General features: G+C 37.4%; 1 protein-coding gene and 1 long non-coding RNA gene across 7 annotated transcripts; one reads left to right on the forward strand and one right to left on the reverse strand.

The window, feature by feature from the left end:
* Positions 1-10,000: 10,000 nt before the first annotated feature.
* Positions 10,001-45,432, reverse strand: ABCD3 (ATP binding cassette subfamily D member 3). Of its 2 annotated transcripts, XM_067300902.1 has the most exons (23): positions 45,286-45,432; positions 32,372-32,408; positions 29,882-29,980; positions 27,239-27,327; positions 25,246-25,315; positions 24,256-24,353; positions 23,413-23,536; positions 22,277-22,333; positions 19,424-19,566; positions 19,019-19,088; positions 17,544-17,613; positions 17,316-17,413; positions 17,118-17,209; positions 16,429-16,517; positions 16,272-16,344; positions 14,951-15,014; positions 14,449-14,526; positions 14,289-14,354; positions 14,095-14,184; positions 13,755-13,874; positions 13,215-13,319; positions 12,264-12,320; positions 10,001-11,472 (listed from the first exon to the last, which is right to left on the reverse strand). In XM_067300902.1, the coding sequence occupies exons 1-23, from the start codon at positions 45,399-45,401 to the stop codon at positions 11,395-11,397; spliced, it is 1,983 nt and encodes a 660-aa protein (XP_067157003.1). In that variant the 5' UTR covers positions 45,402-45,432; the 3' UTR covers positions 10,001-11,394. The 2 variants fall into 2 exon arrangements, with proteins under 2 accessions (XP_067157003.1, XP_067157004.1); XM_067300903.1 differs by lacking the exons at positions 32,372-32,408; positions 45,286-45,432 and having other exon boundaries at positions 27,239-27,323; positions 29,882-29,899.
* Positions 45,433-45,720: 288 nt separating this feature from the next.
* Positions 45,721-60,426, forward strand: LOC106499675 (uncharacterized). 5 transcript variants are annotated; one of them, XR_010884876.1, is made up of 5 exons: positions 45,972-46,027; positions 48,693-49,687; positions 50,586-50,730; positions 54,160-54,908; positions 58,723-60,426. It is a non-coding gene; the product is annotated as an uncharacterized lncRNA (long non-coding RNA). The 5 variants fall into 5 exon arrangements; XR_010884878.1 differs by lacking the exons at positions 48,693-49,687; positions 50,586-50,730 and adding an exon at positions 45,721-45,814 and having other exon boundaries at positions 45,966-46,027; positions 54,790-54,908; XR_010884875.1 differs by lacking the exon at positions 45,972-46,027 and having other exon boundaries at positions 48,660-49,687.
* The last annotated feature ends 7,047 nt before the right edge of the window (positions 60,427-67,473 follow it).

Below are 67,473 nucleotides of genomic sequence, written 5' to 3' on the forward strand. Positions count from 1 at the left end.
TTGATGACCAATTTTTAAAGATACTGTACCAATGATGTTCAGTAAGACTGGTTTCCACTTTTGCTAACCAAATAAGTTCATTATTATCATATATCATTTTTCTTCTCTTTCTTCTAAGCATTTTCCAATTTCAGACAGATGTTGAATAATCTTGGTATTTTGTTTGAGAAAGTTGTCTTGTTGATGGAAGGTTACTCTAAGTGTTACTGACGTATTAAACTGCAAAATAAGATGCTTCTTGTTCAGTCATATGAAAGCTATCCAGCAAGTCTGCTTGATGATTTGGTCAAAAATATAAGTCACATTACAATGACAAATGTTGTTTGCCTTACGTGTGTGTAGTACCCATTTCACTCTATTGTCAAAGCCATATACAGCTTCCCATCCAGTGTTATTACATATAGGTACATTTAGATTAACTTTAGATCTTAATGTACCATTATTGCCTACTATCAGTCCTTAACCTCGTGCTACTACAGATGGTGTTTCTCCTGGAATTGTAGTTTTAAAGGTGGGTTGTGACTTACCTTCAGTACCCAGGTTGTTCCATAGGCAATGTGAAGAGGAAGGTTTCAGGTATCCATTCCAGTTATCAGTCTTTCTATGGTGATAAAATAACACCACATTTTCCTGCACAAGCAGACACCTAGGTCTTGGACATAATCCAAGCCTCAGTTATGGTCAACTTACTCCCTTTAGTGCCTACACCACCACATTTTTTTTTTTTTTTTTTTTTTTTTTGTAAAACAACAGTGACCTGGATTGATCCCTGTTGGCTGTTTAACCACAGCTTCACCTCCAGGACTTTGATAGGGTTTCACTTCTGCTTTAACAGGAATGCATGCAGCTACTGACAGGAACTCCCTATCTATAGGACTTCCCATGGGGGTTTTGTTGCTTATTTAGCTGATTCCCCCCCCCCCCCTTAGAGGTATTAACAGATTCACTCTTGCATAGCTGTTGTTTTAACAGTCCATTTCATCATTCTTCCGTCCCATTATAAAATTCTGAGGCAGAATGCATGTCCTGGGCAGATACCTGTCCTATGGGTACGTTCTTAGATTGGGCTACATCCTAATTTTTTTCCCAGTGTTGTTTTGCCCCATAGTGTCTAGCATTTACTTGCCAATTGTTTTTCACCCAGTTCCCTAGCGACTGGATGGCACCAGTTCATACAGCACAAGTCCATACAGACACAAGGAGCTTCTTGCTCCAGAGCCAGCTCCACAGCTCTGAGCCCTGTCACCTGGGCCAAGGTGCTGATCTCCTCTGGGGAAGCCTCTGGCCCCTGCCCTTTGACCGTCGCTTAGCTTCCCCGCCTGCTCGGCCCCGGCACACGCCACATTCCTTGATCATTCATTCCCTTTATTCATCCCATCGCATGTCACCCAGTGATATATGTATGTACAAAGGCCACTGCTGCATGGTAGTCTTTTGTGCTACCCTTCAGGGTAGTGTCTTACCAGTTAAAATTGGTTTTAAAATAGGAATAGGCACACATAACTTGGTCTCCCTTTCTTGAGTTACTGTCTCAGTAGTCAGCAGCCCTTTCTATGCTGCCAGTAGTACTTTCTCCAACAAAGTGTAGTTCTGATGGGAGCCGTGCCAGAATTAAGAGCCAAGGTAACAGGGTAATCCTTTCCACCTTGCACATCTCACTGCCATAATCCCCACTGATACCCCTTACCAGCTGTGCCTATATGGAGTGTAAATGGGCATGGAGAGTGCAAGTGTCCCATAAATAGGTAATCAAAAATTTCATCTTTTAAAGCATTTAATGCTTCATGATGTTTCTGTTCCCAGTTCCATACTGCGTTTTTCTTCATCAAATGATAGAGACGTCTTTCTAGAATACTGAATCCAGGAAAGCATGACTTCCAAAACCCAAAAGGTGCTAATAAAGCAGAAGGTGCCACAATGCTAATATAGATCCAGGCACAGTTTTCCACCCTCCTATTCATCAGGTACCTAAAAATGTAACATCTTGACTTGGTCCTTGCCCTTCTGAGTCAGGAATGCTAATATTTAATTCTTGTAATATGCTGGACAATAGCATTCATACTTTGGCAAACCATTTCCTCATCTGGTCCTATGATTAGAATATCTATATATTGTAAAATTGTTAGTTGAAGTGGGAGGATGATTGATTCCAGTTCTTTAGCTAACATAGCATAGTCAATGGTGCAGCTGTGTTTAAAATCTTGGGGTAGGCTATTAAAGGTGTACTGTATTCCACCCCAAGTAAAAGCAAACTTTGGTTTGTCCTGCTCTTGTATTGGGATCATAGAGAACTTACCTTTTACACCTAACACTCCCGTCCATGGAGAAGCATGTTTATTTATGGTATTAACTATATCTGCTATGCTAGGAACAGTGGCAGTTAAAGGGTCAGTCGCTTTATTTAAAGCCATATAGCCAATAGTCCTGTGCCACATCCCAGGAGTTGAAGTACAAGCTATGTTAGGAACTACGATAACATGCTATTTGTCCAGCAACTAGGAAAGAAAGTGAGACACAAATAGGAACAGATTAGCTGGAATGCAACTGTATTTGTAGTAGGGGCTATTTTGGGCTTTATGTGCTTAGAGTTCTGAGTTTGTCCCATAAAAAGCAACCAAAATAAAATCTTTTGAGGGAATGACCTTCCACGCTAGACACAGTGGCAGGAACAAGAAGTTGACAGAGAAACAGGTCCTCAGAGAGAAGCTGCAATTCTGTTGGACTGTGTCTCCAAGTTGCATCACTTGGACCACTACATTATATAACAGCCTTCAAGAGAATAAAATATATTGTGTATGCAGGAACTACTACTGTCTAGAAGACTCACCTATATCTCTTCTTGTGTCTAACCAGCATGATGTACCCAATGCCTCAAAAAAGGTGCAAGGAAGCTTACAGAGAAAATACTGAGTTTTGTGTAAATCTTGAAGCATTAAGTTTAAACAATCTTTCCAAAATCCTCTACTCAGAACTATTATAAATACAGCTGCTCTAATACAGAAAATGTCTTTCTGAATTTTTATTGTTCAGATAGCATTTGTGGGTATCAAAAAAAAGTGGGCCTTAACTGGGCCTTAATTCCCTTCTATATACTAAAAAAAGTTGCTAATGGTCTCTGGCTTTCTGGAAAAGTCCTGTTGCAATATAAAAGATTACACATGAGTTTTACGATGTTTCCAGCACACTCGCTTTCCTTTTTAACCACTGCTTCCCTAAATACTTCAGCCCATTTGCCATTCTACAGACATCTTTCAGTGTTCTGTCATGTTAGCAGCTTCTGAGGCAGCTGTTTTTAGCTCTGTTGCTTTTGTGCCAATACATTTCTGCAGTAGTATACCATAATAAAATAAATAAGGTTTATTTTGGGGAATATCTTCATACTTTTAAGTTAGTGAAAAGGTTTTTAGTACCTGCTTGCAATAAAACTTTCAGTCCAAAGAAATAAAGCGCATACTCAGTTAAATGGATGATTGCATGTAGTGTGACTTTAAGAGTAGTGTTTCCCAAACTTTCTGTACTCAAGCTTGGGCACAAATCACAGCTTATTTTCTTAACTGTAAAGTTATTTTCATCCAGAAAACTTAACTCGGTCATGCAGGTGCAGTTCCATAATTCTACTCAAGTAGATCAGTCTCAGTACTTAGTTTTGTCCGAAGAGCATCGACCTCATTCTTCCAGCTCTGTTGTACTTTGGTGTGGCATAATGTCTACATGCCATCTGTTTCCCCGAATGAGGAGCGGCTGGGGAACAGGGATGCTAGCTTGTGGATAGCAGACTGAGGAATGGGGCTGGGCAGTATTACACAAGAGCTCTTTTTGCCAGTAAATTCATCGTATTAAATCTTTATACTACAGACTCACTGAAGGTCACTAAGAGTGAGCTTTCTAAGCAGAGTGAGGAAGATTGTGATTATGTCAAACACTGTTTGTGACAGATATATCCCACATAAATGGAGTGTCCAGGTTCCCCATATTTCATATTTAAAAATGCCAAGTGCATGATTATTATTTTACATGCTGCATTCCTCACAGAATTATTGGCAAATGTCTTCTATTTCCTAAGTCAATCCCCATGGAATTTTTCCAAATGTTTAGACTTGTTATTCCTACTTAAAGTTTGAATCTGTCACGTTTTTTACATTTTTTCTTAAGACAGCTTCTGCCTGTGGAAATCTGGGCATTTAATCTGGCTCTGCTTTTTGTATCCGAGGAAAGAAAATGATGCAGAAGTTCAAAGATGACTGAGCATCTTTGAAGATAACTTGTTTTACTAAAAATTTTTTTAACTTAAAAGATAAATTGCTGCTACAGTAACCCAGCTTGGCTGTATCTTTGTTTCAATATGAAACCTGTTCCTGTTTGGATGCACATGACAGAATAAGTTTCATCAGAACATATAAACATACTGTAGGACCTACAACATTCTAAATTTCCAGGAGAAGTTTAAGGCATCATAATAGAAGTCTGACCATATCTGGAAGGGGGTGGTGGTAATCTGTTCCCCAGTGAAGTCGGGGAATAGAGCTGCAGGTTAGCTAACTAAAAAGTAAACTAATACATAAGGAAAGAATGTGCAAACGAACCTAAAACAATAACTGAAAGATACCTTCAAAAAGGCTAAAACAAATTTGCATTTGACAATACAAAATATATTTCCTGCAGCACTTTGTTTTAAATGCACCATCTTCAGCTTTGCATACTCACAACAATTCCAGATTGGGCAGCATGGATGAGAATCCACATACACAACTTCTCCACTGACAGTGTGAAGGAGCCAGTCCTGCTGAATGAGACATGTTTAAACAGCGAGAAAGAAAAAAAAAAACCCCACACCCTATTCTTAAGTATTTCAAGTATTTTACTTGAATAAAGCACAAATGTTTCTGTCGCAAAGAAAAGATGCATTATGCAATTTCTCTTCAGTGAACACCACTTGCAGTCTCTGAAAAAAACATAACCTCAGACTTCTTACCCGTTTAACTTCTACCATAAAACTTTGAGGTCTCTGCACCAGCTGTCCCCAGTGCTGCTGAGTTTGCTAGAAGCAGACATAACTAGGAGTCAACCAACCCTAAGTGTGAAATCAGATCAAGGAGATCATTCATTCTTGCCAGACTCCGACTGTAACAGAAGTAATGACTAGACTGCAGAGGGGACAGGGAAGGCAAAGGTGCTCTGAGAGCAGGCAGGTTCTGTTAGCTCCAAACCACCCTCAGCATCTCAGCCAGACATTACTGGCTACCCTTTCCTGAGAAAATGGGAAAAGGGTGGTCATCAGCCTGGGCTAGTTTGTAGATCAGCACAGTTCTCCCAGAGCAATAGCAAAAGACTGGAACTATAACCTGTGAGAAGAAAAACAAACAATCCATCCTCCCTCCACCACCACCACCAATTGCCCATCATTAATTTATAAAACAGAGCAACCACTGTCCATGATCATGAAAGGGACTGGAACAAATCAACTGCTGTCTACAACTAATGAAGAAGCAAACACATCATACTTAGAAATAAACATTATTACAGCATCTTTGTAAACAGAGGAAGAATTCAAACTTGTACATTGTTGACTTTCTTCTTGACATATAAATGAGACCTAATAAAGTTGTGTTTGGTTTTATCTATAAACCAAGATAATAATTTCCCTTCTATTTTTCACACTTGAAGTTTGGGTCATCATTATCATGGAAGTTTCTATAGACATCTTTCACAGTATCTATGATACAATTTTGTATAAATTTTAATAATGGATTTTTAGCTCATATCTTAAAGACATATCTGTTTTTCACATTTTAGGCCACTTTATAATCCCAAAGAAGATTACATGGTGCACTGCTATTTGTTGAGCCTGCAGAGGGCTGAATCCTATGGAAGAATCACTAAAATAATTCCTTCTCTGCAATTCAAAACCATAGACTATTTATTCTTTATGGATTTGCAAAGCATGAAGATTGAATTCCTTATGTTGTGGAAGCATAGTAAGTCATTCAAGTTGTAAATATTAGCTGAGATTTAACGGCAAAGGCTGTCAAGTGACTGTCACAGTAGCACTTCGTGAAAAGAAGCACATGGAGCATTTTAACTGCTGTTCTGTTTCTCACTACACCATCTCCTCTTCTTGTACACAGAACAGAGCTAATGGAGTGGCAATAACAACACAATTCTCTTTATAGTATGAAGCACTTTCAAATGGTGCTAAAGTAAGTAATTTTATATTTTGGTTTACAAGACAGGTGACTTCATTCTCATCCGCGCAACATTTGGACAAAGAACAACGCGAGTATTGGCCATGACATGTAGTTCAGTGTCAACCTTTCCCAGAAGAAAATTAGACAGGTTGGGTAGCTGGGGTTTTTATGCATTTCCTGGTGGTGTTTTTGTAAGAAAAACATATCCTTGTTATGTAGTGAAGCATGCCTTGAATTTGAGATGAAAGACGACAAGATTCACAATGATGATTTGTTCACCTACAGGAGCTCATTCCACAGTCTCACACTAGGCATCTAGAAAGCATCCTCACCTCCCAACAAACCTAACCTTCCTCAGGAAAGTTCAATTTTTGCTGAGAGCACATAGCTGTCTGGAGCTTTATATAATCTTTCAAAAGTACTGGACCAGGGCTTCTAAAGGTCCTCAGAAAAGGCTGAAGCTATAAAGATTGTTTCTTGAACATGCTTTTAAATTTGTTGCTCCATAATTTCAGTTTTATTGTTCCATAAACTGATGTTTTTTCCTAACATAAGGAATAACTAAAGTGTTCAGGCAAGCAAACAAAGCATTTGGAGCAAACTGGCTATCAGAGAGCCAAGAGTTGCACAATTAACAGACTTTACATTGCTCTATGTATTAAATGTCACATCCACAATAGAAAATTTCCCAGGAGGAACCAGTGTGGATTTCTTCTATTCATGAAAGTTAGCAACATAAGCCACGCCTACAGAGAGAAAAGACTTCTCAAAAGATTAAGTAGAAATATTAATTCTGCTGTTCAAATCGATTCAATAGTTGGAAGAGGTATGCATGCATCCTATTTACACATTTTCCTGCTAACAGGTTTAACAATCCACCTACTTGTCTCTAAAGCTAATGTAGAACTGGCTTAACTGCTGACATCTGAGGAAAAAAAGCAATTGTCAATAGATACGTTTCTGGCCCTTTTCAACACCATCTCAATGCTTTGCTTCAACAGTGAAGAATGTAATCTACCACCATTCACACCTCAAGCTGACCCTTCTTCAAACAGCAGCAAGTGTAGATTTGGTCACCACTGATTCATTTCCTTAATGTACACATATTCTTCAGTCAAACAACTAAGCCAGAGCTAGGATCTGTAGTGAGGTATGAAGGTACGTAAGGAAAAAACAAACAAACAAAAAAACCCACAAGCCCCAGTTCTTAGGAATAGGAATCATTCTAGAAAAGGAAAAAAGGTTGAAGATTAATGAAAAAATGCTTTGGGAAGCTTACAGCTGGCTTATGTTGAAAAAATTTGAGCAGCTGCAAGTTCTAATAATGTTAGTACTATTACTAGTTACTTTAACAGTGGTTCTAGCATTTTTTCCCTATTAACCAGCTAAGTTGAGCCACATTATTAAATTGAAACCTAGGTTGAGGAATTTCCTACAAAGAGGGCTCTATTCTAAGAAAACTACGCAATACACTTGTTGCACACCTAATGCCAGCTAAGAGAAGAAATTAGTACCAACATTAGAAAGCACCGATTACAAGAGAAGACCCTTAAAATCAGTTCATTCAAGTAAAGCTTGGTTTCACCCTACATTACCGAGTTCCAAGTATCTTGATGGTGGGTACGTCTACCACGGGAATGGATGGTAAACAGAAGAAATGGGAAGAGGGGAAAAAAAACAAACAAAACTCATGAATTCAGTAAATAATCTGTCCCCAGTCACCTTTTTTTTGAAGTACAAGAATCAGGGAACACTCAATAAAGTTACCACATAAGTACTGATATTATAACCTTATTCAGGTCTGCACCTTTCTAAAATCAGTAAAGCTGAAGGGAAAAGAAATAGCCAGGGCGCAACAGAGAGGGAGGGGAGATCATAAGCGGTGCTGACTTCAAACGGATTAATGCACCTACAATCTGATTGCTATATGTGCATATCTACAAGTATTTACCTCATCTTTCTGTTAAGCCTACAACTGGATGGCACTGCCTGGCTGATTCCAGCATGAATTTCAGAGAACGCCACTGACCTTAAGCCGAATGCAAGTCAATAGGTTCAATAAATAACTTGAGATTTGTTGAACATGCATTCATTGTACTGTTACAAAATTCCTAATCACACCATCAAGAAATATAAAAAGTCTAGGTATATTTTCTCTTCAGATTTATTATTTCAGAGGCACTTAATGTCTTACATTTATATAGCGCCATTTCCCCCTCCAAAGCACTTTACAGTATTTACATACAGGAATGTTTCCCACCACTGTTGAAATGCAGCCATCTGCCTATTACCGGCACATTTTCAAAGCACCAACAGTTTGAGACTGAAGACATTTATCAGTTCTTTGTCTTACTAGGATAGATTAAAATTCTCATTTCCAAACTTCAACTTGTGCTATTAAAAAGACCTAACAGCTAAAATATAGTATCACAGTGCAATTCTGCAACAGAACTGAGACTTGATCATTTTCATTAGGTTTTACATTCCTTCATTAGACAAAGTCTATCTTTAAGTAGTTTAATGTAAGGCCTTTTAAGAACACCATTCCAAAACATCACTCATTTTTGTATTTTCTTTATAAGCCTCTTTTACAATCAAGCTCTGAAGAATACTTTTCTTTCCTCCCACTATATTTAGAAAATTAAAACTTTTAGGAATCAAGTTCCTGGCCCTAAGAAGATATTAGCATCCTCAGTTTTCATGAACTTCATGACATCTGTAAAGGCAAACCTATTCCTCCTTGGTTATGGAACTGGATATATTTTACTTTTTAAAGTAACTTTAAGATTATGCAAAATTCTGTTATTAACCAATTTATTGTAAAGTATTGCGGGACCAGTTGCTGACGTGCTACATCAGTGTGCTGTGTGTGGTTCTGCTTGTCACTCTAAAAAGAAGGAAAAAAAATTAAGCTATCCCAAGTCCACTATTCCACTACAGAATTCACCCTGCTCACAAGGAAAATAGCAACTTTCTCATTTAAAAATTTTTTTTTTCTTTGTCCTTCTAAAAGGCTACTAAAACATTCCTTTAAAGAAAAGTAGTTGCATTTGTGTTGACAACTTTCACAAAAACAGCTGTCTGGCAGCCATATTTCATGGTTACATTGAAAAGAGACTACAACCTCACATACAGCATGCTGCTATCTGCTACATTATAAAATTAGGCTGATGTGAGAATTTGAGTGTGCAGAAAAAAATTAGTAAAATATGACATCTATTTGCCTTCTTGTGGAACAAGCACAAAAATTTATTCTGGTGTCTTATTCTCACAAAGATGCTAGACTTTGGACAGGTGTTTGTGTTTTTCATTGATGTCCTCCACTATCAATCTACTGTGGTCACTGTATTCTTATACTAGAATAGCTGTTGGCATGAGTACTATGAAAGAACATGTTACTAGTAACAAGTAGGGGGCAAGAATTATGATAAATGAAAAATATTAACAGGCAGCAATCTCAATATGAAAGATAGTGACTAATTAAACTCGGTAAATATTAACAGACAGCAGTGCATCCAAGTACCTATCAATTTTATAAGATTTTAAAAAATCTAAACCCTTGATAATAGATGTACAGAGAGCACATTTATTGCATATTTTATGCATGCCTTCATGTAGTGCATTCCTATGTTGCATCTTATGTGGACCACTAAAGAACTACAGGGTTTTTTTTGTTGTTTTTGAGCCCGAACAATAATTCAGTTTATATCTTTGTATTCCCTGATCATAGAAATCATTTTGCTGCATTTGTGCTTGTCAATGTGATGTGGTAGCCACAATAATCATTTATATGAAGAATTGGTTACAGTAAGCTGTTTAAAAAGTTTAGTTTCTTTAATGAGATTTGGCATTTGGAGTAAGAAAACCGATAGGGATTAGCGGCCATTGACAACAGTGAGAATCACTGGTGAAAAATTGGCATCAGAAATCAAGAACCCTCTGGACAGAAATGAGAAGAAAATTTGAAGGATGAAAAGCATCATTTTAGGCTCTACACAGAGTAAAAACAAACAAAAAGTACCATCACCACTTATTTTCAAACTCAGATCTGAACAGCAGCTAAAACCATGAGGAGATCTGATTTTTTTTTTTTTTTTTTTTTTTTTAATTAAAGAAGGAGAAAGGGAGGGACTTTGAAAAAGCAACTGCTGTGAGTATCACAGGACTGAACACACAGGACAGATGACAGTCTGCTACTCCACAGACTAACATTATTTTCCAGAGATGGACAATTTTAGGAAATATCTGAGTCCATTCTAACTCCTACTGATTTCAAGATAAGAATGAGTGATTCCACATTCTTTCCTCTACTATTACTTGTGGGAGCCATTCATTTCTTCAGAGCTGAAAATATGAACAACCCTATGTGAAAAAATATTCAAAGATCCAGTTTGATACACAGAATGTCACTTTTCCTGTTTTTTTCCTGTCAGTCCTTTCCTCCCTCAACTACCTCTCAACTCTTCATTATCACAGTATTTCTCTGACAGAAGGTTGGGGTGGGGGGAACGATGAAGCTCTTGCTAAGCTGGGAGAGAGATAGAGGTGAGCAGCAGACAGAACCCTAAGCACGGACAAAAGCTAAAGAGATTCCAAAACCCACCAAAGAACAAGCTTAACTTTCTTAGCCAAGGGAATTAGTTCCATCTTTGAGGTTCAGTTCATCTTTTACAAGCAAGGGCATATTGGCTACATCACAAGGTTTGGTCAAGGAAAAGGCTCTTTCATCAGTCTAACAGGGCACAGATCTGAAGATGGGAGACCGTCCTGCACCACGTGAGATAACTCAGAAATATGCATAGAACAGAGAGCAAAAATCCAAGACTCTTTTGCAGGAGCAAGAGAGGTAGCAACCCTAATTTTAACAGGGCTTTTCACTGAAGGGAAAGAAGGTCTACAAAAGTCAAATCAGCCGATTTCAAATGGTTTGCATCCCAGGATGAATCAGGTTACACCGATTTAAGCCCAATTTAATTTAGGCAGGTTTTTAAACCACAAGAATAAGGACATTCTTAGTACATATTAATAATTAAACCAACATATACACAATTAGCAATATCCTACATAATAGTAAATACTTAACAGCTTGTTTTAGGTTATCCTAGTTAATTTGTTTAAAAAACAAGCTGAATAGTTTTATTGTACAGTGTCTGCCATTCTACATGTTTCCTGTAATTATCAGTCTCTGTAGCAGTGCAGTTTATGAATTTTAAGATCCAAATTCAACTGTGTCTTCAGTTATCTTCTTGAACTCGTAATTTCCTCTACCATCCATGTGCAAGTAAAACTGTGAAGTGAGAAAAAATACACGTTATCAACTTCCCCCCAAATTACTAGCTCTATAAAGCACAAAAATTGCATTTTGAAGTAGTTTTAGTGCAAAATCTTAAACTCAGCTGGCCAGAAGATAAGCTTCTCCTACCACATGTTTCAGTAAACTCAATTACCTCTGACAGAAAAATAAAAAAGCTATACTGTTTTTGTTCATATCATTCATAAATCTGCTGATGGTTATACCTAAACTTAACACTGATAATCTTGTTTGTTAAGACAGTATAATTTAGGTACACATTCATCCCTGTGTATTAACTCAGGATTTTTTTTTTTCCCCCTGACAGTTTGCCTGTGTAAAAAATTATCATACTAAAATCTTAATTTGGAGAAAAACATCTCCATATATTAGAGGTGAGCTTATATATATGCACAAGTATATTAGGTTCCTTTTGAAAGCAATACTTTATGCTGTTTTACTTGACTCTGTTCCAAGTTTTGTTTGAGGCTAAAAAAGATATCCAAGACAGTATCTAGCAAGCTAAAAAACCTTTCCTGTTTTATAGGCTACATTTATAGATACATTTAAGGATTCCGGTTTCTTCAACTTTCATAACCAGAAGTGTATGAATATTTCAATTACTGCAACTGGATTGTGAAAGTAAAAAAGACAGAACACAATCCATTGGAAAGTAAAAATGAGAACACTACATTTTCAAGTCAATTTAATAGAGGAAAAAAAACCCAACAACAACAAATCCCCCAACCAAGCTACAGATATCCTTAGCAAAAGCAAAGACTACATACATCATGATGTTTCCAGAGTGACTTTCTGTGGGAGACAGTGAAGAGAGTGATGCCAACCTACAAGAATAAAATACACACAATAAATAACACCTAACCCATAAGAAAAATGAAATTAACTGCTTTATTTTTCACCTTACTAATAGCTAAAAACATGCAATTCATAAATACAAACTTCAAGACTATTGACATGTAGTCTCAACACAAAATTTTACAATAAAAAAGGGTGGGGCTTTGTTTATTTTTTGATTTCCACATTCTTTTCCTCCTAATAATTTGGTAAAACATGAAGTGACCTGGGCAAGAGAGGGAAGGTAGGAGGCACCTAAAAAATAATGAACCTGGTGTTTGAGAACAGCAACTTTAACAGCAAAAAAAAAAAAATTATTAATTATAAACTTAAACTGACAATTTAAAGGTGAATAATTTTCCTTGGTTTCCTAGGAACTCAGTTAACTAGGCTTCTCTACTATCTTCTCAACTATGGACTTGTCCATAGTTGAAGGATGCAGACTGGCCTTCACAAATCACATGAAGGCAAAAAGATTATCTTTCTGTAAGGTGCCACAAAGACATGTGGACTGTCCTGGATTATGACCAGATGGTGAATAATTTGCTACACAAATAAAAAAAATGGCTGAGAAGACATAAAATAGCAGTGGGCATATTCTACTTTAGATATGAATATGTAGAACACAATGGAGAACAGGTAAGATGCAAGACTGTACTCTGTAGGCACTACTACATGAAAAAAATTCTATACTCTGAAGTGATGAAGTGTATGTGCATCCATTATATGAGGCCTATCATTCAAAGACAGAGCAACTGCTATGGCTAGCAGTTTTACTTCCGCAGTTCAGTGTTTTTATACTAGAAATTGTATGCCACAGAGCAGTGAGAATGTACCAGTGCTTTCTCACCTTATTTACTGGGAAACAAAAAGAAAAAGCTTACCTTACGGCAATGGCTGTAAATGTAGCCTTCTACATCAACGCTAACAGCACTGGTGCATTCATCCAGAATTGCAAACTGGGGCTTATGATAAAATAACCTTGCCATCTGGAATGCAAACCAAAAAACTACTGTGGACACAGAACCACAACCAATAATGCAATATTAGAAGTTAAACTAAGAATTAGCATCCAGAAATTTACTGTGGCATGATTTTTTTTTTTTAATTGACATTCACTGAAGACTGGATATTTGTGAGCTGTATATTATCTTTGCAGATTTTTGAGAAACCATTATTTCGCAAATTTTGCTTATATAAACAAAAGCGTAAGCAGTGATAAATGTTCAATGTTTCCTGTTAAAATAGGAGTACAGGTAGGCATTGTTTTAGGTAGATCTCAATATTCAGGTATTTAGGGTTTTTTGTTTTGTTCTTTAAATAAAATATTAATAAGTATTTATTAACAAAAAAGATGCTTACAACTCTGATTTCATTTTTAACCTATTTCCAGTACTTGGTAAATATTTGTTTTTGAGACATACTGCCATTCTCTGTTTTTCTCCCCCGCTGAGTACATCCATCCAATCCTGAACACTATCCCAGCCTCCTTCACGTTCCAAGATTTGACCCAGCTGGACATTATCCAAATACTCCTTCAGTACCTTTTATTGAAACAGTAATGACAAATAAAGATTAAGTGAATTTTAGATAAGAAACAATTGAAAAAAGCTATAAGATGTTATACTATTATAAAGGTATACTATCAACCATACTACTAATATTAAAAACAAACTATGTGCAATATTTTTAATAGTGACTTATGTATTTTTAAGATGAGATTTAAGTGAGATAAATAAGGGCTACTGAACTAATTATTATTACCTGGTCAGAAATCCCTTTCTTTCGTTGATCTTCTAAAGTATCTGGATATATAACCTGATCTCTGAGTGTTCCAAGAGTCATATATGGTCTCTGAGATAAAGTTACAAATAATAAGGTATGTCAAATATTTATAAACAGAGTCATCAAATTAAGGAGCAAAAGAACGCTACTGTCACTAAAGTACTTTGTCCTACCTGAGGAACATAAAACAACTTTCCTCTTACAGGTTTAGTTAGACGCCCACCAAACAAAGGCCATAACTGCAACAAGAAAGTGTTTAAACTTGAGAAAAAGAAGTCTGATTACAACAGTGTTTTGGACTCTCCCACCTTTTATTTGAAATCATTCCCTTACCTCACCAAGAACACGAAAAAGTGAGCTTTTCCCACACCCATTCGGCCCACAAATCAGAACATTTGCACCAGATCGAACCTAAGAACGTAAAGACAACACATAGAAATGGTAATGAGAAAGTACCGTTAAAAATTTGTATGGACAATAAGACATGCTATTGCCCTCACAGACTTGTACATAGTAGTTTTTGACATTACACTGAGTAATTTCCACCAATAATTAAAAACTTTCCATCCAGTTTAGCACTAACTGTGGCTTGAATAAAACAGGCTTTTAACAATGAAAACATTTTGGGGGGCAATAGCTTATTACAGTTTTTTAAAAAACTATCACCACAATGAATTTTGTTCAAACATTAAGCGTACCATATAAACGCATTGTCTTCCATTTTTGTTCACTTGCTTTTAATTTATTCTTAATTCAGAGCAGGTCTGAAACAATCACCTTCACTTTAAAATGTTTTATGAAGCATAACATTTTTCTACGATATTTAAAGCCTTACCTCAAAATTAAGGTCTTGAATCAAAACATCTCCATTAGGTGTAACCAAGGGAACGTGATCAAACCTATTTGTAAAATGATATGGAAAAAAAAAAAAAGTGAGAGTAGTTGCCTAACAGCAGCTAGTATTGAATACTTACTGAAATACTTTAGGAACAGAGCAAGACTTCAGCAATACTTTGTTCAGTACACTGTCCCAGCTTCCAACTATCAGCAGCTAAGGAAGTTCTTGAACCAAAGTGATACCTCTGTGTTTAGCAGACCTCTACTGATTTTTTTTTCCCCCATATATTTATGCGATTGTCTTCTGAATCCTTCCAAACCTTCGGCCTCCAAAACATCCTGTGGATGTAAACTTTAACTTTTAGTTTTTAACTAAATTCTTTAGTTGACTAAATTCTAGTTCTTTAGTTTTAGTTAAAATTTAGTTTCAGTTAAACTGAAGAACTAGTTTAGTTTAATTGTCTTTAGTTTTTGATTAAAGAACTAAATTCTTTAATTTTTAGTTTTAACTAGATTTTTAGTTTTTAACTAAATTCTATATTTAAGTTTTAGTTTTTTTACAAGCCTTAACTAAATGTAATGATGCACTTTGTTTTAAACCTGCTAGCAAAACTGGATTCCATCAGTCCTAGGACATACAGCAAATGACTTCTCTACTGACATCCTCCTCACCGTTCAGTTTATAGTTCTATCATTTCCTTCCCTCCACACATTATCTCTTTTCACAGTGACGAGATCAAGATTATTTAATCTCTTAATTTGCTTTACTTTATTCCTGTGCTTTAGTAGTACTACTACTATGTCAACACTATGTTTTTCATACTGCAAAAAATTGAAAAATGGATTGCTACGTCAGTATACTAATGAACTATCAAGTACTTCAAAGCATACAGAAATATAAGGAAATGTTTTGAAAATGAATACAGACTTGCCACTGATTTTTACAGCTGAAATATATATATATATATAAAATAAAAACTGTAACCAACAGATTCCTAAACAGAAATCTCATAGAAATGTTAACAAAATCATCTGGGAAGTAGTTTTTCAAAGGAGAGCAGGAAATATTATTGAAAAGGCTAAGTCCATACAGCAGATAACATAATGTCTTCTGCTAACATTAAAGGAAAAGGATTGACTTACAGAACAGGAATGCTGAGTGGGGGTAGGGGGAATTATTTTTAAGTAAGCTATTGTACAGCACAAATTGCATATTGTAATAACGTGCATTAAAAGCTCTACTGACAGTGGTAGAGGAAAAGACTAAAAAGCAAGACTAGTTTAAAAATATTAAAGTTGGGGTAACTTTGTACACATACTTGATAAGGTTATCAGTGTTGATAATTTCTCCAGATCCAGGAATCAGAGCAGAAGCTTGCGTTCTATCTACATCTTAAATTAAGAAAAAAAAAAAAGTATTAGAGACTGGACTACTATGAACAGATGCAAGTATTGCATATTATATGCCACATTTACCCTTTTCTTGCGATACCATAGTACGCTGATATTTGCCACTGCTCAAGTCCTTTAGAACCTGCATTAATTCTGTAATTCGAGCTGTGAAACTAAAAAACAAATAAACAAACAATAAATAATCTTTAGAAGGTTTAGGAATTATAGTTCTCCACATAAGGTCTAAATGAGCTCTCTATTAAATTCTCAAAACAATAAAGTTACTCAGCAGATTTCAATAAAATTAGCCCAGCACAGGAACAGAAGTACTTATATTTTAGAGTTGCACTGAGGGTCTCCAACTTCAGCAATTTTTTTACAAGAACCTCTTTTCATAATGGCCAAATATTTATACTTTGGAAAAGAACTTTTCTTCTAAAAAAGTAAACTCAAGAACTTAAATATTTTGGTAAAATAAGTAATACAGAATTGATTTACATGTATTTGACAATGCTTTTTCAATTAATCATTCAAATTGTATGCTGTACTATTCAAATATGAAATTACTAGTGGAGATAATTAACATTGCTTCAACTACAATGTTTTTCAAGTCAAATGCTTCTAACCTCTAGATTTTTAGGGTGCTTCAAAGAACAAAGCACATAAGTTCATTTTATTTTAATTCTACAGTCTCCTTTTTAAAAAGTGAGATGAAAAATGGCAACAACATAAATTTAAGGGATATTATTTTACTCATCTACTATTAAGTTTACCCAGCCAATCTTGTCATTTCACGACCCGCTAGGACTATTCTGCCCAAAGCTTGAGACATTCTCAGTAGCATTCTTCCACTTTGGTAGTAATCCTAAAGTAGGCGAGGGAGGGGAGGGGTGGGAAGAGAGAAAAAAAAGGGTTTATGTGGACTGACAAAATTTAAATTTAGGAAATTGTTTTTATTCTGTACTGTTTACCTCCAGAAGTTCTGCATGGGTACTATTTTGATGGCGAGGATCAGCCAGGTTCAAAAATGGACGACTAACAACCAGGTAACCAACCACAGTGGCAAGGTCTGCAGTTTTTAAGGGTAAATATTAAACTACACATTAAGTGAAGTAATAAAAAAAGAAAACGCTCATGTAAAAATTTTAGCACTTCATTTGTTATCTGTAGAAGACCATTAGCACTGGGCAAATACTCACATTTAGCGATGATAGTATCAATGAATCCCATAGAGAACCGGAATAAGATGAAATTATGCAAATGTTCCACCTGATAAGTTACAGAAATAGAAAGGTCAAATTAAATCAGTACTTGTTTTACTCACTTTCATCACATTACAGAAGTTTGATTCCAAATGTAGTTATTTGTTTTTCAGTAAGCCAAAAATACATCAAAAATGCCTGCGACCTAACCATGACAAGCATTGCACAAGTGTCCCTGCTAGCAAAGACTCGCACTCTAGACCAAAACAATCTACATTTGAAAGCAGAATAGTGAGAGAACAGTAGTTGTGGTGGGTAAAAAGGACATAAGTGGCAAAATAAAGACCATTTTATCAGAAGGGTGTGCTCTGCTTATGGCCTACAAATTTATTTTTAAATTTGATGACTGTAGCAGCTGAAACACCAAGCCACCATAATTTGATGCACATTAATATACACACCAAGACTAAGAAAAAGGCTTGAAGAGAGTTCTACAGTCGAGATTAAAGAACACACAATAGAATTTGCAAGAAAGAATGAAATTGTGTGGCAGGAAGAGAAAGAGGAAGAGGGGACAGAAATACTAAAATCTGGCAAAACAAACACCAGAGACATCGAGGAAAAAAGAACTGGTAGAAGAATGAACTGAGGGACCTTTAAACTCTGAACATGCAATTTGAAGGTATGGGAAAAGGAATCAAAGACTAAGAGACAAGACTTATATAAGTAGAAAGCAAAGTAATATTAAGGATCATTATAATTTTCAGTGTGCTAATGGTATTTTAAAAAAATCAGTATTAAAATAAGAATTAGAAACACAATTAATTGGAAAGCAACGGATTTAATCATGAGAGCTACGAGTACTTTTAAGTAGCTATTTCTGCCTATGTACAGCCACCTTAGACATTTCCACTTCTCAGTTTCTCCCTTATATTTTCCATATTCATTCTATTATTTTTGTTTGTATTCAACAGTAATTTTGAATGGGATAAGAGATAAGTCTTTCAGTTAATTTTAGTTGTTTTTTAATTAACCAAAAAACTTCAGTAGAGATTAGCACGTGACAACTTTTCAAAAGGTCAGATACTGCAGGATTCCATATCCATTTCTGTATTACACTATTATCATTTTTCTGACCAAAACATTCATAGAAAGTTTATGTAATGCATTTCAATTACAATAATTACTGTAATTGAAATCACAGTACCAACTGCCACACAAAAATTCATTGAAGTGAAGCTGGCAACCAGTGAAGCGAGTTTAAGATTGCCAACACATCATCAATGGTTTCAAGAACATAAACTTAACTGAAATTGAGTTAAATAAACTTTAAAACTCTGACAATATAAAACTGGAGAAAACATTGACAGAAGATCAGTGAAAAAAGAAAAATTAAACTTTATGAATCATCATGACAAAAATTCATTACAGTTTTTCTTAAAATGTTTTAAAAGATGAAAAAAATATCTTACCAGTTTACGGAAGGTTTTGTGAATAGTCTGTTTTTCTCTTAAGTTTCCATTATAAAAAGCAATTTCTTCACTTAAAAGAAAAAAAAAGAACGTTACTATTTCGCTGAAGACTTTAAAGAAGTCAACTACAAAGCACAGGAATATTAATTCTTTCAGTTACCTTGTGAAATAAGAAGAGTTTTTACTTTTTCACAACATTAAAACATAGATTTATTATATCACAGCTACAGCTGTCTTTTGATGTAGGCATATAATGCACACAGGAATTATTTAGTAGCAATCTTCATAAAGATATACACACCTTGCTTAGGACCAATTGCATCAGATTTTTAAAATATATTTTAACATCCAGCCTCTATTTATATGCCACATTACTTATATCTTACTATCCAAGTAAATCTATACCTGTTTGTAATAAGCCGTGAGTTGACATATCTGTACTCTCCTTCATATTTTTGTTCAATAATAGTCATCTTGCCAATGGGTCTTCTTAAACGCGTAAGGAAAAACCCTGAAACAATCAAGTATGCCATCATGCTAGCTGGACCCTGTGAATATTAAAAAATAAATAAATAAAAACTCACCATCTAGATGGTCTCAGAATGCAACATCTGTACCCAAAATTCCCAGAAAGCATTAGTTCCTTCATTCCTGCCTTATGGGTCTCCAACATCAAACTCTTGCAATTCCCATTACATGCCTCTTTCATGCCAGAGACAATGCTTTTTCTCCTAATTCCCTGTCCCCAAATTACCTCCTCATCCCAGCCTTCTACACAAGTTTTATCTTCCCCCAGTGCAATCTCCATGTCCTACTCTCCCTGCTTATTACAAATTCCCTGGTTCTTTCTCACTTCCTTCCATTCATTTCTACCTACTTCTTTTTCTATATTTTTGCCACATTTATAATTGTCAATATTTCAATCCCCCCGCCCCCTTCTTGACCCATGCATCTCCTGCTTCTCACAAGTGGTCCTGGTAGGGATCTCTTATTCTTCTGAATCCCAAGCTTTGGTCAACCAGGGCTCACTAACAGCAACATGAGCCTCTTAAGCTGTAACATGCTTGAATATCACTGAAGCACACGGCAAAAAGCTAAAAGCATAAACTGAATTTGACATAAGTTTCTTGCAGATCTGTATCAGGGAGAGCAATGCAACGACATCTGAGTGACTATGGAAAAATTAGTTAGGTTCAGCTAGGCCTATCAGCTTAGTCTCAGAGATAATGTTGGCAAAGCTGGGTGCTGGCATAAAGGACCAAGCAGAAACCTTTGGATGGTGCAGTAAGACCATCTGAGGTACAGAGCATTAGCCAAGCCTATCTTTGGAAACTTGGCAAGAGAAAGTTCGCTATCATTGCATTAAAGAAGTTTCTTGAGATATTAAACTACTGGCTTACAGATACAAGCTGCAACAAGCAACCCAGGTAATCCGAGCCTTTCTTCTACTAAGACTTTTGACAGCCTTCTAGTTTTACCAAAAATAGCCTGTGCTTAATAATGCCTAAAATATTCCTAGGTAAACTTAAACTGATTGGATATGATTTTTCAATATTTATTTGATACAAACAAATGCCAGAGACCTCAGTGCTAACCCTTGATTTGTCAGCCAACAGGGAAAAACCTTCCTCTTAGCAATAATTTCATAACTTCAAAAACTTTGGAGTAACAGTAGAAAATTGCCTAATATGTTGTGAAAGTCAAGAAAACACACACATGCTTATTTGGATCCTAAACAAGATCTTGGGTTTTTCCTGTATCTTAGGTTAAGCTTGCATAAAGCCATGCCATACAAATAACCCGAATTACAAGTCAAATACCTTTTCTTATAATTCCTGCTGCATTAATACACCCATACAAATAGAGAGCCACCAGAAATCAGCAACAGCATTAGTTTACTAACATAGGCTGGCAAAACTTTTGCCTGCTCTTGGCAACTTAAGTTTACAATACCTTACTCCAAAATCTGTATCACGTGTCCCAGAGCTACTTCTTGTTGAAACCTGAGTATTTTTGATAATGCATTATTTTGCATTTTTAAGTTTAAGAATTATTTTTGCAATGATTGAGCTTATTAATTAAAGAAAAAAGGGGGCTGAATATAATGGTCATACAGGATTTAATAAAATTTGTTTTTATTCCTATTATTTAAAATTAGCTTTTTTGATTTAACATTTAAAACTTCAGCAACCTTGTGACACCAGGAAAAAGGCCACTATTATTACCAAGTGCTTTTCTGTAGATTCACTAAATGGAGGAAAACACACTTTTTGGCAGCAACACAGAGTAGAATCCAAGGTAGATTGGTTTTTTTGTTTGTTTGTTCCCCTCTGCCCCAATTTTTGCTATTTAAGAGATGCGATTGTAGTATTTAAATGCCAGAGTGCTAAATAATGTTGGTTGTAAGCTTCCAGACAGCAATCTTAACAGAAATTGAAGTGTTTTGATTTTACAGTTAAGTTTTTTGCAGCTCATGTGTAGTTTAAAATACCCTTATAATTTTTTCCCTTAAGGTATTTGAGCACAACATATAAGCTCACTTGAACAGATTTCAGAAGAAAACTATTGAAATTTATAGATAATTTAAACCACGGAATAGGTGAGAATAGTATGAATCAAGCAAGCAATTGGGGAAGAAATACAGCTCCTGCCCTATAGTTTCTTTAACCTTTTCTCATGTCTGGAAATATATCTATCAAACAAAACAGTTAATAGCCTGTCATTTCAGAAACAATTTTTGTTTCAGCGGTACAGGGTCTCTTTTAATTGCTTTCCTATCCCGTCTTCCCCTTCCAAGCATTGAAGAAAAGCATAATATGCTGCTTCTCACATTTCGTCAGTGAGAGTACTAAGCTCTATGCAAGTAATTGCTCCACCTTATGTGAACTATAAAGAAAAAGAGAAACTCAGGTTTCTCCCTTAAAGGAAAGTCATGCAAGATATAATACAGCCAGAAAGGACACTTTAGTAAACAGGATTTTTGAGTAACTGCTCGAAGAAAAAAGAACTTTCTTGTGTTTTATAATAGTTTGTTGAGTGTGTGCAAATTCTGGTATTTTTATTTTCCTTGAGTCAAGCTAGAGAGCATTTAAATGTATTAAAAGTTAGTGTACGAGCATATTTTCGACATATCCTTTCAAATAATGGATGAATCTATAATCAACATCTAGTGTTTTCCTCAAGACTCCAAACGGGTGCAAAGCTATAGTCAAAGAAGGGGAAACTTGTTTTTAATACTGAAAATAACACTCAGTTTACCTGTGCTCCTATTGCACTTGTTAGCTTGAAGATATACAAAACTATATCCAAAAAGGGCTGCAACAGAAGAATAGAAAAAAACATATTAGAACACCAAGATAACATCAGTATAAAAGTGTTCCAAACCCACCTTCTCCCAAACAGTTATTGCTCTGCGTTAAAAGCATGATATTTCAGTTAACCTACTATGCAAACTAACTGCTAAATAAAAGGAATCTCAGCCACATGACATTTTCCTGGCCACGCTCATGCAAGAAGTGAACATAACACCATGATCTTCAAATAAAACACTAGCCATAAAACAAACAAAAAACCACACACACACACACAATACTTCACTATTTTAAATCTATAACATCTTCGTTCACGAACCAACAAAAGTTGGACTAAGCCCCTTTCTTAACTGAAGTAATTGTGAGAAGCAGAAACACACAGAGCGGAAGAATAACGCCATATAGTTGCCTATGTACCTGAGGGAAGCAACGTTCCAATCTGGAACAATCCTGTTCAGTATGTTCTCTCCCCTTCTCTCAAAGCTATAGCAGCTGAACTATGGATTCAGTAGCCAGAAGTTTGTAAACTCAGTAACCTTTTTCCTTTACACTTATGCTTACATAAACAATAGAGCCCCAAAGAATACTAAAAAAAAAAAAAAGCCTAAAAATTTTTTCATTAACTGAAAAAGGAGAAAATAAAAACCACAAAACCCCAAGATTTACACCTGAAACAGAGGGAAACACACATTCAAGCCATCTCCCTACCCCAAATTGTAATCATATAACTAAAAAAATTGTTTTTCCTCTGAAACCTAAATAACTAGCTAAGAAAGTTTACTCATTAGTGTTCAACTGCCAAAGAATGTAGCAGCTTTTTTTTAAACGAACGTAATAAAAGTATGACGATCCACAACAATGCTTTAGAAAGGGCATGGAAAAGTGAGAGGCTAAATCAACAATATAATATCTCACTCAATTCTTTTCGGCACCATACTCTGATCAACACACATGAAGTAAGACACTATTACAAAAAATGTATTGTTTAAAAACACTTATAATTGCAAACTATTATTTTGAGCCCTGACATAACATCCTAAACATGCACAACTATTACCCAAAGTTTTCTTATAAAAGACTCACCTTGCTAAGGTTTGAATATAAGTCCACTACACTGTTACAGAATTTTTCTACATCCTGGGTAAGGAGTTGATCTGGATTAGCTATTCTGTTGTCCAGATTTCCCATTTTGTAGTACGTATAAGCTCTGAAACAAAAAAAAGGTTGAGTGGCAGAAATTAATTACCTGGGACCTCAAATAATTGGAAAGCCCCTGCATCATACAACTATAGGGGAATGTAGTGCAGACATTCAGTACTGTATGGAGCCACCATAGCTTGTACTTTTGCCTGACCAGTTTCAGATTAAATCCTGCAGAAACATTTAGGCTCCAGGATGTGATCTTAGCTGAAGCTGAGCCCCAGGCTGCTCTATGCACAGGTGCTGCATTTGAGTTAGTAAACCCTCATGAAACCCTGCTCCAGCACACCTGACAATCAAAATTCAGTGCAGAAAGGCATAGGCAGCCACTCAGGTTCATGCATCCAATTCAGTCTGCAAATTTATTAGTACAATCTCTTTACTGTGTGAAAGTACCTAAAGGACTTGGGGATTTGACCCAGTAATGGAAGCAGTACAGTGCATTCACATACAATTAAGCTTTCACACTGTAGAATCCAAACTATTTTTTTTTTTTTCAATGGAGCCAATTTTGCTGTCTTCATACGTGTGCCAGGGGCAATATACAACCAGGAATAAACCACTCATGCTTAACTGAAAGTTGACTGCAACTAGAAGCCCTTTTTAAACAGTATACATACTAAGCAGCTCACTACTTTCTTACTATGTTCTTGAAATGCTTGGTTTCGTTTTAATCAAAGAACTTCATTTTTACAACCATTAGACATTTAACAAGTTGTTACTTACTTAAGGTATTCCTCATAGAGGTATTTGGTGAGTCTTACTCGAAAACAAAGTTTCAGTTCATTTAAACCGTACTTCAAAAAGTTATTCACTAAAGAGATCTAAAAAACAAACAGCAACATAGTAATTTAAGACACAGAAATTTAACCAACAAGAACGAACATTTTTAGATCAGTTTTCACAGATCATGCAAGCACTTAAAACAGGAGAATTGTCCCCTTGAAGTTAGTAATACAGTTAACACAATTAAGACCAACTGTACCGAAGTGTCTGTAGGACTACGGATTAGGTCCTGGTTTACATTTTTAAGAATCCCAAATCTCAGTGGATCTTATCACATCCAAAGATATGATGTTAAACAGTGTTCAAATAACCTATCTTTATATCTCCTAATAAGCTCTAGAAAATAATCACCATTTGACAAACACTATCTAAAACTGATTGATTCATTTTCAAACCTACTTTAAAACAGCTACTTTATCTATTAATTTATAGTAGTAATTTATTCCTATCAGGTGGGGGGTCGAGATGTTGACAGAGTGAAGGAAGGCTGAAGAGTGGGAAAAAAAGAACAAGATTTAGAAAAAGCAGTAAGTAGTTTAGAAAATTAAAGACTAAAAAGAAAACCTTTATTTTCAATGGTGTCAAAAGAATCCAAGAACTGGAATATTTAAACATCAGATCCCAATCCATAAAATATTATTATGCTGTACTACAGATGACAAGTTAAACTGTTTCTCAAAACTACTATAAAACAAACCTAAAAGCCTAAATATTTCTGTCAGCAAAATTGTTGTAATCAATATGAAAACTTGTGCTGATACAGTCTTCCACATACTGAAGCCAAAAATGAAAATCTATCTTAACACAGACCTGCATGTGGAACAACTGATTTTGTGGATTTTGAGGCATTCATTTGAGATATTTTCTCAGTTTCTTAATTTATATTTTAAATATTTTCTACTAAAAATATGGCAACAAAAAAGCACTTACAGCAGGCATTGCAGCAATGAAGTTGAACAAGTATTTCTTGAAATCTTTTCTGCTGCGACCAATGATGGCACTGCAAAGGACCACAAGCTAAGTGTTAGTTGCAAGAGAAACTGTAAACTAGCATTTCCTAAGCTGAAAGCAGACGAATAGGCTACGCAGTGGATCACAGAAAGGAGGTCACTGCAGAAAACCATAGTGCCAGCTGTGGGATCAAGTCTTATACTTCTGTAATTTAAGCTGTAAGCAGCACACTAGAAGCAATTATCTCCCTGCTCCTGCAGAAGCTGCTTGCATTTAGTGTTCACCATTGCAGCGGCCACAGAATACTAGTTCCTTTCCTTTCCTTCTCAGCTTTCAGAGATTCTGGTCAGCCTGGAGTGCTGCAGTAGCACTTACCTCTTGTGAGTTTTAAGAAATGTATAAAATTGAAGGAGAGGTGTGCCAAAATAAACCCCAAAAATGCAAGAGAAGAAAAAAAAAAATCAAAGAAATGAATAGAGAAAACAGGACAATAAGAAGCAAAACTGAGAAGAAAGTGTACCAATTGCTGCATCATGATTACTTGTCAAATTCCTACAACAGGGGTGGAGACAAAATATGTGGTTCAAAAAAACCAAACCAAAACCAACCACAAGTCTGACTGGAACAAGAATTAAAAGAAATTAAGGATTTATTTAGACTTATTTACAACAAAGTAACTCCAATTAAAAAGTAACTCTGTCCAGTTTCTTACAAGTTTTTAAAGAAAAACTATAAAACACCACTTAGACCTGAGAAAAAGTCTAATTTCAGATATTTAATAAAAAAAAAAATCAAGAACTTTTCTAGAAAAGTGATCTCAATTAGAAATAGATACAAAATAAAAGTATTCTCACCTTTTCCCGATAACCTATAAACTCTCTTCTCCTATATAAAGGATCTAACTACTGCAGGAAATCTTGAGTCTTCCTGACACTATAGAATTGAAGGTGCTAATTAATGTATAAGCTAGACAGAGGGAGTAAGCTGCTGTTATTGGCTGACCAACAGCTTAGAAAGAATAGAAACTGAGTCCTCCATCTGAATAGAGGAAGTGATAACAAGACAGAACTTTATTAGTGTTCCCATACTTAAAATCAAAATCAGTTCTGAATTGTAAGTATTTTTGGCAAGCATTAAAAAAAAAAAAAAAATCTCTTTGATGTAGGGGGGGGGAAAAAGACCAACAGTTCACAGGTTCCAAAGTAAATAGGAGAAACATGTAGCAACAGATTTTTTTTTTTTTGAAAAAAATAAAATCTAAACTTGTTTAAAGTTTAAATCAATTCAAGGATAATTGCTTGAGACCCAAAGAAGTTGCCTCAGTGCTGCACCAGTTATGGAACATTAGCAAAGCACAGAACTGCATATGCTTTCATCTTCAACAGCTGTTTACCATTGGAACAGCAGCTATAAATTTTAAAAGAACATCTTGGATAGTGCCTTATCTCTGCTTACAATTGCACTACGAAAAAATGTATGTATAATTTAACAGCATTACATATTTCTGATTATGATTTTTAAATTACTATACATGTACACAGATCAAAAGCCTCAAAATGCATCTCACTGTAGAAGTATAACAGAATACTGACTTCATTCACTGTAGAATCACTATAGCACTACAGTATTCTGAAGTGCTCTCTTATCACAGAAGTTCAGGCCAACATGAGATTGAAAGTTCTCAGTGTTTTTTGTCATGTGACAAAAAAAGACCAAAAATAATTCCAGGAAAAAAGAGGTAAATTTGGTTAAAAAAATAAAATGAAATTCTATCCAACAACAGAGAAAAATATTTTTCTTTCCAAAAATATAGGATTCCCCCCACCCTATAAACTTATGACTATACCAGTCTTCCAATTAGCTTTATATAAACAAAAAGAAAGCTATAGAATGTCTGAACCTGTGTTCTAATATAGATCACTTTCCCTGTTAAATGCAGGAAAGTGTTTAAAATAAACAAGTTTATATATACCTTTCAATGACCGTTCCATTTTGAATCATCCAAATATCACAGTATGTGCGGACTACCAGCATGACAGCAATAAGTAGCAAATAACCTGTCTAGTACAAAAATAACAGTGTAACAGTTAAACAATGAATAAAAATCACATTTATTTTCTAGTAAGTTCCAATTCTATCTTGTAAAAAAAAAAAAGAATATTACAACCTTCTACTCCCTCATCCCCAGCTAACAAATTGTTAGCTTACCTTGCAGGAAATACATTAACATACAATATTTTTAATAAATAAAATACATTATTACATTTTTACTCAAGAAAATCTCATTATGGAAAAAGTTTGTCTTTTAAAAAGCTACATTTGGTTGATATATATGCCCAGCTGGAAATGATTATATCATATCTACGTGTTATTAGATGGAGGGAAGTGCAGAGACAATAGAGAAGTTTATGCATCAACCGTTGCTATCATGAGACACCGTTCTGCCATAAGCATAAGAGTCATATAGGTTGGAAGGAACTTCTTAAGGTCCCTTAGTCCAATTCCCCACTCCAAACAGGGGCAACTTAGATCAGTCTTGCCCAGTCATATTCTAAAGGTCTCCAAGGATGAAGATTTTGCAACTGCTCTGGGTGACCTGTTCCAGTGTTTTGACTACCTTTACAGTGAAGAATTTTTTTCCTTGCATCAGATCAGAATTGCCTGTGTCCCAACTTGTATCCACTGCCTCTCATCCTTCCACAGAGCATTTCTGAGAGAAGTCGCCATCTTCTCCACACCTTACCATCAAGTAGGTGTGGACAGCATTATCATCTCCCTTTATCCTTCTCTTCTTAAGGTCAAAAAAAACCCTAGCCCTCTTAGCATGCCCTCGTATGTCATATGCTCCAGCTTTCTAATCATCTTGATGGCTCTTTCCTGAGCTCCCTCCAGCAAGTCATTGTCTTCCTTGCACTGGAGATTCCAAAACTGGGCACAGTACTCCAGATGCCGTCTCACGAGTGCTGAATAGAGGGGAACATCACTTCCCTCCAACAGCAGGATGTCCAGTTGAGCCTTTTACCATTGATCAAAAACCTTTAAGCCCAACCATCCAGCCAGTATTCCACCCACCTCACTGCACCTACCTAGTTAATTTAGTTTGGCTATCAAGACTCTATGGGACCCATCAAATGCCTTGCTAAAGTCAAAATATATAACATCCTCTGCTTCCCCTTATCCACACAGACAGTCATCTCATCACAGAAAGCAATCAGGTTAGTCAGATGTGATCTGCCCTTTGTAAATCCATGCTGGCTGTTCACAATCACCTTCTTGTTCTTCATGTGGTTGGAGATGGCTTCCAAGAGGATTTGCTCACAACCTTCCCAGGAATGAGGTAAGGCTGACCACCCTGTAGTTTCCAGTATCCTCCTTCTTGAAGACGAGCGTGATGCTTGCTTTTCTCCAGTCACGGGTAACCTCTTCTGATTGCCATGACCTTTCTAAGATGACAGAGGTCAACTCCCTCAGCACTCAGAAATGCTTACTGTCTGGTCCCGTGGCTTTTCCAACAGCCTTAAGCACTCCCCAGCTGCATCTTTCTCTACTCTGGACAATGCTGTATTCCTTACAGACTATGCTAGAAGACTCAGGGAACTAGGAGGCCAGACAGCAGCCCTTGCTAGTAAAAGAAACAAAGCAAAAAAATCCCATTGAGTACCTCAGCCTTTATGTTCTTTGCACTGGGTCCCTGCTCCACTGAGCAAGAGGCTCACATTTTCCTTAGCCTTCCTTCGGCTGTTGATGCACTTACAAAAGCACTCTTTGTTCCCTTCACATCCCTGACTAGTTCTACTTCCAGCCAAGCTTTGGCTTTCCACTCCATCCTTGCATGCACAGGCAAAAAATCTCTATATTTCTCCTCAGTAGCCTGTCATGCTTCCACCTTCTGTGTACTTCCTTTTTGCATATGAGCTCAGTCAGAAGGTCCCTGTTCATCCATGCTGGCTTTTTGCTTGCTTGACATTCTGCATGTTGGAATTCACTGTGCTTGATGTATTTTGAAATTCCAATATATTTCAGTCCAGCACTTAAGTTCTGAGCTCAACTAACTCTCTCTCTCAAAAAAACAAAAAAAACCAAACACCCCCCCCCCAAACCTTAGTGTTCTGGAAACCATGACTAGGATGTTGAAGCGGATAACTTTACCTTGCTAAGTTCTACTCTGCATAGCTTTCCTGAAAGGATGCTAATATTTAGATCTAGGCAATCCCTTACCAGAGAGTCAATTTGCCAAAATGAATTACAAAAGCAAAATTTGGAGAAACAGCATGCTATTTCAAAATAGGAAGCATCTACCTAGAGAAGTGGATTACCTTGCATCAGATCGAGCAAATAAGCAACATCCAGATGTCCTTTTAGAAGATATGCTACAGACAGTAGTTATTAGCTGACAGTCAATGGCTTATGTCATAACCAGACTGCAATTTCAGTGGTGTAACTACTGAACACGCATGTAGATTTTTATATTATTTTAATGCATTATGTTGACACTTTAAAAAAATGTAGCACGCTTTTGTCCTATTGAAGTGAGGTATATGCTTTCATTTAAATGATATAATTTGTAAAGAAAACTCCAAAACCACTCATTTTTGTTACTGCAGATAATGCTTACCTCTTTACAAAAGGTTCTAGGGACCATTATTTTCAGGATTCGACATATTCTTGCAATGAACACTCTGTCCACCATTGCTCGCTCCTTCTTTCCCTCTTTCTGCATCACACAGAAGCAGCAAAACAGGAAAAGTGAATTTTTTCTGTATTGTAATAAGTTGTTTAAATGTTGATGTGATATTTTTCCTTATCCAGGTTATTTGCAGCTACCTTTTTTCTGCAGCACATTTGCAACATTTCCCTCCAATTTAAGACTTACTCACACAAGTCAAATGAAATGCAAGAATCAGGAGTGTATGCCCTCACAGCTAACAAATTGTAAAGAGAACTGAGTTATTGTAACAAATTGCAATAGGAAATAGCTGCTATAATCTAAAAAAATTATTTCAAATTTGTGTTAAAAACAATGTAATACAAACAATGCAGACCACAGCACGAAAATGTCCAATTACAAGTTGTAATGTAGTATTAATAAAAGCATCATTGTCTAGTAACAGATATAAATTCTGCCATCTCTTAAAGTTGCTTGCCTCTGGAAGACATCATCATGCAGTATTTTAAAAGATGCATTCCATCTTTTGTCTAGACTACCACAGGTCTGAACTCCTTGACTGTACAGATCAAACGGGCTTCAAGTGAAACCTAAATTTGTTACTGCTTTACCTCTTAACAGTGCAACCCATTCCTGGTGGACTACATCTACCTGATGAAAAAACACCCCCTTCTACAACCATATGACTTCTATTCGGGTCATTTTACACTTGTTTACCCCATATAGCCCTATCTTCTGTCCTGACTAAACTGAATACTTTTTAACAAGCTAATGTTCCAGATCACTTTTCTTTCTTCATCTCTACAGTTTTTACATGAGAATTCAATCCTGAAGCTAGACTAAAAGAGCACACACATGAACTTAAACTCCCTCTTACCAACATAACCCTGCTGTCTTTGATACTCAAGATTCATGTGAAACATTTTCATGCTATATGATAATGCATTAATTATCAATGTCTATAGCAATACTATAACACAGACAGGAAATCTGAAAGAAAAACCTGGAAAGGCAGGATGGAAGAGAAAGACAGAAAGTAGCCTGTGATTCACCATTAACCAACTGAAACAAAGCTAGCAAGCACTCACAATTTTTTTGTTGTTGTTGTTTTATTTACAGGGATAATTAAACCACAGAAACTTTTACAGAGAGTCCAACTGAACCCCTTCCTTTACTGTTTTCATATGAAACACAATGGGCAACAAGTGCAAGCTCTGAGATCCAGCAAGCACCAATTTACTCCAAATGTTCTCAGAGGAAGCCCATGGAAAGAAATTAACTGCAGTATTTTCCCTTTCAAATAAAAGTGTTAATAAGAACTACAGACTGATAGGATGCTATATGGCAAGTGCAAAAATATTTAGTTAAGAATAACTTTTACAGAGAAATCCAAGCAAGCCCAACAACTACAAGATTACTGTTCAGGCCTAGTGAATTACAGCCCTACAGAAATTATTGCTTTTCCTTAACAGGAGTGCCCAATACAATGCTGGATGTGTGAAATTCTTAAGATACCCGATTAAATGTATTTGATGTTTCAGCTGCACCTATTCTCCCTTCCTCTTTACTCACTTCTTCCCCATCTCTACCCGTGTTGCACTTCCATTAATTCCAACATCCTCTTTCCCTCAATTTCTTTACTTAAACTGTTAATCCCTCATTCAGTATAATTACACCCAAGAATTGTAAGAATACAAGAAAGCTAGTTAGGTTTTTACAAATGGATATAGGTCTGCAAAACACAAATGTTTATAGTATGTAATACAGTAAAGATCTGGCTGGAAATTAACATGATGTTTGTGTATAATATTGTATTTACTCAAAACAAGCCTTTAAGTTTTCAGCAATGCTAGAAGCATTTGAAATAGTTCTTTATTCATACCACCATAAGACCCAATATTTCTAATCATGGGCTCTGCCCCTCGGGCTTAACTATTGTATTTTATTTGAACATGAAACAAACAAAAAAAAGTGGCTTAAAGGGATACATTCTGTTGAAAACAAAAGAATTAAAAAAAAAAAAAAATCAGGAAAATGTCAAACCTACCAAAAGTTTGAATTACTTCTTAAAAACTGTCAGACTCTGCATCTATTCCCATATTTTTTTTAAATCAAATTAACAGCAAATGCAAATGACATCAAATCTACAAGCAACTATTTGTTACAATGCACAGAGCTAGTCCTCAAGTATTCATAAGGCACAAAGATTAAAAAAAGCACATGGTAGGCATCAAGCACCATTATCATTATGCAGTCAAACTTCAGCCATACATGATTAACCAGTCTTCCATTTGTTTCACCAATGCAAATTTGAAGCATCTTTCAGATCACATTTGCACCATACCCATCATTCTGTCCCCAGTAAAACTTCAGTCATGGTACTGAATGCAAACCAAATCATCAGTATTATTTAAAAATATTACAGGAAGAAAAAATTACCTCATTGTTCTGCAATGCTTGTTTTCCACTTCTCTTACTGTAGAGGAAAAATAAAGTATTTTACTTTTTCTTAGCATGTATTTTTTTTTCTTGATCTCTGTTTACACACAGCAGGCAAACAGTAAAGCTAGGGACTATATCCCTATCCAGACTAATACAGTGCCTTCACAGCGGGCTACCTTTTCTGTCACCTGCGTGCTGCTATTTTACTGTTTTAACAAAACCTCCTTCCACCATTTAGTTTCATCTAGGGAGGTGAAGTCTCTCTTTCATCTTTGAATTTTGTTATACCTTGTCTTCTGCAGCATGAGTTCCTAGTGTTTTAGTATTTCTAACATACACTTTGTAGGAATAGCTACATGGTTCCAGGGACCACAAGTGAAAACTACATAAATGCAGATTCAGCAATCCAAAAAACACAGGTTTGATGTTTCGCATTATCTACATAAGCCAAACAGATTTGTTTTGCATGATATTTGACTTTTAAATAACACATTTTACTATATATTTGTTCATAAGCCTGTTACAGGGAAAAAAAATCCTGTGAAACCAAGTTTCTGCGAAGGTGTGCAATGGAGAGCAATTTTTTCTTCTTTTTCTTCCCCTGCATCTTTCAGGACAGTAAGAGGAAAAATAATTCCCAATTAGTGCTAAACAGACAGTCAGAAGTACAAAGCTATCTCTTTCCCCTGCTTTTAAAACAGGCAAGCTGGCATATTTTATCAAATATGTTATAGCTTGTCTTTTTTCCTTTCTGTGTATTCAAGCATTAAATAAGTACATGAAGCAGTTGGAGAATTTACGTGTGTATGAAGCTTAAAAGTGACAGCTATCCAAATTAAATTGTAACCAACCATTTTTCAAACAGCACACTAAAATATCTAGAGCAGGCTGGCCTTGAAACTACAATATTCATGCAGTTTCAAGACAGTACGAGGGGAAGTCACAGGAAAGAATGAACAGAGAAAGGCATTGTTCCTTTGCCTCTAACATCAGGACTCGTGCAGCCACTGCCGTGCAACCAGCCATCCTGCAGCTCTAACAGCAGCAATGTTTTAAGGCTCCTCCTTTAAAGCTCTGCTCTGCAAAGAAAGCATGTAGGATGAAATCACGTCTATTTTAATTTATGATCATTAGAAAGATCTATCAGTGACTTAGCCCAATGAAGAGAAGTAACTTAATTACAAGGAAGGAAGAGGCAGGGCAGCAGAAGAATGTGAGTAAAGAAGGGAAGGAGGAGACCAGGAAAGAGAGAAGGGAGAGATGCCAGTTTAACAAGAACTTAATTAAAAGGTAACGGTGAGACAGAGGGCTGAGAAGATAGAAATCTTGTAAGACTACTTGTGCAAAAGAGAGAGCAAAGGACATGAAGGGTAGCAGAGGGCAGAATGTGGGAAAAAACAACTTAATAAGGTTCAAAAGACATGTAACACCATGATTTGGTCATGATGGAAACATGTCTGTGGAAATGGCAACAGTGTGCAAAGTCTAAGAAACAACTTAGAGACTAGATCTTGCTGATGCAGGAAGACCGAGTGTTGAAGGAGTTTATTGTTGGTACAAGAAACTGCTTCTCCTCAATATATCTCATGATTTTTCAAAGTACAAAAGATCGACTTACTAAAAAAAAAAAAGTTTTCATCAGTTTATGAGTACAATCACAGCTGGTTTGGGACAAGGAGAAAAGCAGTATTGTTAGGAAACAGTAAGTCATAATCATACCAAGTCAGTATTTTCCCAGATGATCCATGACTTGCAATAATGCAAAATTAAAGTATGCTGCTTTTCCAGATCTGCTATAATAATTCCTAGCTTTGCTACTATGGCTGGCCAACATTTGAAGTCACATCACTCATTACACACAACTATTTCAGCTTTAAAAGGATCAGAAATGAATACATTAAATAGTAATATTTTAAGAACAAAAGGCCCAGAATTGTTTTGGCAGCTGAATACCTTTGATGTATTTATTTAAACCTTTTTTCCTACAGTAGCTTTAGAAATAAATTCAGTAGCTGAAACTATTGAATTCAGCTGAAACTGATTATCCAGTAAAGAAAAGGAATTCAGAAATTGTGATCTCATATTTAATTGTGAGCTCACAGTATAATATTTACAAAGTTTAAGATACAAATTAAGTATCTGTAAAATCAAAACCTACAGAGAAAAGCTTTAACAGTGTTTCTTTTTTTCTAAAAGAGAAATTAAAGCAAACACAAAACAAGATTACTACTTCAACAAGAAAGGAGACAATCTTATCTATAAACCATGGGTTAAAATAGATGAAAAAATAAATGTGGCCACATAGCTCAAAAAATTGCTCTCAAAATTAATCCATTGCTGTTTTAACAAGTAAAACCATTTTGCTTGCAACAGAAGACTGTGTCACAGTTCTGCCTGGAATAAACTTCTACAGGCCGATTACTGCAGAGCTTTTCCTTCTTACAGAGAGTCTTACTTCTCCAGCCCAGTACCTACTGGCGCTACTCTAGACTCCATCATACTACTGTAGAACCTTTTGTGAGGACTGTGGTTGCATTTTCAATGAATTTAAAGACTAAATAACACCCTCAATTAGTCGGCAAGAGTACAACAAGGCTATCTGGTTACAGCAGAGAGTTCTAGCATTTGGAATAGATTCAGCTCTCTACTGTTCAGGCCTCTCATTTATTTAATGATGGAGCATCACACACCTTGTTGCTCAAGGAGAGTAAGTGCTACACGCTGCCAAAATTCTCTAGTACAAACAACTCTGGTGTAGGGACCATCTTTGAGAAGTCCAGGGTAAGGACTGCTTGAAATAGAAACACAGGGCTGCTTTTTACTGCAATGTTAACTTGACATATTACCCGAACTACAGGTAGTGCTCTCTGGTTTGAGTTTAATGGTGAATATTTTTAATAGCCCTATCATAAGCCTTGAAGCTCAAGTGCTTGGTAGGATATGGTAGGATTACAGACACAATACAGCTCAGGTTAGCACAACTCATCACATGCTAATCCAATCACTATTACAATTCAGGCAGCTACCAATCAAACTGCAGAAGAGCTCTACTTTTGATCTTTAGTGCAGCTGCTCTCACTTCACCACAAGGTACCTGCAATGAAACCCTTGCCCGAGAGTGCATTTATCAAGACAGGCTGGATTGGTTGGGACAACGAAAATCTAGTACAGTGAGAAGAACTTCCACAAGTTTGAATGGGAGTAAAATCAAATTCAGGAGTGATGTGAAAAATGTCCTTATACAGCCTAGTGTATCTGCATCCATAGGCATATCTCTGTTCCTGTTTCCCTCAAGGTCAGAATTTTGCCGTGATCATTCACCATTCATCTGCCCTTTTTTCTCCTATATTAGGAAGTCTTGAATTGTTTCTCCCACCCTTCCCTGTTTTGGGGGGCTGCTTTTTTTATTCCAGCCCTGGGGCATTATATTTGGTCAAACAAAATTCAACAGTTATATTACAGAGACTAAGAGAATACAGGACTTTGATTTAAGCACTCCCCCCCTCCTCCCCTGCAAAGTTAAGGTGACAGAACAAGACTACAAGAACAAATATTAAAAACCCTCCTTAGCAAGAAGAGAAAAAACAAAATATATGGCATACGCCATAAAGCAATCACACCCAGAAAAGTTTTTATTGCATTTATGAACCTATGAATGCCTAACTTTGCAATTTAAAAATAAGAATGTGATTTTAAACTGAACCATGACAATTTTCATATGGAGAGAATATTTTGAAAACATGACTCAAGCATTAACTAATACAGTAACTTTTACCTGAGCCTGCACAGAAACTTGCATACTGAACTACCCCTACTAATTTACTTCTCTGAAGTAATAAAACCTGTAGAAACACAAGAGCTAGATTTTTCAGGCCATTCACTGTATCAACAGAACACAGACTTCTGCAGCAGAATTACTTCTTTTCTTCTTAACTTACTATAACTTATCTGTGATGGCTGCTTGCTTTCTAGTTTTTCCACCCAGGAACACACCGACTAAAACTCACTCAGTTTACAGCCAGAGAATAACAAAAACACACTGGCCAACACAGGAGCGAAACAGACTTCAGCAAGTAGTAGAAGATAGGCGGACTTGAACTTCTGAGCTTCCTTCATGCCCTTGCAGACAATGAGGGCTGGCAGTGGTGGTGAGGTTTTTGAAAAAGGTTATCCAGACAGTGTTTATAAAACAGATAAGGAACATCAGAAAAAGCATGGTATCCATACAATATTTCTAATTCTGAGCCAAATCAAACATTTTTAAGAATACAGATTATTCCAAGAAGAAACAACAGCATTAACAATCTGAACTATATGCAACTCTTTACCTGTAATCAGCAGTTACTACTACTACACTAGTTAAGTCTTTCTCCAGACTTCTGTCATCTTAGGCTTAAATTTTAAATCAACAGATCAAACTTCATCCTTAAAGAAGGAACTTCATCTATAAACCACCATAACTGCTGCAGTCCTCTCTGGAGCAACACAGAGCACAAAGCCAAGGCCAAATCACGTAGAATGAGATACAAAGTACTTTTGATTCAGTGATCCATCTATGGAATAAACTTCCAGAACATCTACATTGCCTAAGTAATTTATAAATTTTCCTCTTTACTGGGGGTGCGGACAGAAGCTCCTATAAAGACCGGCTCCTATAAAGACCGGCTCCTGGTTTCCTCTAACTGCTACCTTCCTGCTAAAGGAAAGAAAACACTCTGAAGGTGATCCTCCATGATCTTGGGGGTAGGAGTCAGACTTAAAACTGAAGCAAAACACATCTAATATTTAACAGATGATGCTTTCACATACCTCAACAGAGCCTGTACAGCAAATACACATGCAAAAAGCCAAGAAAGGCATCAACGGTACCAGGATGACAACTACACCAAGTTTTTCATTCATACATGCATGGTAACTACATAGCAACTCACTAAAAAATAGGTAAGTACTTACGCAATAAGCAGTAGGTACTACAACAAAACACCTTTCCCCAACATTGCGAAACTAGGTCAGGCAAAAACAGCAATACATTTTAAAGAAGCTGACAAAGAGTTTCAGGACTCTGTACAGGTATTTGGCAGATTAAAACCAATCCTGCTTTGAGGGTGGCAACATATCACAGGGGAACAGCAAAAAACATGATGACGACAATCCTTTTTACTAACCACTGCTTTGCATTTTGCATTAGATGAAAACTGAATCTTTTGCCCAATTTAAAGATCTTGAATTCATCTTCAATGTCCTGAATATTCTAGGTTTGTTACCTGAATCCTCCTAACTGAAGGCAGTTTAGCTGACAGAACTTTTCCACCACAGAATTATTCTAAATTAATCTCTTGCAACACTGAAACATTTTTCCACAACAGATAAAGCAAGCCATACTCTCACCTGCACTTAAAAGATGTGCTTTCAAGAAATCATCCCCTCTAAAGAAACATGTAGCAATGGTGGTTACTCAAAAAGGATCATCCTAAACGCTACTAAAGAAGAAACTGATTTAGGAAGCACAGGGAAAAGACTTCAAGAGACCACTAAGATGAGTCTAGTTATTGAAAGGTCTCAGGAATATTAATTGTCATATTTCTTGGCAAACAGGAAGTTAAAGCATTACAGTTTCTAGAAATATCTGTCTCCTTCCAAAACAAAGTTCACCAAGACTCAATGGAAGTGATCCACACTGACTTAAGCTAAACACATGGAACTGCAGACAGAGAGATGAGCGAGTCTTCCAGTTTAATGATGGGCAAAGAGGAGAGAATAGTTTCAAAATGCATCTTGTGCTTAACTATAAAGGAGCTACAAAGTTCAGGACATGCTACCTTCCTTCTGTAGAGCAGGGTGACTAGCTTCTGCTCAGTACAGTGCAAAGGAGGAGTATCTGTTTTAGGGATAACTGGTGCTTTTCAGAAAGTTACATTTAAGCAACTTTGCCTTTCCAAGTCTTCAGGAATTTGCATTTTGCAGACCTATTCTATTGCCCAGTTGCCAGTTTTCACAGTTTTTTTTTAAAAATGCATAAGACAAACAATCTCATAACAGGTCATGATTATTATCTAGCTCCCAGGTCGGTTTTGCAGTCAAGACACTACTTTGTCAAAGTAATCAAAGACAGAATATAATTCCAATGTTTGTAAAGATTGAATGCAATAGCATACCTTGTTACAGTGTGAAGGAATAACAGCTATACAGAGAAATGTATAGTGTGCAGTTCACAACAATCACTGACACAGACAGCTTCAAAGGGCATACCCCTCCTCCCCCCACAGGAGTACAGAGCAACAGTAGTTATTTCAGGTCAAGGGCAGCAACCTTACTCAGAAGCATGGGCACAGTCCAAAAGCATGCCCATTTGAGCAGTACGCTGGGAGCATGCACAGAAACCAAGGGAACAATTTTCTTGGCTCTACATTGGTGGCTAGTTGCAGCATAAATAAGACTAATGCGAGCGAATGCATTCAGGCAACCAAGAAGGGGACTGAGAAGGTCAGACAGCTATGTTGCTGCAAGCTGGGGCTCAGATCTTTGCTGCATTGCTAAAGCTTAAAAAGTTTCTGCATGTGTTTGAGGAGAAGGCAGTGAAGCTGAGCTGTAGCAGAGAAAATTGAGTTCAGTAGAAGCTGGCCTCACAATGGTGGAATAATATGCAAGAAAACATGTTAGAGTTATTGCTTTTTCCACAAGCTTGAGCTCTGGTCTGAGCTGCAGTTGTAGCTCTCCCTCACGGACAACAGTAGAAAAAAGATATACTTCTCATTCCCTGCTTCCCCAATTAAAAAAAAAAAAGTTTCACATTCTTATTCTAGATCTTGGCTTACGTAACAATTATTTTATGCAATTTAAGAAGAGACAAACCACTAATTAACTACCCAGACCCAAAACAAAGGCAGTCTGAATGCTAGGAGTAGGGCTGAGTCATCTGGTTTCTTCTTTTTCCATATCCCCCAGCTGAAGACAGGTTTTCTGAGCCCCAGGCAGATTTTTCCTCAAGATTAGGTTTTAGATGCATTTTCTAGGAATCCTATCTATATGTTTTATTTTTTGATGTTACTGTGTGCGAAGCAAGGAGTGGTCTGAACAGTCACTTTCACATTCTGGATAAAACTAACACCACTGCTGTGATGAAATGTTTTGTATAGCTTTTTCCACCTTTACACAAAGAAGTATTTTCCCTTTAAAGCTGTTACATACACGTAAGCAGTCTATTAAATCCCCCCAATATATTTTCACCCCCCTTGCCAAACAGTCATGCAGGATTCCAAACTACAACAGGTTCCTTCACACAAGGTTCACAAACAAGGGTCTGACACAAGCATCTTCAGAACCTGAAGAAATGAGACCAGCTAAGGAAAGAGAATAATATCCCAAGTATACAAATACAGAATAATAAACAAACAAACAAAACAGGACTTGCTTAAAGTTACAACTACCACTTGCTATATTTAAAGTTTTGTATTATATTTAAAAGCTCCTCCAAATATTTGAACAAGTTTCTATCACTTCAGACTGATACAAGTACAATCATTGCCAAATTGCGAGTTCGTAAGCAGTCCAGTTCATAATATCTGCAGGACATCTACTTCCACACCATTAGAGGAAAAAGGCTGAGAAGCCCAGTGACAGGCAAATGCATAGGCTGTGTCACCTAATATGACTTGTGTAAAGCCCTATTTGATGTACATTTTGTGTCAACAGCTCTGGTGACTCCACTAAACACAAACGAACCTCTCCCCTTGCTTTAGCCAAACCTAAACAGCAAAGCCCCAAGCATGCATGGTTCTTTCCCTTCACATTTCTTCTCCACAGGAGGGATGGAAAATACTTGTGTTTCATATATTTAATTTCTACAAAGTTAGATTTCCATACTCTACATCCTCTTGGATTCCAAAAAAGATGTTGGGTGACAGAGAAGGCCAATGCATGCAGGAGCAGATTCTAAAATCCATTCCACCACCTTTCCATGTACTGCAGATTCCTACTTCCCATTAACTCCCTTCTGTTTTTTTCCTTTCCCTAATCTTAGTAGTTCAAAACTCTCTACCCTAATTCCCTTCCACTATTCCTAGTCACTCCTTCCAGGGGAATCTATTTTCTTTTTGCAAGCAATTCAAGTATATTATTCAATTGTCCCTAGCATGTATTTTATTTTAAAACACACAGAGATCGAGGAACAATTCTAACCAGATGGATCATAGTCAATATCAAAAACCTTTAAGAAATATGCTTTAAGAAATACGCTTTAAAATTATATTTTTGAAGTAATCACAACTTAAATATTCTGCTGCTTGTCCTAAGTAGTAATGTCTGACATAAGAGACAAAGGTTATAAAACAAAGTTATATATTACCTTTCATCCACAGTAATCTAATCCCATATCTGTTTTATTTTATACTTGTGTTATGCATCATAGTTTTTCTTTTACAATCCTACACTGTATAACTATTTCTACATTTATCATCTTTTTGAGTGTTTATATCTAATACGGATTTTATGTCTTTGTTTAAAAAAACAAAATAAAAATAGGTGAATCAAATTGGAAAAGCAGAAATGTAAAGGTGGAGGGAGAGAATGAGGCTCATCTTTTCAACTATTTTGGCCTTTTGTTTAATATAACACAAAAATGAACTATGACTCCTCCACTCACGCATTGTTAGTAATACTGAGGCCATTATCATTCAATTAATATAGTAACTCATAGCAATACACTGCTATCTGGTAATACAAGCAGCTGTTCAGAGAAACATTTGCTATTTGTACTTGCACACAACCAGACAGTACTCATATTATAGCAAAATACATCATCACTTAGGAAAAGAGTAGTGCAAATTAGTTCAAAGTTTTATTTCAGTACTATTTATTACTTGAAAAAATATCCATTCCAAAAATCAGTCTTTCCAGATTTTTCTCAGTGACAGTATCTTGGAGATTAAACTTTCTTCTTGATTTAAGCTGATACAGAACAAAGTACAAAGACTACTGATTTGATTTCTGCTGATTTTTCTTCATTCCTCCACTCTTTAAATCTTCCCGCAATACCCAACACTAAAAAAAATAGAACCATTGGTCTTCAAAACAGATTTTAAGAGTCATTTCCCTAACTGGAAGCAACATTTTCAACTGTCAGACCCTGATCATCAATGGTGAGGTCACTTCTGTCTGCAGAAACAGTTCATGATAGATTCAAGTCAGGATTGTTTTTTCCTGTATCATGTACATAGAATAAAGTAGTATTTCAAACAAGATCACTTCTTATGGCTCTAAAAAAAAAATTATAACTGATGCCATAATTGTATTTACATAATAAATTTCATGAAGAAATGAAGGCTTTTCAAAGGAAACGGACTTTTTGAAAAAGCAATTCAAATGGAGAAATAGTGCATTTTTCTTTCAATACTTCACACAGAGGCTGTAACATGGAATACTAACAAGTTACTATAAGCAGTTTTATATTGTGTCCTTTTGAAGGATTTTAGAAACTTGTGGTTAAAATATATTGTAAACTGGAAGTGATACCACCTCTCAGTTCTGCAGACATGATGAATGATGTAATAGCTCGTACAGAAGAACAGCTGTGACTAATCCAGCTAGTACTAATTGAATGATCTTTGACCTGCTGAAGTGGGTTAACATATACAGCTTAATTATTCATACATTACTATTTGATACAAGTTGTACCAGACCTTGCCCCTATTGTCTGGCAGCAGAGAAGTGGGTGAAAGTTGTCTCTCTTTTTCCTGCTATCATTTCTATAGCCAACTGTTCCATATTAAAATTAGAAAGGACACTCTGAAAAGTCTGTGTAAGCTAACTTTTTATTACGCATTCAACAAGCTAACATTTGCTTTGCTAAAAGAGGATGTTTCTTTAATTTGTGTGCTATTTTTCTTCTCAACTTCGGTCAGCAGAGCTATGAGTGATACCAAGCCACTGCTGACATTCCAGCAAAAATTACAAAAAAAGCAGAGAGTTATTCTAGCAAGAACTATGATATAACAATATATCTTATTGCATTTATGTATAGGTAAACAAACTATGCTGTGAAGGAGGAAGTTTCAAAGGTAAAAGTCGCAGTTGTACTAGAACACTTTCACGGTTCAGTTGAATATAAACAGCAAAACATCAGTTTACATTCAAGTCTGCAACATTCATCTCTGCCTTTAAGGTGCTCCCCAAAGGGAATTTCACTTTCCAGAATCTGAGAAGCCGAAATTCATTTCTCACTAACAAAACCAGGATTTTCAAACATTAGGTAGAAAGGTGAACAAAGGAATTTACAACATGCAAAAATAAACCATCCCACAGGTCATCGCTATTCCTCACACGCTTTACTCTGTTAACAACTTCAAGCAGCAGATATACTACCAGTCCTCTCCCAGATTATTTAGATTACCAAGCAAAGTTCTTCTGCTTAGTAGCAAGGACATCCACACTCTCCTAATTTCTCTCTCTGCCCAAAGCAGCAGAGGGACAAAAAACATGGAAATTAAAGGGTTCACTAGGCCTTGGACATTTTTATCATTCTGCACAAAAGTTCACCACTTATTATATGCCAGTATCATATACCAGCGCAAGTATGTTGGAATATATAAAGATTTTGCATAATGACAGCCCCTTCCAAAACTATGCTATAATTTATATTAGCAACAAAGCATTAGGAAATGAATGATACATGAACTAATGAGACTGAAGGTGGATAAGGCAATGGTCATAAGTGGATGCTTTTGTCTAGGCTGGTGGTGTAAGCAACATGGCTTACCTACTGCCTAGTCTTGATAAGTAGCATTCTGTAAGGCTCCTGGCAAGATTTGCCTCACAAGGAAACATTGGGGGGGGGGGGGAAGATTGATGGACAAAAACATCCTCAAAAATAGCACTCAAATAGGGGAGTCCAAAAGCAGCACAGCTATTTTTCAAATAACTGAACGATGGATGTTAAAATCTGCAATTCATAAGCACAATACAGTAGCAGCAGTAAATATGAACTAAGTTGTGGGGGACTCAGAAGCATAAGGCCACACATGCACAGGTGGAACAATCAAGTTGACAAAGCATGGTGATTATTTTAGCAACTGCATTTCTAACAGGTTTGAGAAAGCAAAATGGCTTGAGAGAGGAAAACCGCAGCAGTAGAGATAAAAGACGAGGTATCAGAAAGATTGTTTGCAGTATGGATAGTCTGACCTGATCCCTCTTCCTCTATCTCAGCTTCATCCAACTGCTCAATTAGCTGAAACATCCTTTAAAAAAATCTCCCCCCCAAACAACCCTATTTTTATTTTTAAACATCATACCTAACAAATCCAGAAGAGTCATATGAAAGGAACAGATTTCAACCATAATTTTTAACATTTATGCTAAGGCTCAATTTCAGTATATTCAGTCACTCTCAAGCTAAAGGCACAGCCATTGTCAATTACTACAGACCAATAGCAGAAGATTTGCAAGCAAAATAGTTGGACAACCCAAGACCCTCATTATATGTACGTTGGGAGAAGAGAGATTACTTTGGACTCATTCTGGCCTCCTCCTGTCAACTGAACAGCCATTAGTAGTTGTAGAATATTAAATGCACTTCAGAACTACTCTGCACTTCCATTTACATTGGAATATGTACTCCAATCTGAAAGTAATCTAGTTTGTGTGCTCCAAGATCACTCTTCAATAAAAGGGAAAGGCAAGGTAAGTGTAGACAATCAGGAGATTCACTTAAAAAGTATATGCTTGATCTGAACGGAGTATTAATGCAGATGCTCCCAGAAGGTCTGTCTGACCTAGTCCTTCTTACACACATGATCATAATACGTTACGTGTGAAAATCTTGCACTGTAGTATCAGCAGCTCTCCCAGCTCACCACTTTCATGCCTTTCTATATAACTTTTCACCTTTTTACAACAGTATTTCACTAAATTAGCCAGAGACACCTGAAAGATACCATCCTTCCCTATGATTTTGATAATACAGTAACTCTCAGCAATAGTTTGAGGTCTTGCTGTTTCTGTTATCATGCAACACAACTTAATAAATTCCAGAAGTTGCTCTGCTGATCACAGTTCATGCATGTTACATGACAATGGTACCTAACTTTATGAAGCTCTTAAAGAAATTGTGCATATGAAAGGAATTAGGCAAAATGAACTGGATGGTTGCTTAATCACAGGTATGTTATTATTTAAGCCTGTTGAGTAAGTCCATTTCATGATCACAATTCAGCTCATAGCACAATTCAGGTCATAGCAGCTACACAAAATCTAACTGTACTGCTGTAACACAGCAGGCCTTTTTAGTATATGCTCAACAATCAGTGTCCACAAATACGCTGCAGTCATGAAAGGATTGAGTTTAATGCATATTCCTCATCTGCCACATAATATGGTATCCAAGTTCTTCATAGGAGATTAACAAATACACCCATTACCACACATATGCCAGCAAGTCACCCTCGTAGGTAACACAACCAGATACCTTCGCTTTGAAATTCTTATTAGTGTACCTCACTGTTACACAGCAGCATCAAAACAACAACATGGGTCCATTATTTGTCTAGGACACCCCTAAAAGTCAGCTGTTCATTAGTGTTATTTTACAGACGGGTAAACTGAGAAAACGAATATAACTTAACGGTGCTCAGATACGCTCAAGAACAGCATTTACCGCACTTAAGGAGAAAAGGGGGAAGGGGGTGGAAGACACTCTTCTGGAGGGGGATGCGGGCAGCAGTGCCCCACAGCCGCAGCAAAGCCGCTCGCCCCCGGCCAGGCCTAGCAGCTGGTGAGAGCGACCAGGCTCTCCCCTGCGGTGCCGTCCCGCCTGCCCCAGCACCCGCGCCCCGAGCCGCCCAAGCCTGCCGCCGCCGCCCCCCAGCCCCTCACAGCCGCTGCCGCCCCTCCCCGCCCGCCCGCGGGCCGCCGCTCACCCGTGCTGGGCTGCCGCCCGCCGCTTGTTGAGCAGGCAGAGCAGCGCGCAGGCGGCAGCAGTGGCGCCGGCGATGGCGGAGTGGCGCACGGTGAGATACTTGCTGTACGCGGCCATGGCGCGAGAGCAGCCGCCGAGCCGAGCCGAGCCAAACCGAACCCAGGCGAGCAGGCGCGCGGAATGCTGGGAGCGGGGGGCGGGGCGCGCCCGGCCGCGCCTACCCCGGCGGCCCGCAGCGCGCGGCGAGTTCGCCTCAGGACCCGCGGTGCGCGCGCGCGTTGCGTAACGAGGCCAACGGTAACTGCCGCGCCTTCCCCGCCCCCACGCCGGCGCGGACGAGCCGCGGGCAGTGGGTGAGAGAGCAGGGGCGCTTCTGGTCCGGCCCGCGGCGGGCGCCGGTCCCCGCCGGCGGAGCCCGCCCCGCCCCGGGCCTCGCCGCCCGCCGGTGGGGTGGACGCACCCGGCGTTCCGGTCCCGACCTGCGTTTGTTTTTTCTCCTGCCTCCGCGGCCCGGCGTCGCCTGCAGAGCTGTGCGTGTAGGGCTCGGGGGGAACCGGCGCGGCTGTGCGGCGTGCTTGGTGCATGGGAATTACGGATGTGATACACGTGCCAGGGCACTACGAAACAAAACACTGTAAGACAGTTTTGCCACGCTCTTTTTTTTTTTTTTTTTTTTTTTAGGGGTATGAGGGTATCTGCCAAGGTTGGCTTTCAAACAGAGGGTGGAGCAAGTCGTCATCCGTGTAAGTACAGGAAAACAACCCCTATCAAGGGCAGAGCTGCATTAGGTGCAGTGATACCAGCCAGCTGACTCCTACAAAACCAGTTATACTCGCGTAGGTGCTTTTTCCAGGAGAGTTAATAACAGTTTGCCGAGTTGAGCTATACCAGCAAAAATACTTATGCCAGCAATACTATTTACACTGGATGTGTGGTCATACCCCTCAAAAAGATACCTCATATTGTATATAAAGTGGCTGTACTTTCTACAGGAACTGGTCAGTTATATTTAGGGCCTGTACTGGTGCAATGGTTTGCATTAAAATAACAAAAAACTTACTCTGGTCAAATGCAGATCAGAATGCAGCTAGAATCAATGTATCTACTGCTAGCCTGAAAAAGATGTTCTCATATAGGCTCTTAAAAAATAGTGCTTTTGTTATTGTAGTATAAAGGTGTGTGCATAGGCCAGTCTGTTTATTAAATAGTCCTGTTTCTTTCACATCTGTAGGGCAGGAGCAGCAGGGCTGAAACTGTAGTCTGATGATAACTGATGTCTGTTTCTTCACTGTGAATCATTACATGTAGTTTTCTTACTCTGTCTCTATCCTTTGTCATCATTAGGTACTTTTGGTAAGTTTATGCTTCGATCTTAAAACATCCATATTGTTCACGTTTTAGAAAGCACTGAAGTCAGGGCCACTGAATCTAGGTCTCTGGCACTAACTTGTTTCATGATCTTAGACATATCAGTAATCTCTCTGCTTTAATGTATCTACTGTACATTGGTGTTTTGGAAGAAAGTTCATCAACTATTTAAAGTATTTTCTGATCCTCAGGAAAATACACAATAGAAACATGAAGGATTATAAACTTCATGGTATATCAAGATTTTGCTCTCTCTGTTGCTCAAATTTGGAGGTGCCATCTTTTTTTTTTTTAAGTCTTAGATACTTTGACAGTAGTAAATGTGAGAGCCTAAATAGAGGTAGTTTCCTCATCAAATCAAACTTCTTATATTCATATCATTATGAAAATGAAAGCTTCTAGAAATCTTTAAAGTATAGTTTTGCTGCCACTTTTCATCTCAGAATATCTTTGCTGAGATCAAGAGCAGTATGGTATTGCTACACATTTCTTTGCAAATCCTGTTCCCTCCTTCAGCTTAGGTTGGTTGTGCCCTTCTGCAGAACTATCTATCTATCTAATATAGCCCGACTTTGTTTGCATACAATGTCCATCTGTTTGGGCTATGCTGACCTTTGTTGTTTGCATGACTGCATGCCTTGTGTTCTGCTGTGTTTGTCTTCTGCAGTCTCTTTATCCCACTTTTTGAGGGTAGCCAGATCCATGCCTTATTATATAGTTTATTCACCTTCTAACTTGTCTTTAAATAATTTTACATATATCTATCATCTTTTAAGAAACTTGTCTCATGCATCCAGTCCTCTAATGTTTCTTCTACTGACTTACTGTCTCTACTCTTTAATGTTGCTTTTGGTCAGAGTAATTTTGTTAGCACATTTGATAAATGTGTACTTACTTCAAAACATGAGGTTTTTATTGATCCGTTATTTCATCAGCTTCCAACAACACTCATGGCTAAGCATATCCTTGATAAAATCATCCAGACTAATCAAATGTTGTTGTTATAAAACCTCCCTCTTTGTTTTGCAACTTGAGCTCTGCTGCATTTCAGTACTGTATGTGTGTGTTTTTTTCTGATAGATCCAGCCATTTTGTTTTCTTGGCATACATTCCCGGTACAAGTCAACTATATGAGTTTTCTGAGGTAGCACGTAACAGCAACATGTATCTCGTATCAAATGTATCTCAAATTTAAAAACCTGAGGTGGAAAGGTAGCTTGGAGAAAAGCTAACAGTATTAAGTCTGTCATCTGTATTCATAATGGCATGTGTAGTTTCTCTAAAGAGCAAAGTCAAATTGATAGCTGTGTTTTTGATATGGTGCATAGTATCGTTCACACTTCTATTAGCTGCATAAGAAAATGAATAGAAAGAAAGCTATTTAAACTAGAAAGTGCACTCTGGAAGAGTAAAGTCTGTAGGAAGGAAAGAAAAAGAATATTTACCTTTAAAACCTTAAAACCCGGTAGTGGAAATCAGGATACTTCATAAAAGCATTAGGCCATGCTCCTATGTCTGAAGTGTTAAGCAGCAGCATCTGCCTCAGCACTTTCCAGCCCAGGTGGCTGCTTTTTTCCTATACAGGGTGCCACATTCTCAGCTATGGTGTTTTGTGAGATCAGTTGTGAGATAACTCAGAAAAATGATTTAGCAAAACAGAAAGACTTACAAGATTTTGCTTTTTTAACCTGGATCAATTCCCTCATAAGTTCTGCAGTGCAACCCCATGGACACCTGAGCTGGCAAAACAGAATGTGCTGTACTTCAATTTCACAATAAATACTCAAAAGAAATGGCTTCTTAATAAAAAATAATAAAACTGCTAAGCAGTCCAGATTCTCAAGTCACGTTCTCAGTCAGTCTTGATTTTAGCCAGTTGAGTTTTAAAGGGTGGGTCAAAGATGGGAATATAAGTAACTGTGATGGAAACTATTTTGTCCCACTAATAGGTATATGAATATAGTTGTTGGGTTTTTGTTTTTTTATGGAGTCTAGGTTAACAAATAAGAAGATGCTATGATTTGATTTCTCTCCGAACAGGAAGAACCTGTATTATTTGCTGTTGGCACTTGGCATGCAACAACCAACTAGATTCTGAGAACAACATATCATCTAATAATTAAATTAAAATCATGCTGTTTATTGTAGGTCCGACATAACGTATATTAATATCAGGGAGAGCAAATTACAAATGTTGTGAAAGGTGGCAGAAGAATGAAATTAATTTATGTACATTGATATAAGCTGTAAGATGCAAACTGTACCATATATGTTAATTACATCTGAAAGTAGTATGTACTCTTAAACATAAGGTGTTGTGCTGGTCTCCATTCTGTAGACTAGCACTTGCATAATTTACATACAAGAAGTCCATATAAATTCTGTGAGATTGTTCACTTATTTGATGTTTAAATATAGTACCATGATATTTGAAAACTTAGTAAATAGTGGAGCAAGAAGAGCAGTTCCGGGGATTGATGTGGTGGCTTTCGCCAAATTTGTTTTCTCTTGGGTATATCCAGCCACTTTCAGTTTATAGTTGTAGAATTAAGCATGGTTTGCAGGGAATTTAATAAATGGTTCTATTAATACGGTCATCAGTGTTAAATGTTAGGGTTTTGTCAGTTCTGCTGTAGTGCTTGCAAGCTATGCCAGAGTATTAGTCTCTTGCTTGATTTTTAACAGAAGGGAATTTTACATTTGAAGTTGAGCTGCATTTAATTATGTGTCAGTTCATATATGTGTGTACACTTATATTAATAATCATATGGATTATTCCAAAGACAGCTTCATCAATACAGCTAATGCCAGCCAAATGGAATCCTTATATGTTTAGCCACTTCATACAACTTGAAACTCCAGTATGGGTGAAATAATGTGAATATGGTATCAGCCACTCAAAACCCATAAGTTTCCACCTCCATGAAATATATGCTGATTATATCATGTGTTTGATCTGCAGAGTGGGGCCTGCAGGGTGAAAACTAAATGGACGTAAACTTTCTTTGATCTGCAAAACAACAGAGAGAGAAGAGGTGCTTCCATTTCTTTGTACTTTCCTGCATTCCGTTCTTGTTCTTGTCCTTTTCTTACCTACTGCCTGCATGGCCCTCAGATAACTGGGATGTTATAGGAACGTACAATGTGGGAAGGTAGTAATGTTGAACAGAAAGTAAAATTTGGGAATAATGTGGGGAGAAGAGGATAAGAGATGTGCAGAAGAAATGCTTGGAGACTCTGCAGGCTTTTTAGACTCTGCGTAACTCTTCTCCCTATTGGCATGTTCCTGAAAATGATTGAGTCTCCTGCTTCTTCTCACTAAGGGAACCTTTTAAGTATTTAGTGTTTTTTATATACTAAACTTCTATCTTTGGCAAGTACAAACAGTATTTCTTATTCATTATTCCTTTAGTCCATATAGTTCAGATCTTTTTTGGAGAATAAAAGTATAATTAGAATTTTTCCTTCATATGCAATACTTTGCATTTATTAACACTCAGACACAGTTACCACTACCCACTCACCTAGCTGAAACAGGATAGGTGGTGTAAGAGCAGCATGGTAACTGAAGTGGGTTTCCAAAATTGAAGCCTTATTTCCAACCATTGTGTTTCACAAGTCGGTAATTTTTTATAGCAGCTCTTCTAATTATGTCATAAACATTGAGCATTACAAGAGCCTAATGGTTTGCTCTTACACACTGATAACCAGGTCATATTCAATTACGCTATATGGTTATTGTGTAAGCTTTACACTTGTTCCTTCACACTGCCAAATTACTTTCGAAAATTAAGTTTGCACACATTCTGTAATGATTCGTGGCTTTGGGCTGGAGATTCCATTACTATGTATGTTCAGGTCTCTCCTAGCTCCTACTGCTAACCAAGCTACATCACCTTTTAAAGCAAACATGCACAATCGATTTCCTTGCAGATCATGTATTTATCCAAGTCTCTGCAAGCTTCCTCCCTACAGACTGAGCAGTCATCTCACATTCAAGTATTATGCAAGCTCAAAGGCTTTTCCTGTAATGGCTGTTTCACACCAAAACAAAGCTAGGCAATGGGACTGAGCAAAGGTAAGAGTTTTCTGCTTTAACAGTGATCCCATCTGAAGGGCGAGGGGGGGGAATAAAAACAGATAAGGGAAGAAGGGAATGCATTAGGCAAAATTGAGACTGAAAGAGAAATAAACGGCTGGACAAGAACTCAGTGAAGAGGTCTATAGAAACTGGAGTGGCCTAGCAAGGGAGTGCGTAGGAAAGGAGACTGAGACAGCTTGGGTCAGGAAGCCAGTAGAAGAAGTAAGTAGAGAGCAGTTGAGCAAGGAGATGAGAGAGGCTGAACAATGGTTCTGATATTGAGAGGGAATGATATGATTGAGCAAGAAGAGCAGATTGGATGCACATTGCAAAAGGGGAGGATGAGACTTTGAGTTAATGAGGAAAATAGAATGGAGGTTTGGAGCTAACTGACTAGAGAGGGAAAAGGTTCAAAGAGGGCACTTAAATCTAATGAGAAGGTGTGAGATGGAACTAGCTGGACCAGAGATCTGTAGTATTTGAACTAGCAATTTATGGTAAAGGAGATGAGGAAGTGTGGCGGGAGGAACATTTGACAGGGAGTTTAAGTGCAGTTCTTGCATGAACCTGTGCTGGTCAGTAAATTAGGACTGTATGGAAAAGGACTCTGTTGTGTGCAGGACTTCTCTGTTGTACATTACAAACATTTTGAGAGACAACATATGAGGCAGGTGATGATGGGAGGAAAAAGGACAGTTCTATGGCTAAGGCAGCTTGATCCTGATATGGTGATCTGAATTATCACTTTGCCTCTGCCACAGAACCACTGTAGGATGCTGCATGAGGATAAGTTATTTAACACACTCAAAGTTGGTCTATAATTGTGTTGTTCCCATTTTCAGAATATTTATCATGAGATGTAGGAGATGTTTGCAGAATATCTCTTATATCTGTGCTATTAGCTTAACTAATAACTAGTTAGCTTAACTAATAAGGTTAGTTTACTAGCTAGTAAGGTAGAGTTTACTAGCTTAACTAGTTAGCTTAACTGCTAACTAGTGGCAGTTAAGTAGAGCTTGCTTTAAACATAATATTTTAAAATACTTAACATTTAACAACATATTTTCAAATTCTGAATAGTGTTTGGATGATGTTCATTAAATAAAGTCTAGAGCTGGATACTGATTACAAACGAATTTAATATTACAAATGAATACTAAATAACTGTCCACTCACTCAAGGAGGCAGCAATTCTGTGGTAAAAACCTTATGCAACCATATAATTAAAGGTTGCATCCTGGAATAGCCTGAATTCAAGTTTCTTGTGCAGTTTTAGACCTCCTTTTTGGCAGTATTATTTGGGACTACTCCAGAAGATGCGCGTGCAGAATCCAGTTGCTTTACTTAGCAACATATTCTGCAAATATTTTACTAGTGCTTTTCAGCGTATACTGGCTTTCAGTAGTTGTCATAATTGAGGTGTTGGTTTAGATTGTATAGATAGGATCTAGCTACCTTCTTTCTCAAAGCATGTGAAATCATTCGCAAATTTGAAAGGAAATGAACTGGTAACAGGAGAAGAAAAATGAAGGAAGGTGTGAATCTGGAATCACTGATGATTTGACTAGTGATAAGAAAATATAGAGAACACAGTGGAACTGTACAGAAGGTGAAGTGGTAGATCTTTAAATTTGATTGAGGAAACCAAGAGAGACCCTGGTACTTACTATTGATTAAAGATCATAGAATCATAGAAGATAGGGCTGGAGGGTACCTTCAGGGTCATCCAGACCATTTTCAAAGATGGTATAGAAAGAGAGGAATGGAAAAGGACAAGGAAAATAATGTTATAAATCATGATAAACCTCTTAGTTGTATGGAACAGGTAGGAAGCAGCATGTTCTTCATATGTTGTAGAATAGCTAACAAAATGTATAATTTGGTCAGTAAAATTCAGAAATATGAAACATGAATAGGCTTTTGTTAAACAAGTGTAGGATCAAGAACAGCAGAGAGGGAGTAGGCCGAAGGTAGAACTCTGAAAAGCAAGATGAAAAATAGTAAAATTGTAAAGAAATGTAAAGCTCCTTTCCATGAAGATACATACAAAGAGGAAAGTGCTGTTTTTTATCTTTTTGTGAAAGGACATTACTATTACATGTTACTACTACTTATTAATGTTACATATTGCTACTAATAATATTTGCTACTAATACTACCTATTGCTACTAGTAATAGTTCTGTATTACTACTGATAATAGTACACTTAAAGCCAAATCACTAGGAGAAGTTATTTAGATTACTAGTGCCCAAGCCAGTGCTTGCAGTTGAATGTGTTTTAACTTGTTCAGCATGTAAAGATATTGCTTACAAGGCTTTCTAGTATAGCTCATGCCCACAGGAAATTAAAGTTTGAAACTCAGTTCATCAGGGAATATAAGGTACAGTACTGTCCGGAGTGCATAACCCATCAGGACTGTTGCCCACATGCTAAGTAGGCCAGTGTTTTACATGTTCTTAGGAAAAAGGGTGAAAGTTTCTATAGGTATGTAAATTCATGTGTGTGCATGTGTGTGTATATACACAGATAATATGCACACATGTTTTCCTTTATTGGTGCAGAAAAGAAATTAATCTCTCTTTCCTAGGAAAACAAAATAGTGAGGTTTTTCCCTTTCCAGCAGAAGGAAAAAAATCTTACTACCCTTCAGCCTTAAGGCATGAAGTTGTAGGTTGGTAACTAACATGAGAAAATTCTCAGTCCCTTCCTACGTACAGCTACACCCTAAGCCACAGCTGAAGTCTCATCCTCTCCTGCCTGCCAGCTAGGGCAGAGTTTACAGGTTAGGGCAGGATTCTTTGCTCCAGCTCTGCAAGGCTGAACCCACACAGTCCAGTTTAATGCAGAACATATACATAGAAGATCGACAGTTTAACTATTAAGTAAATAAGGATCCAAATTAAATCCTTTCAAGTCAAATGGCAACTGCTAATTGCACTCTTACCTGAAGTAAGATGAGTGTAAGTTTTTACCACAGGTAAAGACATGTTTCCATGTTAATGCACTGAATGTTCACACCCTAGTTTATCTCACACTAACTTGTTGGGAATAGCATAAACAGACAGCAGAAGCAAGCAAATACTAGATATGGACCAAACTTTTAGTATTTGGCTATTATAATTAAGCAAAAAGAACCCAAAATAACTCTATACATGACAGTGAATTCTTGGGTTTGGAAGCCAAACTAGATCTTCACATATTCAGAGTTTGCCGCCAAGGCAATATTAATGCAAACAAGAACTGGAAAGTAGTACAAAACTCTCCATCAACCTATGCCATAAGAATCGGAAATTTCTGCTATGCTTATGACCAGTCACGATATAGCCATTGCCTTATAGATATCTTCTTTGACTGCATTCTTTCCTTTTGAAGGTAGCATACAGCTTCTTCCTAGCCAGCTCTAATAAATTAATGTGTCCAACCAGCCTTTAGGTGATTAGGATCATCTGGGAGATATCTGATCAGGCAAGACTGGGCTGACAGCTTGTGGAAGGCTCAACAACACTTCCTAAAGGACGGTTTGCTTAGGATTAACACTAAAGAGAGTGGTGGTATGTATGGTATCATGATGTGTAGTTTCTGGTTTCTCCCAGAAGTTTTATTCTCAGCTGGGGCTAAAACACAAATAGCTTACAGCTAACAAATTCTCATTCCAGGGTCATGTTTGCAAACAGACAAAATTAATTAATCTTCAGAATAAAACTGTAAGTATTATAAAGGAATATAGATCTGGAAGAGACATGGATCAGGTCCAGTTCTTGTTATTGGAGGCACTGTGTCACTTTGTTCCTTTTATTTAGCTTCAGCATTGAAGTTTTTGTTCCCGTGTTCCAATTGGAAATCCATTCCAAAAGCTCATTCTTCTAGGTTAGAATCCTTCTCCTAAATCCTAATCTTGATTTATAAATGGTCAGTTTATACTCACTTGTCCTTCATCATCATTGCCCTTTTGCTTAAACAGATCTCTGCTTGGTGTTCACCTGGTTAATGTATTTATATACAGCCATTATGTCTAATCTCACTCAGCCTTTGTTTTTCTTTCCATGTCATCTCAGTAGTCATTTCTGCACTTGCTCCTGTGGTGTTTGTCTTTTTTTGCATATGGATTTACTGAATATTCCATCCTGAAGTTCTACCACTGTCACTCCTATTTCTGCTGCAAATACCTGAGCTGGTAAGTATATCCTGATGTTTTTACAACTGTATCACACTTAACAAGTTGTCATCATCCTGAATCAACTAGAACACTTAAGACTGTTTTGCTGTTTCCAAGTGTCGTGTTCTCTTTATAGTACGTTCTTTGTTATTATTTCTCAGCTGTATGATGTTATAGTTTGTATTGTAGAGTTTCATTCTGTTTCATGCCTCCATTTCTTGAGATCAACCAGCTTTTTCTGTATAATATCCCAGCTCTCCTCCATATCAATGATGCCTTCCAGTTTAATGTCAGCAGAGCACTGGTAACATTTACGACAGGGTTACTAGTGACTATGTTAAAACCTAATAGCTTTCTTCTAGACTGGATTCACCATTCAAAATCATTCATTACCATATCACTTTTAGCCAATTCCTTGCCTGTATTATAACACTTATAACAATTCTCAACTTTGCCAGCTTCATTAATAAATTTCTGAGTGGCACCATGTAATATGTTTTATTAACATTCACTTGGATAAAGTTTGTCACATTGCCTTTGTCTAGAAAAATAGTTATTTTGAAAAAACCAAAACCTATCGGATAAGTACAATACAATCTTCTCTACTTTTATATCTGATTATTCTCTTTTTCATTATGTGTCTTAAATTATTGCAGACAACTCAGATCAGATTCGGGGACCTGTCAGAAATGAATCACTTCTGTCCTCTCCCTCCTTTTTAATAGTCAGACACTATGTTCCCTGTTCTCCAATCACATAATACCCTGGCTTTGAAATGTATCCTATGGAACTGGCTTCATATTCTAGTTCATTGGAGGATGAAGATTTTCAGCCCTTCTAATTTGAATTTTTCTTCTTCAAACACATATCTCCCATTTCTATATTCTTAACTCTGTTAATCATACCAGCCATGGGTTGAGAAATATTTTTGAATCAGTTCTCAGGTAGAAAGAAAAGCTTCCTCCAAGCCAAGGATAAGCCAAAACTTTGCTAGAATAGCCAGTGTTATATGTAGCCATACAGAGAGAGGCATGGAAATTAAGTTCAAAACTAGCCTCTCTGCTCCAGAACTGCTGGAGGGTATGGCCACTCACTATGGAGAAGTCACAGCCAGGTACAGCAGTTGAAGGAGCAGTTAAGAGTCCTGTAATTACCAAATGTGCCACAGGATGGTGCCATAGGGTTAGTTTGTAAATCGTTCGGGGGCACCTATATTAATTTTGTAAAAAAGCAAATGCTAAAGGAAATTATCAACACAAGTATTATATACTATAGATACAAATATTATAGACTATGGACGGTAATATTTGCATTTGTTGCAACCTTAACAGATAGTTTAAATCCTAAAATTAGTTTAGTTATTTTCTTGATCTGCATTCATCTCATTTCATTCCCAAATCTCATGTCCGTGTTAGAGGTGGCTCTGTCTGTGGCCTGGCAACAGTGGAAATTAACATCTAAACCAGGTGTTTATCACTTGTGAAACACAGTAGCTTTCTTTGCCTTTCTAACTTTGATTTTATAGAATTTCTGTAAACACATTGTACAGAAATAATATGAATAATGTAACTAGTGACATTATTATAATCTATAGCAGATCTCTTCATTTTTCCTTTAAGTTACCAAAAATATATTTAATGAGCATATTTCTTCTGCTGTTGTAGTAGTTAAACGAATCTAAGTTTCTGTTGGTCTCCTTTGGGTAATGTTTCATTTGTCAAGGGAGCAATGAAGAGGCATATTTGTAAGAAGACCCGAGAAACAGATTCCATTCCATTTCTGTGGTATGTTGTGGCTCTTCACATATATAAAAGTTGTGCCTATATAACTATGCCAATTAAATAGTCGATGAGAGTATTCAGAGAATGATATGTAAAATAAATCTAAGTAATGACATTGTCAGATACTTTTTGTGGTGGGCCACAAAACTTAACCTCTTGATGTTAAGAAGAAAATGATAACATTAATTTCACTCTAGTAGAAGTCCTACACATGTTCAAGCCCTTCCGTTGTCTCAGATTTATTCTGAGGTTAATCACAAGACCCTACAGGACTTCCAGTATCGCTGAACACAACCCTAAATATAGTCTTGTTGATACAAAATATATACAAGAGTATACAACATATGGTAACTACAGGCAGTTTTCACAAAGCATTATCTGTTTCTTTATCCATGGGAATTCAAAGCTATGATTTATGTAATCTTTCAATCTAATTTGTTTAGATTAGATTAACACTTACAGGTCTATCAGGGTAACAGTGGTGAAACAGATGCCTTTCCTTATTCAGAAATATTTTTGCCATTCCCTTCTGTACTTGCATCCTAATTATATAATTCCCTCATTTTGTTGACAGAAGTCTTAAATTAAACCATTGCTCTACTCAGTGAGATTTATCAATAAGTAAAAATGAGTAAAAATAACATTAGTTAGGTAGTATCTTTAGTCTATGGCTTATCATCCTGGTTGCAGTCCTGCACATTTTTACTTTGTTCAGAATTACGTTTACCATGATTTTCAAGCCTTAGAGCCCTTTAGCCATCCTTATCATATTTTCATTTGTGCAGTGGATGTATGAGTAAAGAGCCATTATGGGACTATCTTGAAACTTATTCTGGCTATATGTACAATATTGAGGTTACAGGTTGTCTAGGGGAACTCCCTGACGCCTCGACAAAATTGCCAGTATGTTTTCTAGGAAGCAGCTATTTTCAGTGCTATTCCAAAGTCTTTATTAGTAACAATAGTAACATTTAGCCACATTTGGAACAGAATCAGACAACCTGGGTGAGGTTTCAGGACTTGTTACAAAGTCCATCAGAAATGATGGTAGGAATAACAAGTACCTAATGATGACAATTACTTTGTTTGAGTCTGTATACTCAAATATGTTCTTTTCCTAGTTTAATTGTTCAGTTGCTTGTTTGGAAAAAAGTATAAACTTGCTGGTATATTACTGATCTAGACTGCATTAGGATTTGGACATTGGGACTCCTCTTGACATTCTGTGTGAATGGTATCTGTAGCTAGAGAAATGTGGAATTATGATCTAAAGTACTGGTTGATATATTCTGTGACATAAGTTATTCTGTTTGAATGGCTTTGCAAAATTTCAGTTGCTCTATAGAATAACACTGCACTCCTGATGACGTGGTGTTGTGGAAATTTTCCTATGTCACCACCAGTGAAAGCAGACCAAGAGCTTCCCCTTCTCCGTACAGATCTTTCATTGTAAAGGAAGCAATTAAAAATTTCACTCATAACCACAACCTATTACAATAAACAATTCTTCTTCCTTCATACTTTCTGTTTTAAGTCTTTAGTGAGGAATTATGTTTGATCACACTTCTAGACTCAAACTCTTACAGGCACAGTTACACCTAGGAAGCTCACAAATATTAATATGCAAGATGAACCTACGAAACTGCACATGACCTAAGGACTGGATACATAACCCAGTTCCATCAGAAAAAAAGTTGTGGAAAAAGGTGCCTCACTCTATAGGTGTTATATTAACTGACAGGAATTCAGGCAATGGCCTCCAGGTGAAGACAATTAAGCTATCCTACCAGATCTGGAATGCTTTGGGAGCAATTCAATGACTAGTTATAAAGGAAGGAAAGAATGTGTCCTGCTTTTCCTTGTTAGGGCTTGCTACCACCCCAGGGGCAAGGGAACTGTTTATTTTCCTCTTGAAAAAAAAAGGACTTTATGTTGTATCTGAAGCAGGTGATCTGAACAGCTTAACCCTTTCCTACTGTATCTGATATATTCAACAAAACTCCTTTTCAGATCTAAATTTCTTTTTTTTTTTTTTTTTAATGGCTGCAAAGCAGGAAAATCCTCATGTAATATACCACTTGTTTGTAAGGATGTGTCCCCATCAGAGGCTACATGGAATCAGTGCTTGCCATTGGAATTAAAAAAGAAGGGACCTAAGACCAGAGTGGTAGCATATTCACCGATGTTTGGTAACACTGCTACACACTGAAATTGAAAACAGAACTTCACAAAAAATGGAAAAAATTTGTCAATGGAATTTTAAGTGAAGCCTTGTGTACTCTGGCACCATGCTAAACCACATGGAACATAAAAAAATGTACTATAAGGCATTTATAAAATGTCCTCAAATGTTTATTTTGCTGTTCAAGATCTTATGCTACTGTTATTTCATTCTCCTTTCTGATTTGTTTCACTCATCGCACAAAGGCATTGATGGAGGCCCCATTCCTGCAACTTGTTCTGATAGAGTCTATCTTCATAAATCGGTTTTGTGGCAGGAACCAGACTCAGAAACCCAGTCTGAAACTCAGTACAATACCTGTGACCCTTAGATGTCAAAACTACCAAAAGGAGTGATTCTTCACACTGTTTTTAAAGCTGTGGAACTCCCTGCTACAGGATGTTGCGGTTGCTAGAAGTTTGCAGGTTTTTAAGAAGGGACTGCACAAGTTCATGGAAGAGAAATCCACTGAGAATTACTAGATATGTAGAAATCATGTGTGGCTCATGAATTTTGAGCTGCAAATAGATGGAATGTCAGGAAAAATATTATAATGCTTGTCCAGTGCTTTTTGTCTTCCTTAAACATCCATTCATGGGTACTATTAGAAGCAGGATACTGGTCTTACTGTGTTTTCAGTTTTACCCAGCCTAGTCATTCTTACGTTCTCATTTTGAAGCACTAACTGCTTTCAGTTCCAAAGTTCCTTCTACATAAATATTATGTTCTTGTTTTTATTGCTGAAAATTCCTTACCTGAGAAACAAGTACCAGGAGATGTAAAAAGACAGATTATTGAGATTAATCTGTAGCATAATAAGTTTGCTACATGAATGTCTTCATTTTGAGTCTTTTAGGTCCCATATTTGGATTCTGGCAGGTTAAATTATTTGAAAGACCTGGTCTTTAATGATGGCCTTTCACTACTATATAGTTGTTACACTGTGATAAATTATGTTACTAAAAAGTCTTATTATAGACCACAATGATATATGTGTATAAAATGGAAAATATGGACACCAATTGTTATTCTCCTTTTGAGACATTAACTGTACATGTTCATATTCTGAGTATATTCATATACACACCCTGAAGACAAAATAGTTATTGCCTACACAGTACATGTATATATTTAGCCTTAAAAGAGCAGTACTGTTAAAGGTGGACTGTACCCAGTGTATCTTAATGCTATATACATAACCAAAAGTAGCAGAACTTCACTCATTTCCTTTGTTGACTTTTAACCATAAGCATTGTGCTCAATTTATTTCTCTAGGTGAGGTGACAGAAATAGATCAGTTCTATTATCTTATCGCTTACCCTTCTGTGATCAATATCATGTTTTAAAATATATACTGCTCTATTAAATATAGCAATATTTTCTCAGATATATACCTATTAAATAATAATAGTCCAGATGTTGTACAAATTGTTCAGTAAAGAATTTCTTAGGTAAAGTGTTCATAAATAAAGAGCAGAAAACCTGGCTTCCATTGCACAAGAAAGTGTTAAATAATAATAAATACATCATTTAAACCAAGGCCATCAGAGTCTTTTCTCACATCTGTTATTCACATCTTACATTACGATAGCATCTGCTGTCTTGTAGCTAATCAGATTCATTATTACTATTCAAAGCAACAGCAGGAAACAAAACAGCCAAACCAGTGTTAGGCTTGGATTAGCAACTTTGGGCCAAGCCCAGTGAGAGACTGATGGGCTCTAGCACTTGGCCTGCAGGGGACCCTGCATCAGGCACCAAGGCTCCCTGTGTTGTGAACAGGAAGATTTAGGAGCCTTATTACAGGACAACTGAAGAACATGCGCTCTGAGCAGAGAGCCATTAAGGCCAGTAGGAAATCCCCTTCAGGTATTTAAGGGTTGCACCTAGGCTGCAGGGAGGTTCACAGCCAAGATCCATGCAGGAATTGTCTCTTGGGACTGGGCATCTACAACCGTTTCATCAAAAACTGGATGGAGTTCACTATTTTTTACTGCGCCTATTGTACAGTAGCTCAGGGGTTAGAGTAGTCACCAAAGATACACAAGAGGCATTTAATAACTTTCCCACCTTGAAAGGGCTCATATTTACATCTTTTCGACTTGTATTTATGCCAGATCTGTTCACACAGACAAGTCTATTCATAATTATATCCCTTGAGTGAAGATCCAATACTTTGAAAGAAAGGAAAAACGGATGGGTTTTAAAGCTCAGTCCTTGGCCCCAGTATAGCATATTGAAAATATAAAATAAATGTATTAAGAGTAGTGGATCCTCTCCCGGAAGCTGCGTCTAAAACTCATCTTGAGGCACTAAGAGGCATTCCTAATTATAAATGACAGAAGTGAGCAGATCTCTTAGATGAGAAATACCACTGAATCTATGTAAACTGTTAGGCTGGACTAGGAGTAGAGCTCTCCCCTGATGCTCATCCTTCTTATTAATCCAGACCCCAGTTACATGCTACAGGAATCTTCATGACAAAATAAGTCACCGATGTCTTGGAATGTTGCTGTGAATTCTGTAACAGCAAGAGATATTTACACAATGACACTACGCTTTCAAAACCTGTGAACACATTTTAACCACTTTAGCAACTGTATTAAACAATATTCTACCCTCCAGCATGTATACACACTGATGTTCAGGAAAGTGGGATGTCATTTTAGAGATTTAGATTAATGCAGATGGTTAAGATTACTCTATGACAAAGCAGATTGTATTAATTAATTTGGTAAAAAAGCATTAAAAATAAATTGACTGAGTTATTCAGGTTACAAAGACCAGGATGAAAAACACTGAATGAGCTCCTTGTACAGACACACATACACACACCCCTTGCTCAGGTAATGTGCCCAGCATATGGAATTTGGTAAAACTTTAGATTAGCCGAGCTTTATAGCTGGATCATATTTTCTAGCCTCAGTAATATCAGATGCTGCCTCTGTAGTTAAAAAACAGAATTATTAGATCTCCTAGTTCAGTGTGCAGATTCATGATCTGTGGGCTAAGGCAAGGTTAAAATATACCTTGCTCAGTAATGATGAGAATAACCTGTATTTTCCACTACTGTTGTAAAGTACCAAGTATTGACCATTAGTCGTACACAGCAGAACAGGGTTCATCGTGTTCCCTTCTGCTTTATCTGAGCTGTCCCCCAGCAGCAGTTCAGATACAACTGCACATATAGTCACTACGCTTCAAAGTCACCCTCAATTTTCTCAATTTTCTTTATTAGCAGATATCTATCTTCTATCTTTACTCTTGAACTCCACTCATTAAATAAGATGCATTTATGCTCTTATGAGAATATCTATACTAAGAATAACATACTCTGTTATGAGGGCTCTAAATATAGCAGTACAAGGCTTTTTTACCTATACAGTGGTATGCAGCTAGGAATAGTTTTGGTTTACCTCCTTCCTTTTTTCTGAAATGGAGAAAAAAGAAACCAAAACCCATACATCCTTGTATCTGAAACAGTTATATTGGCATGAATCCTGAACAGCTCTTTGCTGCACAAACTACACAACTGATGTATCAACAGTGCTGATCCATAGTTGAGTTTCTCTTATACTTGTCTAGGCTCCAACATAAAAATATGATTCCCTGGCAACAAAACTGCACGTGGATGCCAAATAAAGTCTGTGAGACTAGCATAGGAAACTTTAGGGTTTTTAAGGCCACAATGAGAAAAAATTATTCTAGCTTCATCTGAAGCAGGTTAAGAGTTTGCAGCTCCCATAACCATTACAGGTTATTACGCTTAGATTAGCCAGCATCATGGCAAGCCATATTTGCTCTCTTGGCAAAATGACTCCAGTTAACTACAGTATGTTTAACTGTAGGGAGTTCTTTTAACCTGGATCATTTTGTTAGGCCTGGATTAGGACAATCATGCCACAACATCAGAGGAGGGGGGAAGGAAGGAAGGAATGGACAAGAACATAGATCTGGAAGCGGTAACCACTTAACCCCATGTAGCATGTCTTACTGCAGTTTAAGTACCCTGCCTGCTCTCCAGACCTGAAATACACCATTCCGTCTGTCAAAGAAGTCTTTTTAATTTACCACTTAAGATTTATTTTAATATACAGACCATTTTCCTTAGGCCCCATTTTCTCTAGCAGCAGTTAGGAAACTATGTTTGGAGGATTTGTTTTTTTTTCCTCCTGCTGCACTTGAAATCATTTATTGTTGTGTTAATAACTACACAAATGGAAGTAAGGACAATTTTCTAGCCACACATGCATTTTTTTCCCCCCATTCAATATACCAAAACACTTGAACTACTAAAAACTATCAAAGAGTATCTAAAGGCATTTTTGCTTTCCTATTAAGAGCAATGAGGGTCAGCACTTTCAGAGGAATTTTTGGGAGGCTCCAACAGCAGCAGCAGCAAGAGAGAAACCTAGCGATACTTGGTATCACTGTCTCTGCCCTGCAATCAAGTTGAAACCCTAAATGCAAAACACAAGCCCCCAGAAGCTCTACTGCAACCCTCTTCAAGGTGAGTCCCAGCACCAGCAGCCTTTCCTGCTACCTCTCTTTCAGCCTGCAGAGCCATAGCCTCGCTAACCAAAGCGCAGCAAAGCAACAGCCACCTACCAGCAGCTCCCAGCCAAACCTCCTGTTCCCTATCAAAATGGCCCATTTCTCTCCTCGCCCTTAATTGCGAGGCTTTCTCTGCCTTCCCTGCAGCGGGTACCGGTAGGGCCGGTGGGGCACCCTGGGCAGGGGCGGCTCCCGCCAGGCTCCCAGCTCTGGAGGCAGCAGGCTGTGGAGCAGCACTGGCACCACCAATGGCATTCAGCAAGTGGAGAAGGCACTTCCTTCACCCAGACCTCCCCTTCATTCCTTGCCACCCACTCTCCTTCTCATCAATTACTAGTTAAGGTGGAAGTTTTTTAAGAAATTGCTCATTAAACATTTGGAAACTGGGTGCTACCCATGCCAGTGGCGATCGTTTTCCCCTAGGTGATTAACAAATTGCATCGTTCCATACCCAGCTGCATTTCTCACATCACACCTCCAGCCTTTTCTTGAGGAATAGCTTTTGCCTGTGTGTAGTTTGTCATGAGTAAGGCAGGGTGTTACATAAAAAGATGGAACAGTGGGGAAAGAGTTTTGAATTAGACCAGCTGATGTAACTGAAAAGAAAACCTTGACAAGTCTTGGGGCACACAAGCTCTTTCTAGGTTTGAGAGAGAAGCCCCAAAAAATCAAAGCCATATGAAGTTAAGAATAACTGCCTTGACTTAAAGTAGATATGTTTATCAGCTAGATGATCTGAGAGAAAAAGTAGTTGATAAGCATGAAGTAGAGGAGAGAGTAGTGGTGAGGGGGAGTATTAGCAGAGAGAGAGGTGGTTATCTCCCGTGGAAAAAGCAGAGGCCTGGTTCATCGCATGAGAAGCATGGAGGGATCATCTTGGCAGTGATCTGTAATGAGCCATTAAACCAAAAATATGTTTTTTAGTATCTGGTAAGGCTATGGCTTTCACTTCCCTTGCTCATCTTTTGAAGTGTTTTGTAGTCCGCCTTGAGGATCAGGACTGAAAAGTCGGAGGCAGAACGATCCTTCTGGGTGCAGCATCTGCAGGTGCCTCTGCTCTCTGTTGGCTCTGCAAGTTCATTCCAGTGCATGGTGGCAGCTGCAGTTTCACCCACGCGCTTCCCCCGAGGGCACTGGGTGCACCAGGTGAAACACGCTCCGCTCTAGGAAACACACATGCGCCTGGGTATCTCCGTGGGTGCTCATGTGGGTGGTGTTGATTGCAGCGATCATGGAGCTCTGATGAGAGAGGAGAAAGCTGCTTTTATAAACCAGCAGTAGACAGGGAAACAATTTTCAAAGTCTTCTCATTGCTGGGTAGGACGGTTTTGTGCAAATTATTTTCAAATTTGAGTTTTGGCTGCTCTTCAGTGAATGTTCATTAAATCTTAGAATGTAGCTATGGGCAAGATTTTGTTTTTCCAAAAATGTCACACTGTTTACTATAACAGTAGCTGAGTTTTGAACTGTTTTCTGACATACAAATTATATTTGCCTTTTGCAGGAACCTGCATATAAGAAGTGGTTCTTGGAAAGAGATAGTTTATGGCAATGCTTCTTTAGAGCAGAATTCTGCTCATGGGTGCCTAAAGAGAATGTGGACTCTCCTAGAGTGTTACCCCAGAAGTAATTCATTTAATCTTATCTGCAGTGATGCTCAGAGTGTGGCTAGAATCAAGGTCCCTTCTCAGCTGTTGCTCTCTTGTTGATATGGCCAGTTTACAACAGTAATAAATAGCCAGCTCTGTACTACTGAACTCTTATTGCTCACAGTGAGGTGTATTCATTAATTTATGTCTTTCAGCTAGCCCAGAGTATTTAGCTCTTCTGTAGATAAATGGAAGAAAAGAGACAGTATTTTGAAACTGATTTCTTAACTAGAACTAGGAAGGTTCATCTGTTGTGTTAATGGTGCCAACTAGAAACATTCCTTCTCTTCACAGTGGCTGGAGGCTGCAGCGTAGAGTAGCTTTCCTCGGGCGGATTTTTCCTTGGATTTCCAAGGGACTTTTTGTGTGAGTAAAGTACTATTCAACATTGAGAAGGGAGAAGCAGGCACATGGAGCTTGCTCTTCATAAAAAAGATGTGCTATAGCTCTTAATTTACTGTTTACACATGCTCTATCAGGAAAAAAATCTGTTTAAAAAAAACCACACAAGTGTTTTTTAATAAGTAAACAATTTCAGTGGCTGCTTACAGAAATTTCAGCATTTTCAATGAAAACAAATTCAATTGCAATGTCTCTTCTTGGAGAACACATTGTTGAGACCCTGCATTACCTTCATTGCCCAGCTCGTGGCTATTTGCCCAGTAACGGCTCGTTGGCTGCTCTTGTTCATCCCAAGCAGACTATGGGAGGTGGAAGAAGGGCAGAAAAAAGATGCTTTTACCTGCTCAAGCTCTGCTGCTTTCCTGAAGCCTGCATTTGACTGATGTGGGTTACCAGGGCCACAGCCCCGCAGAGCAGCAAAAGATGACCAATATACAGCAGCTCTCAGACCTTAATCTTCCAGTTTATCTACTGCAGCAAAAATCACAGGTTAGGATGTAGAGCTGACACTTTAGGCAAGCCATATTTTCTTCAGGGTAGATCTATTACTTCCACGTCTCTTTCATGTAATATTTTCCAAAGCAATTCAAGAGGCAATCAACACTGCCCAGACTGGACCGTGGCTCCAGCTGTTTTGTGCTAGTCTTGGTTCAAGGGAATACAGGGTATTTAGTATTCAATTTAGCAGCCAAACTGAAAATGGGGGGATGGGGGGAAGCTCTGAACACCTGAAATAAAAAAGGTCAGTTGTTTGTTGTTTTATTTTGGTGAGGAAAAAAATCCCAATACTTCACTTTACATCCACATAATGTGGCAGATGTGGGTTCATATCCTTTTTTCAAAAGATGTTTGAAGCGAGGCCTCCCACACTGTAGAATACCTACATTTAAATCACAAGTGTCTGAAACAAAATATTGTAGAAGCATAAAAACACTTAATCCTAGTATTTTTAATTTTAGTCACTTTCAGTTGTCACCTCTGGAACTGAGCTTTTTGCAAATAACCGATTTGCCAAAAAAAAGGTTTGTTAAATTCTGGTACGGACACAGGTAAGCCTCTGTGGGAACTGAGATGAGAGGGAGGACTCTAATGCACGAAATGGCCAACGCATAATGAAACACACGCTCACCTCAGCAACAGCGAAAGGGCTGGAGCTGGCTGTGTATGCAGGTCAGCTGAGCTTATTCTTCCTTGCATTTCCTAAATTGTCCCAGGGAATGGCGTAATTATGCTAAAATAAAGACACTTTTGTTTTTGAAAAGCGTGCCTGTAATGGGGAGGGATTCTGCCATAACTATATACTTTCTTTCTAACAAAGGTTTGGCAACCAGACAGTATCAGCTGCCTTGTGTGCTATCCATCAGTAAGTATGGATGGAATTTCTTGTTTCTCTTTTTTTATTGCTCTTGTACACTGATCTAATCCTTTCAACGACTTTTTCCGCAATAAACTTTTAATACTTTTCCTCATTGTTTCATAGTTGATAGTACTATTTAACTTCCACTCCCTACTGTAGTTCCCTGCTTTCGCATTAAATTAGTTTACAATTGTTTACCCTGGCCTGATTTTGACGGCTGCTGGATGAATTACCTGAATGATCAAAATCTTCCTGAAGCTCAGGGCATTGTTTTCTTTGTTTGCTTTTCTCCAAACTTAGTATCAGCAGACTTGAAGAATTTGTAACCAATTACTGGATTTATAAATTTAGATCATGTTTTATTTAGGTTTTTTTTTTTTAAGGAAAAGTTACTGAACAGTGCTTAAAATTGATGCTATAACATTGTTAACAGTTGATTGATCTACATTTGCACTATGCTACCACTGAGCTAATTAACTAGAGATTAAATAATGTGACAACTTGCTTTAGTTGAGTTGTTTAGTTTCAGGCTTCATGAATTCCAGTAAAACTCTAGAAGAGGACTGCTCCCAGCCACCCGGGAGCTGTACTTTAGGAGCCCTGCTTGGCACATTAGGTG

Source organism: Apteryx mantelli, chromosome 8 (genome assembly GCF_036417845.1).
Source record: "Apteryx mantelli isolate bAptMan1 chromosome 8, bAptMan1.hap1, whole genome shotgun sequence".
NCBI lineage: Eukaryota > Metazoa > Chordata > Aves > Apterygiformes > Apterygidae > Apteryx > Apteryx mantelli.

Excerpts from the sequence above, each read along its gene's own strand:
- ABCD3 (XM_067300902.1), bottom strand. The coding sequence starts at position 45,401 with ATGGCCGCGTACAGCAAGTATCTCACCGTGCGCCACTCCGCCATCGCC. Across the intron at positions 23,537-24,255 it reads CTCTATGAGGAATACCTTAA|AGCTTATACGTACTACAAAA; the intron begins GTAAGTAACAAC and ends TTTTTGTTTCAG. Across the intron at positions 15,015-16,271 it reads AACACTGATAACCTTATCAA|GTTTGATCACGTTCCCTTGG; the intron begins GTATGTGTACAA and ends TTTTACAAATAG.